The 55,846-nt window shown below is 41.0% G+C and overlaps 2 protein-coding genes across 5 annotated transcripts in view; one reads left to right on the top strand and one right to left on the bottom strand.

Annotated features, from left to right (window-relative positions):
* The first annotated feature begins 12,821 nt into the window (after window positions 1-12,821).
* Window positions 12,822-47,493, top strand: LOC142380401 (retinoic acid receptor beta-like). 2 transcript variants are annotated; one of them, XR_012769832.1, is made up of 9 exons: window positions 12,822-13,094; window positions 18,683-18,837; window positions 25,881-26,022; window positions 29,412-29,578; window positions 34,911-35,087; window positions 36,349-36,553; window positions 36,680-36,838; window positions 38,811-39,522; window positions 46,020-47,493. XR_012769832.1 is itself a non-coding variant. In XM_075466233.1 (8 exons), the coding sequence occupies exons 1-8, from the start codon at window positions 12,920-12,922 to the stop codon at window positions 38,942-38,944; spliced, it is 1,314 nt and encodes a 437-aa protein (XP_075322348.1). In that variant the 5' UTR covers window positions 12,822-12,919; the 3' UTR covers window positions 38,945-40,064. The 2 variants fall into 2 exon arrangements, 1 of the variants encoding a protein (XP_075322348.1); XM_075466233.1 differs by lacking the exon at window positions 46,020-47,493 and having other exon boundaries at window positions 38,811-40,064.
* Window positions 47,494-49,216: 1,723 nt separating this feature from the next.
* nek10 (NIMA-related kinase 10) overlaps window positions 49,217-55,846 on the bottom strand; it is a 23,778-nt gene continuing 17,148 nt past the window's right edge. The window contains exons 23-33 of one of the 3 annotated variants that reach the window (XM_075466228.1): window positions 55,241-55,370; window positions 55,080-55,150; window positions 54,798-54,999; window positions 54,597-54,684; window positions 54,194-54,233; window positions 54,018-54,055; window positions 53,738-53,838; window positions 53,428-53,538; window positions 52,079-52,184; window positions 51,820-51,863; window positions 49,217-51,420 (exon numbers count right to left, since the gene is read on the bottom strand). In XM_075466228.1, the coding sequence (XP_075322343.1) occupies window positions 51,361-51,420; window positions 51,820-51,863; window positions 52,079-52,184; window positions 53,428-53,538; window positions 53,738-53,838; window positions 54,018-54,055; window positions 54,194-54,233; window positions 54,597-54,684; window positions 54,798-54,999; window positions 55,080-55,150; window positions 55,241-55,370 (991 nt within the window). In that variant the 3' untranslated portion in view covers window positions 49,217-51,360. Of the gene's footprint in view, window positions 52,185-53,427; window positions 53,539-53,737; window positions 53,839-54,017; window positions 54,056-54,193; window positions 54,234-54,596; window positions 54,685-54,797; window positions 55,000-55,079; window positions 55,151-55,240; window positions 55,371-55,846 lie in introns of all 3 variants that reach the window. The other 2 variants (XM_075466227.1, XR_012769831.1) reach the window with 2 other exon arrangements.

Raw genomic sequence — 55,846 nt, 5'->3', positions numbered from 1 at the left:
AGGTCAGTCTCATTGAACATAAGAAGGAATTTAGAAACATACACACATCAGTAGTTTTTCCTCCATCTTTCAAGTTCAAGTAGTCATTAACATGGTGATATAATGTGCATTTACATTTGATCATTTAGCAGACGCCTGTTTGAAAATTAGGTAAGCAACATTTAAGCCCCATCTTGTCAGAAACCCTGCTAACATCTGCTTACATCTGGCTCTGAAATGCATGTGAAAATGTTTAATTGGTGATTTGTTCTGTGAGAAATGATTCTGCAGCAGAGGTGGCTTTTATTCAGCTCCAGCTCTACTTCAGTTGGAACACAAAACCCTGAAGTACATGATGATTTTACCTGTGCACAACTCACATTTTCTAAACAGTAACACGTCTGCAACCGTAATGTCTCACGTGGAGGCTCAGAAACCGACAGCAGCAACTCGTGGACAAAATGAGAGACGGGACTGATAGATTTTTAAGTTTCTTTTTCTTTCTTTTGCTCTAATTTAAGTGACAGATTGAACCAAAGTGGCACTTTTACCAACAACTAATCATATGATATGCATTTTTAACAGAGCTTCATTAGATAAGGGCCATGATTTCTGTGCTTGTTACTTGTTTTATTATTTTTAATAATTACTTTCGTTCAATTCCTATTTTTTAAATACTATTCAACTTTGATGTGTTGTAAGATAAATAAAGATAGACTGAATAATAATGAGCTTGTAATTTTCTTTTTTTTCTACCAAACTTGTTAAAAAAAAAAGAGAGTGACCAGGGTCATATGAAACAGATTGAGCTTTTTACATTGCACGAGTCTGGTCCTGAAAGTAGGGATGTCCCGATCAGGTTTTTTTGCCCCCGAGTCCGAGTCCGAGTCATTTGATTTTGAGTATCTGCCGATACCAAATCCTGATCTGATACTTCTACAGTACATTAAAAAAAGAGAACGGTGAAGAAAACAATCCAGGATGTCCATGATTTTTTTATTTTATTATTTAACACTTAGAAACAGAGCACTTCTGTGAGGTAGCTTAAACAGCAAAAGTAATCAAGTCATGAACAAATTCTTCACATTGGAGTTTAGTGCACGGTCTGACTCTGTACCACCACATAACAGTAAATACTAAGCTGTTATTTTTTCTCATTTGTTTGAAATATTATAGTTCTGATAAAAAAAAAAATATGAGAATAAATATACATATATAGATAGGCTATATATCCGATTCCTGATCGGGATGTAACGTCCGATTTCGATCAAGTCTAAAAACACGTGATCGGCATCGATTTCCGATCACGTGATCGGAACATCCCTAACAGAAAGGTCATTAAAAGATGTTTCTGCACAACTTCACAACACTCTGCAGTCTGTTTTTGCTCTGAACAGAAAGTGGCCCAAACCAGCAGATGAAAAAAAGTCTGAACAGATTCAATAAAACAACAGTTTCATAAAGACTGTTTTGACGTTCAAACGTATGCATCCTTTGTGTGCCGTAAAGCCTCAGCTCTACATGATGCTCAAAGGTCACCTTATTGTCAATCACTGACCTCCACTGCCGGGGCCATTTTCGGGGGCCTTAACTGCTGACCAGGGACACAATGACTGAATAATCTGACACCAAACATGTTGGCTCCAACACAAATGTATATATAGCACGTACCCCTGTGGGGATCCGGTGGAACAAATTAGGACATTGGACAAAACTCCACTGACCCTCACTCACCGAGACCTTCCAGTTAAAAATCCTGACAGCCAACATATCAGGTCATAATTAGGGCTTGGCATGATTAAAAATTTTAATCTAAAAAATACTCCTTCCTGGGTTCTACCTGTTCGCCAGCAAGCTGCATCCCACCACCTCCCCAGCTCCACCCGGTGTCTCCAGGCCCTCAGCATCTCCTTCCTTCCTTCGTACGACTCCGCCACCAGGTTCGGGTCCCGGGGGGGATGATATCCAGCATCTATCTCCCTATGCCGGACTTTCAAGCTCACAGCGGTTCAGCTTGCATGTCCGCAGCCGGTGCCCGAGCGCCAAAGAAATCTTGTTAATTAAACTTTACAATTGTCTCCCTATCTCTCCGTGTGAGTCTCTCCAGGTTGAATTATGTTGCATACTCAACTTTAGCCAAGTAGATCAGTAGTTTTAAATCAAAAGGAACTGAAAAGCACACAGACCAAATGCTCAAGAAAAATACATTTTTTTCCCCTTTTTTTTCCAGAACGACTGTTTTTTGCTAATCTAAATCATACTCTTTATGTATGTGCCACTGCATTAGTTGAATTGGGCGGATTGCTGAGCAACAACATTACATCGGCACCACACTACCGATGCATCCAAAGCCATAGCAGGGATTTACATCTGTTTACACCTGTTCATTGAAAACCCAGTGCCACTAACAATGTCACAAAGATCTCAAACAATGAAAAACGCCATTAAAGAGCAGCATTTAAGGAGAATTTACTGATTTTGCTTTGTTTTCCACTGCACTGCAGTAGGCTATGTGTCATGTTCTGCTTTGGTTTCAGCCACAGACCTATTCAGGATATATGATGCAACAACATTATGCAAAACACATCCGCAGGGCTGGCTTTTGTTAAGCTGATCATTTGGATACTTGAAAATTATCATGCAAAAACTGTGAAACCAAATAATGGTGAGCAGAGGGTTGAGAGGACATTTCCACGCAGATGTCAGCCATTCCTGCACTGATGTGCTGTTGCTCTGCTCAAAGGCTGGATTCATACCTGCAGGTATATCTTCCATCTTCTATTATCTTATCTTATTTTTTAACATTACTAATATAAGTCTGCTACCATTTGTTTGATTAATCTGCCTCAACCTGCTCGATTGAACAGAATATTTCAGTTTTAATTGTGGAATTTGAACTTTTGAGGAACTTTTCTCCAGCAGCAACACTAAATTTTCAGAAATGCTTTTTAATAACATCTGCAGAATAAGTTTACATTTATAATCTGAAATCCACAAATACACACAAAACCAAGGTTAACTCAACTTGAACAAAATAAAAACATTGTCGGCTGCTATTTATCAAAACACCGGCAATTCCACTGGTAGAGTTTTCTTTTGCATATAAAATGTACAGAACAACTTATTTCCAAAAAACAAAGCTATAAAAGTGTTGCAATTCCTACATGGAGGAACAAAATGTATGAAAATGACTCTAAACCAAAGTCTGGAATGTGAACTTTAATCATGTCTGAATTATTTGATTTAGAATTTCACAATGAGGAACAGAGAAAGAAAAATGTGATTGTGATGCCAAACATTACGGAGGGCACTATAAATATGAGCAAAAAGAATGTCATTAATTATGGTGCAGCCGTAAAAGCCCAGTCAAGGTTTTATTCAAGGTGGCTTTGTGTTTTAACGTCTGCTCTCCTGGTGTGGTTCTAATTTCTAATATTTCTGTCTAAGTTTCAGTGAAATCTGAAATGGACAACACACTGCATCTGATCCTCCTCTTCTGTGGTAAGAGCCTCTACTGTTTGATCTTCCATTCAGTCACCGAGCGGAGAAGTGTAGACCTGTAAGAGAAGGTTGACTTAAGAACAACGTGCTAATTCTAAAGTTCAGATCACTGCTGAGATAGGAGTGATCTGATAATTTAAAAATGTATTTATGAATATAAACCGACTAAAAATCTTCAGATAAAAATGTCCCAACTATCAATTACCATCCAAAGACAGCTGGTCCATATCAGACTTAAAAAGAAATTAATCTAACAACAGAAATGGTTGAATCTGCTTAAACGTCAATAGTTTTGATTGTGTTGACATAATGGTGAATCGTCTGGCCCAGTTATTTCTAGGTACTTTAACCCTTCTTTGCATTTAATCAAATTGCAGCACCATAAACTAAAAACACATTAACACACCAGGTTAGGGTGCAGGACTCAGTAGGAATATGATGGGAACAGAGTACATTTCTAGAGGGGAAAATGTACCTTAGTAGGTAGGTAATTATTTATTATTTATAATAGTTCCCTTCACAGGTTAATCCAGCAATGCTCCACGGGCCATTTGATAGTCTCTCAATCAATACTGTACTAAACAAATAAAAATATCTGATTTCTTTGGACATTCTGAATAGCAAATGTGCAGATCAGACGTATTATGAATACAGAGTAGAGATATTTTTGTTCTAAACCACAGAATTCAACAAAAAGGCTTTTAAAAATGACAACAACAACAAAAAAATTGTGTGGATTTTATCCTTCTTCAACTTTCCAGGATTTGGCCTCAACTCCTGCTTTGATGTCACTCGTAAATATTTCTACGTTAGTTTGAAAATGAACTGGACCGACGCGCAGCGTTACTGCAGAGATAGTCACACTGACCTGGCGACCATTGATAACAAGGATGACATAAGCAGGTTAACCAAACCTGCCACAGAAACCACACCGGTGTGGATTGGCCTGAATGATGACCCACAATCCTGGAAGGGAGTTATGGGCAACGAAGCAAACTCCTGGAGATGGTCAGCGTCTGGTCAAACAAGCCCGAACGGTTACCAAAACTGGTCACCAAATCAGCCGAATTTTTCTGGAAGAAATGTCACCTGTGTGAAAGTGGATCGATTTGGAAAGTGGAACAGTGTCGACTGTGACACGAAATTATCTTTCATTTGCTACCAGGGTAAGACAAAAAAATCCCCTCTATGCTCAAATATTTTAAACCCCCCCAACAGGTGTGCTTCTAACGTTGGCATCTCTCTTTATTTAAATTGCAGATACAAATCCTCCTGGTCAGAAAGCATATACTGAGATAAAACTTGCATTAACATGGGAGAAAGCCCAGACTTACTGCAGAACAAACTACACAGACCTGGCTTCCATTGAAAATGATCAGGAAAACACACAGATGAATTCAATCAAATCAAGCGAAGAGGTGTGGATTGGCTTGTACCGAATTCCGTGGATGTGGTCTGATAAGAGCAGCGGCTCATTCAAATACTGGAAGCTTGGGCAGCCAAATAACTTCTTTGGGAAGGAGTACTGTGTAATAGAAGATAAAGACCACCTTTGGCATGATCACCCTTGTGACGACAAGTTCCCCTTCTGGTGCCATGATGGTAAGAAGAAATGTAAATATTGGTAAATTTGTTTCATTTTCTACCTTGCAATGCAACTATTTAATGTATTTGGTGGACTGTCAAGATCTAAAAGTCAAGAGGGTGGTGAGGATGAGGATTCAGACCGATGCTGACCTTTCAGATCCAGCTATCAATATCAAGCTCCTCCAGCAGGTAAAACTCACTTCTCTATATTCTTTTATGATAAATTGAAGTAACTCTGTTCTGACCTTAGACCTCAAGCATCAGATCTATGCAATCACACTTCAGGATGAGATATTTAAATCATTTCACAGGCATCAGACTAATAACATGAAATCAGACACAAATGTGTCTTCACACATTACATCTTACGTATCAGATCTAAAACAGAGACCAGAGGCATAAACAGTGCTTCCACACAAAAACCAAGGATTCACCTTGTCCTCTGTGAGATATGTGCACCACCTATGGATTCCTGATCCCATGTGTTAAACACTGGCTGCACACCAGGACCGTGGCGTGTATTTTGTGTGTGCTTTGCTGAACTACTGTGTAGTGGATGTATGTTTGTATTGACACCAGCAACCTTTCAGCTGTGGCAGCAGCGCACAGCTGCCTGCACAGAGATCTTTTTCTCTGACAGATCTTTTCTATGCCCCCTTAATCCAATTCCGGGTCGCAGGGGGGGCTGGAGCCTATCCCAGCTGTGATTGGACGAGAGGCAGAGGACACCCTGGACAGTTCGCCAGACCATCACAGAGACAAACCAGACAAACAACCAAGCACACTCACTCTCACTCCAATTTAGAGTCACCAATCAACCTAACATACAAGTTTTTGGGGTAGTGGGAGGAAGCCGGAGTACCCAGAGAGAACCCACGCATACACTTGGAGAACATTCGAGCTCCACACAGAAAGGCCCCAGCCGGGATTAAAACATGGAACCCTCCTGCTGTGAGGCAACGCCACACCACGTGCAGCCCCATACTGTTTATCAAAGATTTTTAAAATATTATGCATGGTATTCCTCATGCTTTTAGAATGACAACCTGTAAAAGCACTCAGAAAAACTATAATTTAAGGGGTGACTTCAAATGCTTTAATTTCTGCTTTAATGTTTGGCTTTTTTTTTTGCCGTTAAAGGTGGCAGGAGTCACAATCTATTAACTATAGGATGCAATTATAGTCTTCCATTATTAAATATCTACAATTTACATGTGAGGAAGTAACTGTTTTTGTGCACATTAAGAAGCCCAACTTTCTTAAACCACGTTAGTCTAGATGAAGGCAGGTCTCCACTTACCGCATAAACACATTGCCTAAATGATACAACAGGTATAATAACTGCAACATCACATGAGTAAACAAACCACATAACCACCCTGGCAGAAGTCATAAAGAGAAATGTTATTAGATTTTTTTCACAATCTAGATTGTCCAAAGGCATGTCATGCAGTTTGTTACAATCTCGATATGCAATTTCATGCATCATACCTAGATCAGGGATGTCCAAAAGCGGTCCTCGAGTGCCGCTGTCCTGCAGGTTTTTGATGTTTCCCTGCTTCAACACATCTGATTCAGATGAAATGGATCTTGTTCAAGTCTGCACAAGCCTTGTAATGATTTATTGATCTGAATCAGGTGTGCTGGAGCAGGAAAACATCTAAAAGCTGCAGGACAGCGGCCCTCGGGGACCGATTTTGGACATCCCTCATCCAGATTGTAGCAGAGATAGAAGCTGTGGAAAACACAAAGGCTGGCTAATGAAAAAGCATATATATGTATCTATATCTATAGATACATATCTATATAGATATATATATATATCTATATATATATATAGTTTAATGATTTGTTATTTCTAGAGTGTTTTGCCATGCTTGTGCCACTTTCTGTGTAAAAAAACAAAGGTATCAGCAGATGAAAGCATTTTTACTTCAAGAGAGTCAACTTGACAAGACAGAGTGAAACAAACATACACATAAAGTCTTCTTTCTGCTTCTCTCATCAGATCGGTGAAAATCTAAGGATGCAGGGATGGACTGATTTCAAGCTGAGATGGAAGACTCCTCCCAAAAAACAAGAGGAGAAATAAGAAAAAAAATAGTAAAAGCCTAGAACGATAATTAAGTGCATTGTTTAAAAAGAAATAGTGTTGTAAAATTAAGGATTGATGTGTGCTTGAATTTAAGATATAAATAGCATTTTCAAATAGTCTCTGCTGTTGAGTGTTAAAGTTATTAGAGATTTACAAATCAGATCACGAGGAGGAAACAGCCCGCTCAGTTTTGCATTTTAAGTTGTGTTTGCATAGGTGAACATTTACATAACCAAGAAATATTTCCAACCTGGTGACATTTAAACAACAACATTTGCTGTTGTTTTTATTAACATCCAGAAATTATAAGCAACACTTTCCACGGGGTGCATTTATTTGCAAATCAAATGCTCATAATGACAACCTTTTATATTTTTCTTTTTAAACAAATGCCAATTTTGACTCATATAAACAGAAACACCTTAAAAATAATTTGGTCTGAGGCCTGTCCATCGGTGTGTCGCATCACCTCTTTTCTTTAAAACAAACAAAAAAAAAGATGTTTGGCTTGCATGCAGAGCCATAGTTCTTCCTCTTCTAGCTTGGGTTGTTAGACCACTGGTCTGATCTGAGAACAGCATTTGCTGTTAATAGCCCCACTGTAACTGGAACAATGGTTGAAAATACTCCAGTTTTCAAGGCTTTGAAACCGATTTCTTCCAGCAACATTCATAAAAACAAAGTTATGATGCAGGTTTTTAACTTTTAGTCCTTTTTTGGCACACTAAATATTTTAAAATCATAGTTATTTTGAGTAGATTCTTTGTTTCTTGTGTTACGATGAGTGGATTTATTGTTTAGGTCTATAGTAATTGTATAACAGTGAGCACCGTATACCAGGGGTTGGCTTAATCTATTCAGAGACCATCTGTGTAATTTGAAGCTGCAATTTGTGTTTATCCTAAAATATCAATTACTGTAAAAACTAATAAAGTTATATAAAGATTCATTAGTTATCTGGTGTCATTGTATTTTAGTTTGCGGTTGGCTGTTCATCCTGTTGACCTCAAATGTCCAATTATTTATTTATTTATTCATTCATTCATTCAAAATAGAAAAAAAAACATATACATATATATTTATATCTAGATATGTGTGTGTGTGTGGGTGGGTGCGTATATAATGCCAAATCCTGGAAAGAGTTCAGAAGTTTTGTTGTTCATATAAAGTCCTTCAGAAAGTAGGAAACAACTTCAAAGAGGAGTTTGACTCACAGAGGGCACTTTTAAGTCTGCTCAGTCACCAGCATCCTGTGAGACAGTAAAAATAAAGATATATTGCACTAATAAACAACACCTCCATGGCGCCAAGCTCCAAGTAAAGGTTTACAACTGGTTGTTAAGAAGCAAAAGGGAGGCTGGGGATCTGATAAGTGGGATCTAAATGGCCAATATTCCACCATTTGGTGCAATGCCATATTTGGACAAAACACTGGGAACACAAATGCACAAAATGGGTGTCATGCACCCTGTGGGACACGATTCACAACTCTGCAAAGCTGCAACCACACTGAATACAACACCTCCTAAATCTGCTGCTCATGCGGTCCTCACAAACTGAGGGACATTTGCTTTAATATTTGCATCACTTTACATTACGACTTATAAAAGAGAAATGTTGCTCACATTAAAGTCAGATGATATATGGGGCATTATGCAAAATCAACATGGATCAGTTTAAATTTGCATGCATTCACGTTTCTTTCCTTATAAAAACAAATATTCAAACCAGGTGCCCACAGTGCAAGCCATTTAAATCTCTTCCAGCGCCTTTTTTGCAGTACATTAACAAACAATAGGCATACAACAACAACCGAGGAATTTGGCTTTTAGGGAAACAACAGCAAATGCCTCTAAATATTTACCCATCCAACAGTTATGCTGATAATAAACTTTTGCTCCTGTTAATAAAGTCTGTTGCTGTTTCAAAATCATGCTCATGGTTTGTTGGCTCGCTGATTAAAGGAACAGTTACGCAGGTATTCATGGATCACATATAAATCCTACAAAATCTGGAAATATCCGTATATTTCCTGCAGTGCCGCCATGAAGTCAGCATTTGAAGGTCCCCTCTCTGAATGGATAACTGTGGTCAGCCATGACTAAATGTGTGCAGAAATAATAACATTCCCATCATTCAGGAGTGTACTGAAAGTACTAAAATGCTAAAATTGGAAGCTGATTAACACAAATAGTGAGCTTTCTTTGCATCCCTCTTTGTCTTTGCTTAATATAACCCCTTACAGGCTAACTTGTCTGCTAATTTAATGCAAACAGATGGACATATACCTTGACCTTTTGCCACAAAAATCCGTAATGGATGGCTGGATACGTGTGGTTCCGTCCCAAAATGAAAACAAATGACTGGATGAATATTGAATAGAGTGATCGAAACAGAGTGCAAGAGGAAAACAGTGAGCGATGGGACAGAGGAAAGATGCAGAAGAGGAGCTGGGGGAGGATGAGGAAAGTGAAAGGCAGACAGGGGAAGACTTAGCAGGGAGGGAGGTCCAGCAGCAGCAGGCTGCAGGAATGTTTCACATGTCTGTCCTCTGCATGACCTCGCCTCCCTGGAGTGTGGGAGATACTGGGAGTAATTAGCCTCTTTTAACATTGGAGCTGTGATTCCTTTCCGCCTCAATGGGGTTAGCAGTGGCATTGAAGGAGATCAAGTGTATCATTTCAAACATAGCAGCTTTAACGTCCTTCTTGGCCACTACAGATGATGCATATTCAGATTCTTTGGTGTGTCTGTTTTTGTTTAAGTTGTTTCCAGTCATTTCCAGTTGAAAAATGCTGGAAATTACTGTCATTAATTTGAGGCAGAACAGATTTCCTTCTCCCCACCCACACACCCATCTTGCGGCTGACCTATTTTATCTTCTACTAGATTTAATTATGAATTCTCCAACTGCAAATATGTCTCACTTAAAGTCAAGGATTAGGAATTCAAGCAGATGCGAATGAAGAGAGACGGAGCCTTAAAAGTATTGATTTTGTAAAAGGTCTCATGGTTCCAATCATGAAACATTAGTGTTATCCACTTTGCTTTGATGCCTATTTGAAACGGACGAGTGTTACTTTTCACCTGACTGTTCATCAGTGCATCGACTAATGCAAACTCTGAGGGGGTTGGAAAAATACCACGGTCGTATTAAAGTCATCGTCCAGCGAAACCCTTCATTTTATTGGTTTTAAAAATAAAGGGTTTATAGGTTATGTTTTGTAGTGGTGAAGGTAGAGAAAATTCTGCCTCTTGCACTTATTTATAGGTTGAAACTTTGTGCATAGTTTTGTTTGACTACAGTTTGTATTCATCAAATCATTCAAATGATGACTGTCTGAACCCTAAATCTGACAGAAGCTAAATAATCTGAAGCTTTATCCTCTAAACTAGAGTCTGGAGTGTTACAGAAACAAGGGTAGACTGATGGATGGGTTATAAAACCACACTGTACAGAAAGTAGTAGATAAACACGGATGGTAGACAGTTTGGATGCAACAGATTGTCTCAGATATATGGTGATTTTATATTTAACAGCTCATAAACTGTGCTGACCCAAATTCTAAAGCTTTATTTTTTACAAGCTCAGCAAAAAAAAACTATGAATGTGTTGACTGGATTAGTTTAAATATCCAAATTCTTATCTTTAACTGAAAAATGTATGACACATTATTATACAATATGTTAATCAAACAACTCGTATTTAAAACAAATTAAATGCCAAAAGACTTGTTGAAGCAACCTTTATTCTAAACTAATGCATATTTTAAAGCTCACCAACTAAAAGTAGAACAGTATGTGTTACCCTGTGGGTTTTAAAGGTAATGTTTTCAGTTTAGACAGTTTGTCCTCCCCCTGCTCTCAGTCTTTCTGGTGTGTTAGGCTGAGCTAAAGGCCTCTTGGTTGTAGCTCTGACCCATTACATCTACTTTAGGAGTCAGTCTATATGAAGTCTTTGGGAAGTACTAGCACACATTAGTAATGGAAAGCATTTTTTGTGGTGTGACTACACTGTAACAGAAATCCATGAGTGTAACTATGAAGCCTGCCCCTTACCTCTGAAAGAGGCTGCCAGTTTGAAGCATCCGGTCAGAAGTGCCACCGTGTCATAACGTCTGTAAAGAAAAAGCATTAAACAGTATGAGTTCATTTCCAAATAAAGCTATCAACCATTAAAGCGCAGCGTACAATGTGCCACTTTCAGCTGTCCCAGATAAAAGATGACCACGGTGAAAATAGTGTGGTTTCATCTGTGAGTGATCGTGGCGAATAAACTGTAGTCTCACAGATGCTGAAAGAGGTTAAAAAATAAACATTTGGTCTTGTGACCAAGGATAGTCAGGGACTAATTCATAACAGTGTCAGATATTTAGGATGATCATCCTGCGCGCGACCGCTGCTTTGACCTCTGTCTTCTCACAGCCGATAGGAACGTATAATGGGATGACGCGTTGATCAATGCAACACCGGAGCTATAGCCTATAACTGGTCCTTATCCTTCGCCCCTTTATCTTCTTTTGGATTTTTTTTCTCATTCACACAAACGAATGCTCAGCGCCTTTACTTCTTCACTGTTCATCACTGAGCGGTGCAGCTGGATGACGCACCCTGATGACATTTGACACTTGTCGTACCGTCTCCACACATCAAACATGATGTGGCAAAGTACATTACATGCCTGCCACACAGTGTGGCTTGCAGTGCACTCGTTAGATCTCACACAAAAGTGTATATAGGCAGATTAAAAGTGTAATGCTTTCAAGGGGAAAGGAAAAATAAGCTTAAAATGATGATTCAGGCTGGCATGATGTACTTTCTTTCCTAATTTCTAATTGGATGCGTGTGCGTTTATTTGCAAATCACTTTATTAAGACGGTCTAAGACCCACTTCTCAAAATATTTGTGCCTCCCTGAATTACTCTCGATGCCTTTCAACTTCTGCAGTACCGAAATGTGGCAGCAATCAGAACGAGCTCATTTCTGCTCTCACTTCTTTCTAATTATGGTCAAATGACAAAACCTTGGCGCCTGGTTCTCCAAACATTTGGGAGCGTTTCAGAGTGCATTGTGGGTGATGTAGGCATGGGCTATTTTTACTCTTATGCTGCGAATCAACACCTAAAATATATATATATATATATAAATCTCCTGGGAAGGTGCCATATCTAAAAACCAAACGTGTATGCAAAACTCTTCATTTGGACCAATATCTCTTGAACTCTTTCGTCTGACTCTGAGATGTTTTCCAGTCTGCAATGGTCATTGAGGAACTTCAGTGCTGGTTTCCAGCGCTGATGATGATGTCAGACAGAGGATGGGTCATGTGAAGGGCAGCGGAGGAGGAGGTTCATGGAGAGTTCAGCCGCATACATTAGGTAACACCATCGCTCGCTGTGACATAACTAGTATGCGGCATGTTAAGTTGAGACATTTATCAATAAGGAGCAGATGAGATTAAGAAGTCCTACAACAAACTTTGTTATGCAAAACAACCTGCAGACCTGGGTGTATTGAACCGCTGGCACTACAGTCCGCTGGTTGCGCGCCGGCATGCACAGTTTACGACCGACTGTGAGAAATGTAGGTCGGTTCCTGCGCGCACACGCCCATCTGAATGTAACGCAGACATGCTTCGCTGTTAAACCCCCGATTGTAAACCATTAACTACGGTGGTGCAAACACAGGAAAAAGTCGTCCTTTTTGAGGGATTTTCCATGCGGACGACATCTTCAGACGAACTCCGCTGATCAGATCATGTTTGACTTCATGGAATTTCCAGTTTTCGGTCCCGGAGAGATCATAGACTTCTACTCTGCTTCCAGCCCCGCATGCACGCTGCAGGAGCAGGAGCAAGAGCAGGAGCAGGATTTGGCAGCTTTCTTCCCGGAGCTGATCGAGTCTGACTGGCAGGAGCATCGCTGCTCACAGTGTAGGTGGAAACTGATGATGAGTGCAGTGATGAAACTAAAGGCTTGGCCATGGTGTGCAGAATGTGGAAATATCAGCTTCTTTTCTTAAAAGAAAAAAACAATTGTGTTGATGCAGTTCAAGTAGCCTTCATTTAATGATTTAGTTTGACCCAAAATCAAACACCACAGATATGCCTCACATGGCGTCCGGTCTGATGTGTGAACCTCTGGTTTAAACCTTTAAAATAAAAGAATCAAGTGTCTTTTCCAATATTAAGCATCCCCACCCTGCATCTATTAACTGTAGGTTTTGTATTTACATTAAAGGGCAGGACCTGTGCTGCACTTTAAGAACCATCTGTTCAGTGGATTAAAAATGTCATATTTAGGGCTGTCAAGGTTAACCTGCCTGTGGGTATAATGTGTTCATATATTAGTACAAATACAAGTTAGGGCTGTGGCTAGTGGATCACTCAAATCAAATGATTTGTAACGCATCTTTTACAGAAGTTAATGCTCACAGCTGAATCACAGTCTGATAGGAAGCAAGAAAAATGTAAACGTGAAACAGCCTGAGTCTAAATAAACAGGTGAGGTACAAAGTACAAGAGTGAGAAATAAAAGGGTTGAGAAGCATTCAAACATCTTAAATATTAATTGATTAAAAAGTAATGGATTATTTTTAAAGAATTTTGATAAAGATTCTAAGATTCCCCAAAAAATGGACAATACCAGAAAAGCTGGAAAAAAAAAACAAGTTACAAAAACATTACATCCAAGGCAAATCACTAATTCAACTACTGTAAAATATGTTTAATAAATCTTTATTGCATTGCAGAGTGCAGGGAAATAGCTCATCAGGTTAACATTCCCACGTCCCAGGTTTTAATATGGCTGTGATGTGAGTTTTCCTCAGACTCAAAGCAAAAGTTTCTCTTATTAGCATCCACTAGAATGACATGTTTTATTACACATCATAATGAAGCTGTGTAATTGCAAAATATCATATTATAATATAGAAAAGGTCTTCATTAATAAATAGCAAATGTGTGTTCACAAGCCATTTATTGATTGTCTACCTGCTGCTTTGAAACGCAGAATGTTTCTAATTCAGTGAGGTGGCATCTATTCCACATTCTGCACTCTTTACCTAAAGGTTGTGATTCTCTCTTGCCGGGAGTTTTCTTTTTAAGGGATAAAATATATTGAAAAGAGGCAGAAAACAGAGTGCTGTGTGTGAGCTCAGAGCAGCTCGTGTCCATGTGGTGGTCTGTGTTTGGGACGGCGTAGAGCCGGTCACTTTGGGGTCGCCGCGGGTTCACCGGACGGTCACCAGCTCAGGAGGTGAGAGGAGAGCCAGACATGCCAGAGGTGGAAGGAAAACTCCAGTTATGCAGTTCAAAAACTGGAGAGCATCGTTATTTTGAATTAATATATCATTATTATGCATGTTTTTTTGGGCGGGTTTGTTAGAAAAAAACCTTGAAAATGAATGCGAATGTGAGTTTGAGTACTCTAACTCAATTTTTATGTTTCTTACCCTAAAATAATCAGCGTTTGGGCAAAATTACTTCTCCAAATGAACTTGTCTGTGTAATCTAAGGAGAGATAAAAAAAAAAACTATTCTGTGGTTTTTATATTTGAATAGAGCTGAGATACGAAGACAAAAGATAAAATTAGTAGTTACTGCAAGTAGGTACTTGATGTTGAGAAAAAAATTTGCTACAACGTTAATCAGTTATTGACTATTTTTATTAAATTAAACACTTTCTGTTTCCAGCTTCTGAGACATGAAGATTTAGGGCTTTTCTGTGTGGATTATGACAGTAAATTGGATGCATTTGGGTTTTAAAGTGTTAGAAGTTGAATAGTTTGGACTTATTTTATATTGTTTATATTCAATCAACAGGTCTTCACATTAATCAACAACAGAAATAATTGTCAGTGGTGCCATGAATAACTTGTAATCTTTTGGCTAATTGAAATGTAGAATATTAAAAGATGTTGACAAATATCTTCCTTTGTCTGAACAACCAATAAAAAGTCAAAGATATTTATTCAACACTAATTTTAAATGTATTAACTGAAATTTTTTATTTTTTTTGCTTTAACACTCGGCTTAAGATGCTTTACCTGCCTAAGTAATCTACTTATTGCAGCTTTTACATTGACTAAAACACACGAAATAAGTTGCGTAATGTTAGAATTTATGGAAGAAGCATAGAGAGCATGTGAATTTAATCCCAAAAGTTGTGACCTGAATTCCTCGTCTTGGTTTTAGAAAATAACCAAACATCATTTTTGGCAGCATTTTGTTTTTATTAATTAGTTTTCACAAGTAAACCAATCAGAAGTGGAGATTTTGGTATTTTTTTTCTACCACATCGCATAGTTTTCTCCATCCTGTGAAATGAAATGTCAGAAGTTGTCTTTTAAATCTCTAAAATCCTTTCCAACTTAAACCCCCTCTTTGTTGATTTTCTCACATAATGCATTTTGGCATACATCAAACAACACCACCTAATGGGGGAAACTGTTTCCCCTATTCCCCCCTCGACCAAATCACTCAGGCCGCCCTGCTACACACACTTTCTGTCCCTCCACCCTCCCTCTCATCAGTCAGTTGGGCTTGTGGCATGCTCCTGCATTGTTTTGCGCTGGGGAAACCATCGGACTGATGGGGGTTTCCTCATTTGACCCCCCGGTTCCAGGTTCAACCAGAGGCCGGGGGTTCAAGGAGATGGAGATGAGCAATTTTTCTCGTTTTGTCCCCTTTTCAAAACAGCTTTCTTCGTTTTCTGTCAGGGTTGGAGCCTTGTAGGTGATCAGAGAGCCAGCAGGGAGGCTGAGCAAGCCTAACACACTGGAGCAAATCTCTTCCCAAAATCAATTTTCGAATGGGAGGGGAGTCTGTTGTGATTGATTCAGTGAAGTGACTCAACTGGAAGAAGCTAAAGTGGGTCAGTTTGAATCTCACCAGCTGTGGATTTTAGGTTGAATCAGGTTCAAAGGAAATTAAATGTCTCGCTTTGTCTTCACAGAGTGTGTAGTCTGCTATTTGTTTTATGGTTTGGGTCTCACTTTTTAGTTTGATCTTTGTTTCTGAAGCATTTGCTGCAGATACCTGTGCAAACTGAGGTGTGCGTAAGCTTCAATGGGGGTAGGACTTTCTCTCTGTGTCGCAGGATCACAGATAAAGGCTGATAAAAGTGGTGTAGAATTACATAAAAGTCTTCCCCTTTGAGCAAAGAAAAGGGATCTTTGGCTTTACCCTGGGAGGCATCTTTATTCATAAAGCACATTTAAAAACAATCGCCGGTTGACCACAGTGCATTAGATTAAAAAGCAAATAAGGCATCGCAAAAAATTGACTTAAAAGACTAAAACGTCAACATTAAAAGAATAAATCAAATAAATACAATTTAAAGCCAAGAAATAAAAGTGTGTTTTAAGAAGAAACTTGAAACTCGAAGTGTTGCAACATCCTGAACATGCGGGGGGAGCCCAGTCTGTCGATAAGTCATGATCTTGGGAACAGCTAAAAGCAACTGATCTGTAGATCTAAAGACACTTATGGTTTTGAGAGGAAAACTAAAAGGAGCAAGTCCATTAAGGGCTTTATATGTCAACAATAAAACCTTAAAATGAATCCTAACGGGGTACAAGGAGCCAGTGAAGGGAAGCAGAGACACGCTGCAGCCTGGTATGGGAAGTCCGGCTACATACAGAGCTTTGCAATAATCCAGCTGGTATATGATAAAAGCACGAATCAACCTATCAAAATCTTTAAATGTTAAAGAACGTCTGACTGTGGATAACATCCTCAGTTTTAAGAAACTATTTTCGAGCCCTGACTTTATCATTACCAGGTTTACATGTGGCACCCAGATCCAAATTAGAGGCCCTCCAGGCCTTTATTTCAGTTTCGTCCTCATAAATATCGCAGGAAGTTAAAGGCCGTCAAGCCTCTTTGACTAAGAAAATGTCGTGGCTGCAACAGGCTAAATGAACCCGTTACGAACTTTCTCTACAATCCAAATCACAAAATGTTGTTACCTTTCTCCTGAAAGAGGTCAGTCAGCTTCAGAGCTTTGACATTTCTAACTTGAAGCTGTAACATTTGGCTCTATTATAAAAGGTTGTAGAGTCATTAAATAAGATTTTATAAAATATCAAAACATAGTGAAGGATGCCTGTAACAACGTTTCATTAGTCAACAGTTTATAGTTGCATTTGTTAATCAGATAAAGACATGTAAATCATTATTTCAATAGGAGGAGGTGTTTTGGTACAAATGGGTTTTTTTGTGCAGCACAAACGTCTATGATTAAAAATCCTGATGAGCTTTTAAAGAAATCTGTGTTCTGAGTTTGTCACATCACACATAAAATAGCCAAACATGAATGATTAAAACAATCACAGAGTAGATAAACTGACAGAAGGTTAAAGAAGTCTGTTTGTGGACATGGATTATTTAGATTTTACTTAATAAAACAACCTTTTTGTGTCCCTTGCCAAGATGCACCTCCACTATATATGTTTGATCTTCCATCATTAAAGTTAGATTTAAAAATCTTAAAGTTTTCAGGGATATCTGCCCTGAGATGCTGGGGCATGTTTGCAGTTTGATAGATCAGAAATCACAAACAGACATAGCAGATATTGAACATTTCAGCCATGGACTTTGTTACCAAGGTTGTTAATTTATGCAACTTGCATGTAAATTCGTGGGAATGTTGTGCCAACAATGCATCTGAGGTATCACCTGATGTAATGTGCTTGTGGCTGATGAAGAGATTCAATCAGCCTAGGATGAACTGGCAGTGGTACATCAACTAATCTCGGCCGTCTCCAAAGAAAGTTTGTAAAACTGCCAAGTAAAAAAAAAGAAGGTGGGTGTTGGGGATGATCCTCAAGTCTTTCTCTGTGATTTGGCTCAAAATCAATCCACTAAGTGTTCACTGACTGCAGTTATTCTTTTTATTGTGACTCTGTCAGTGCAAATATATATACATATTTCTGAAGATGCATTTCTTTGAAAGGTAGAACAGACGGCTAGCTAGTTGTCAGAGTCACTCCTAGATGCATGGTCAGCTTGTCTGAGGAAATTATTGTCTCAGAATAAGATTTAGCAAGTTTTTACTTGGGGGTTGAACTTGATTTAAAACTTAATTTTGGTTGGTTGTTGCTTTTGTTTGTGGATTGATTGTCCAATTATTCCCAGTTTAAACTCTAATGCTACATTCATAGCCTCGAAAGTGGGAAGTCACAGCTCCAAATCATCACACGATGTCAAACCTCTGCTTGTTTAGTATAGAAAATGTGAGAAAAATACATGACTTTCTTAATTGTTTGTTTCTTTGCCTTTTTGCAGAATTATACGTTTTAAAACCAGGTGTTTGTAAATATAACTTCTTGTAGCATTTTTCTTTTCCTTGTTGGAGATCAGAAATTCTGGGTTTTCAAGTCTCATTGAATGCAGCATTTCTACCTTTCAGTCTGGCGAGTGAATGGGTTAAATCAAGTTCTTAATTAGACTTAAATTAAGGTGTTCATTCGCCTTGTAATACTTCTTTATCGTTGTTTTGTGATGTTGTGTGTTTGCAGCAGTGGAAAGTCAGAGCTCCAGCTCCAGCTCAGATGACCTATTCACCAGCCCCCCTTCCCCCCCTCCACCTCCGCGCACTTACAAGCCCTGCTTTGTGTGTCAAGACAAGTCTTCAGGCTACCACTATGGAGTCAGCGCCTGTGAGGGCTGCAAGGTAACGTGTAAATGGTCCAGCCTCATAGTATCACCTCCGTCAGCCTCCAGTATAACTGTGAATGTAGAGCACGGCCTCTCAGAGGTCCTTTTATGCAGCCAGTAACTGCTTTTTTTTAGAGCAGTAAATATGTTCATCCATAAAACATTTTAACACAATATTATTTTGTGTTTAATGAGATGATTAATTGCTGCTCTGAAAACACCGACATGACCCATGTCGTGATAAATCGTGTCCGTGAGCAATCTGGAGTTCAGTGGAAATCATGGTATCATTTTTCACTGAATAAAGGTTTTAGGCTGTGATATTCTTATTGAATCAAGCTGAGTTTCTATTCAAAATCAAACAATTTAAAGGTACAAACCCCCCCCACAGGACATAAAGCAATCACTTCATCCCCCAAAATGATCAATAAGCCTTTATGTTCTAACAGCAGGGACAGTCAAAGTACAAGTATATTTTTCTTTACACCATATGTGAGGGACCACGTCAAACCAAGAGAAGAGACAGGAAAATTATTAGAAAATAGGGTTTCTTTATTTAACCCAAAAATCCACTACAAAATACTGAGCTCATAAAAGAGGTCAAAGAAACAAAACTGAACTCAGGCAAAAATGTGAACAAAGTAGCTGTACAAACAAAACATAACTGACCTGAACAAAGAAATGACACACAAGGGTAAATGCTGGCTGATCAGACCAGTAACACACACATTAGGGGTAACTAAACAAAATACAATCACTAACTACAACAAATACCACATTACAGCCACATTAGTAAATAAACTAACCACCCAAAAATAAGAGCAAAAGTCTTACAATTTAAATACAAAAATCACTTAAATAGGAAACTTATTTAACTAAAGAACTCAAAATCTCCTCCCCCCTCCAGCAGGAACTGGTGGTTCAGTCCAATCAGTGTTTGCATGCTCAGCTCGTCAGGCAACTCCCACAGAACAGGTAAATACCAGTAAAAGAAACATAATTAAATAAACAGAAACCACAGGTTGAGAAAGAATACATAAGTAACTAAATGTGCACGCTTACAAATAGAACAAATGTATTTAACCCAAACAATAAACATTTTATTGGAACTAAAGTGATGAAAGTGATGTGTAAAAGAATACTACATAAGAGAGTTGCTGACTTCAGGGTGTGGCCATGGGTTTGGCCATCACACACCCCCCCACTTCTTTGTCTTCACTCTAGTATCGAGAAAGGTAATCAGCAGTGGCGTTGTCTTTACCAGGGATGTACTGAACCTTGAACCGATATGGCTGCAGTGCGAGATACCATCTAGTAATCCTACCGTTAGTGTCCCTCATTCTTTCTAGCCACTGCAGGGCTCTGTGATCAGTTTGAAGAAAAAACTCTCTCCCAAGCAAATAATACTTGAATGAGTCAAGGGCCCACTTAATGGCCAAGGCTTCCTTCTCTACAGTTGCATAACGCCTCTCCCTTGGTAACAGCTTTCGGCTGATATAGGCGACTGGATGTCGGTTCTCTGGTGGTCCCTGCAGAAGCACTGCACCCAGACCCCTATCTGAAGCATCAGTTTGCAACAGAAAATCCTTTGTAAAATCTGGTGAGTGCAACACTGGATTCTTACTCAGGGATTGTCTAATATCCTTGACAGCTGCAATGGCATTTGCTGTCCACTGGAGTTTGTTGGGACATCTTGAGCCTGTCATATCTGTTAGGGGTGCTGCTCTAGCTGAAAAGTTGGGGATAAATCTATGATAGAATGCAGCCATGCCGAGAAAGGATCGCAGCTGTTTCCTGGTTTGTGGAAGAGGACATGACACTATTGCATCAATTTGACCAACTTGTGGTTTAATTGTGCCCCCTCCAATGGTAAAACCAAGATACTGTATTTCTGTCCTGGCAAGAGCACATTTTGCTGGATTGATAGTAAGGCCCACGGAATGCAACCGATCCAGGACCTCCCTTAGATGATCTACATGCTCCTCCCAAGTTTCACTGAAAATAACAATATCATCAAGGTATGCACAGGTGAATGCCGAGAGCCCACGGAGAACCTGATCCATTAGTCTTTGAAATGTTGCTGGGGCCCCATGCAGACCAAATGGCAGGACCGTGAACTCAATAATCCCCAAGGAGTACGGAATGCCGTCAGCTCCTGGGCCTGTTTAGTGAGGGGCACCTGCCAGTAGCCCTTAGACAAATCAATAGTTGTCAAATATTTTGCTTTCCCCAGGTTCTCAATGAGATCCTCTATACGTGGCATCGGGTAAGAGTCAAACTTTGAAATAGCATTGAGGTACCTGAAATCAATGCAAAATCGTATTGTGCCATCCTTTTTTGGAACCAACACAACAGGATTGCACCACTCACTTGTTGAAGGTTGGACAATTCCTAAGGACAGCATGAGGTCAACCTCTTTCTTTAGCTTCTCCCGGAATCGTTCTGGTATCCTGTAACTCATACGCTTTGCAACAGCATCAGGCTTTAAAACAATGTTGTGCTCTACCAGAGTGGTACGACCTGGACACTCTTGAAATAAATTTGTATTAATCAGAGGCCTTATCTGAGACTGTTGTTCACTGGTAAGATGACTTAAATCCAGGACAGAGGCTGTTACTGAAGGAATATAATCATTAACTTCCTCCTCCTCATCCACCCTGTGAATAAGCAACACCTCCGAGTCATTTCCAGTACGTGGAACCCACTCCTTAAGGAGGTTAACATGGAGCACTCGGCTCCCACGCTGGAGACCTGGTGTGGAAACTTGGTACGTAGTAGGTCCAAGTTTCTTTAAAACTTCAAAAGGCCCCTGCCACTTTGCAAGCAACTTGCTGTCAGAAGTTGGCAACATAACCAAAACCTTCTGGCCAGGGACAAAACTTCTATGGCGAGCTTTTTTGTCAAACCAAGCCTTTTGATTTTGCTGTGCAGCTGCCATATGACTCTGAGCCAGTTCACTCATCTGCTGTAACTTATCCCTCATTTGCACAACATATGAGACAACATTAACATCTCCCTCCTCACGTTGCTTTCCTTCCCATGAGTTCCTCAACAAGGTCAGAGGACCCCTCACCTCATGGCCGTAAAGGAGTTTGAATGGCGAGAACCCAGTCGAAGCCTGAAGAACTTCTCTATAGGCAAAAAGAAGGTATGGCAGCCACTGATCCCAATCAGATCCTTTATCATTAACAAACTTACGGAGCATTTGTTTCAGAGTTTGATTAAAAGCTCCGTCAGTCCATCTGTCTGGGGATGATAGGGAGTTGTCCGCATACTCCTGATGCCCAACAGCTTGTAAACCTGTTTCAACAACTTTGACATAAAGTTAGTACCCTGGTCCGTCAAAATTTCCTGTGGAAATCCAATCCTTGAAAAAAATTGAATCAGTGAAGAAGCCACAGGTTTTGCTTTAACAATTTTTAAAGGAAAGACTTCAGGATACCTTGTGGCATAGTCTGTAATGACCAACATAAAGCGATTTCCAGCTTTACTCTTTTCCACAGGGCCAACTATGTCCATGCCAAGACGTTGGAATGGTGTGCCAATGATTGGGAGAGGGTGAAGTGGTGCTTTAATTGGCACTCTAATTGAAGTTTTCTGACACTGAGGGCAGCTTCTGCAAAACAGAGCAACATCTGAACATAGACCAGGCCAGAAAAAATATCGCTTAATGCGAGCAGTGGTCTTATACTTCCCAAGGTGGCCAGCCCAGGGAATAGAGTGTCCCAAAGTAAGCACTGCTTCACGAGCCACTTTAGGGACCATTAACTGCTTAACCTGGCCATGTTGGTGGTATAAAATGCCATCTTGCAGAATATACTGCTCTTTATTTGTGTCAGATTCTGCAAAAGGTTTCTCCTTAGCCCTCAAAAGTATGGCAGACAAAGTTGGATCATCCTGCTGCAGTTGTCTAATGTTCATGGGTATTTGAAAACCCAAAGGCAAATCTGGAGCACCCTCACTTGAGGGCTTGCTAGTTGCATGTTGAAATTTTTCACGCCTTCTTTGACTGCGTGGCTTCCGAGACTTTCCAGGTTCTGTCTCTAGCTCAGCCTCAAAGAAGGGTAAAGCACTAAGTGTTGCATAATGTTCATCCTGATTTTTAGCTTGAGCCCTTGTTACAGCCACATTGCAGCTCTGCACTTCTGTTAATAAATCATAGAGAACTGGCAGATCATCCCCAAGAACAACCGGATAGGGTAGGTTATCAGCTAACCCAACCTTTAACAAATAGGAAGACCCCTGCACCTCAATAAACAGATCAGCAGTGGGGTACAATCTTTCATCCCCATGTACACAGCAAACAGATATTGTTTCAGAAGGACATACATAGCCAGTTGGTACATATTCCCTGTGCACCAGAGTTTGTGTACTACCAGTGTCTATTAAAGCATCCAATTCTTGTTCATAAATCTTCACCTGGGTGACTTTATTTGAATGTTTCATCTCAGATTTAATATCCACATTCTGGTGAGGCACTGAACACATCTGAGATAACTTGCTTTGATTCCTGGGACACACAGGCTTAGTGTGGCCTTCCTGTCCACAGAGGTAACACACAGGTGGTCTTTTACCTGACTTGAAGGTGTTTGCAGACTGGTTTTCCCTTGAAAAGAGCTTGCCCACACTTGTTGCTGACCTCTGATGATGTGGAGAGGCCTGTGGTCGACGTGAGTCTCTAGCAGCCTTCCATGCACTGTTGCTCCATGGCTGACTCCTATTTCGGGCAGCGACAAATACATCTGCCAGTGTGGCAGCTTCTGCAGCAGTCTTTGGATTGTGCTCCTTGATCCAGACCTGAAGCTCAGGACACAGCATTCTCAAAAATTGTTCCAAAATGATCAGCTCACCAACTTCCCTCACAGTTTTATTTTTAGGTTGAATCCATTTCTCATAAAGTTCTTTCAGCCTTACATATAATTCCTTTGGACTCTCATCAGTAACATCAAGAGAGCGAAATCTTTGCCTATAAGTTTCTGGGTTTACATCATATTTTTGCAAAATGGCAGCTTTTACCTTCACATAATCCAGGGAATCATCCACATCCATGTTCACATAAGCACTTCGGGCCTTACCAGTCAGAAGAGGTATTAGATGAAAAATCCAGTCTGACTTGGACCAGTGACAAGCAGCTGCAATTCTCTCAAAGGTGGTCAGGAAATGTTCAATATCATCTTCAACAGTTAATTTTTCCAATCTAGGATGATGAATATGCCCAGACTGACCTGTTAGACTGGAAGCTGAGTCAACCCCAGGTTGAGAAGTTACTTGAGTCTGGTAATCAGTTGAATTTCCAACCAGCCCTGAATCATTTGATGTAGGCTCATGGACAGGAGCTGTCCTGGCATGTACTTCCGTCTGCAAAAGCCGAAACTGGTGTTGTAAACTCTTGAAGCGCTGTTCTTGTTGTGCAGATTCCTCTCTCTGCTTTTTATCCTGAACTTCCTGCTGTCCCATGAAGGTCTGAAGGATTCCTGCAATATCAAGCAAAGTTGGCTCCCTGATATCTTCACCCTCAGTTTCTTCTGGCATGACTGAAGCTCCTCCCTCCGTCTCTGGCTGCTGCAAGGCCTCTTTGGTCTCCACTCTATTTCCTTTCCTGGGTCGGACACCATTCTGCATGGCTCAAAAGATTTGTTGGGGGAGTAACAAAAAGAAAAAAAAAATCCTGTCTCCTCAACTCAAGAATCCCACTTCTGACACCATATGTGAGGGACCACGTCAAACCAAGAGAAGAGAAAATCCACTACAAAATACTGAGCTCATAAAAGAGGTCAAAGAAACAAAACTGAACTCCGGCAAAAATGTGAACAAAGTAGCTGTACAAACAAAACATAACTGACCTGAACAAAGAAATGACACACAAGGGTAAATGCTGGCTGATCAGACCAGTAACACACACATTAGGGGTAACTAAACAAAATACAATCACTAACTACAACAAATACCACATTACAGCCACATTAGTAAATAAACTAACCACCCAAAAATAAGAGCAAAAGTCTTACAATTTAAATACAAAAATCACTTAAATAGGAAACTTATTTAACTAAAGAACTCAAAATCTCCTCCCCCCTCCAGCAGGAACTGGTGGTTCAGTCCAATCAGTGTTTGCATGCTCAGCTCGTCAGGCAACTCCCACAGAACAGGTAAATACCAGTAAAAGAAACATAATTAAATAAACAGAAACCACCGGTTGAGCAAGAATACATCAGTAACTAAATGTGCGCGCTTACAAATAGAACAAATGTATTTAACCCAAACAATAAACATTTTATTGGAACTAAAGTGATGAAAGTGATGTGTAAAAGAATACTACATAAGAGAGTTGCTGACTTTAGAGTGTGGCCATGGGTTTGGCCATCACAACCATTAAGGCCTGCATACTATTAACATCTCAGCATATAGAAATGAAACATGAAAGTCCTCCGACTGAAACAATCATAAGTCAGTTGTTCACACCCCTCAATGCGGCTCACAACAGCATCCGGGAAAGTAGCGCCCCTACAGGGGGCAGGAGGGATCTACGACTCATCTGAGCAGATATCATTCTCATGACTTTTGTTTAAAATGCCACAAAGTCCTCATTAGGAGGAAGGGGTGGCTGGATGGATGGAGCAGTACAGAACATACGTTCTATCAACAACACCACCAAACTTTACTTCAGCAAAGTAATTTCCTGCTTGGGTTTAAGCAACAGCATTAGTTGGTTGGAGTTCAAAAATGATCATTAGGTCTAAAATATGTTATTTTTACCATTTTCTGGTTACTTTGGTTCCATGTTTACAAAAAAAAAATCCCCTGGTTGAGGTTGGACATCAAAACTACTTGGGTAGGGTTAGAGAACACTCATCAAAAGCAGCTGCTCTCATAAGATGTTGCTGATTCTTTTAAAATAATTATTGACCGTATCTGCCTGCATAAACACATGGTGCACATCATATGAACTGTTCAGCGAGAAACGACATATAAATCACTCCAGGTTTGGCCTTTAAGTTCATATTCTTCTAATTTAGGTCAGTGATTGCATTAATCTTTCTCCTCCTTGGTTCTCTGCAGGGCTTCTTCCGTCGCAGTGTGCAGAAAAACATGGTGTACACCTGCCACCGCGACAGAAACTGCATCATCAACAAGATCACCAGGAACCGCTGTCAGTACTGCCGCCTACAGAGGTGCTTCGCTGTGGGAATGTCCAAAGAGTGTAAGTAGGATGCAGCAGCAGATCTTATGAGACTGTTCATATAGACCGTGTCAGGTTGAAAATCACATGACATCTGTAACAGACAACATTAGATGTGTGCAATGCAGAAAATGACTAATCTGTCAGTGTGAATAAATACAGAGGAAATTTTGACAAGGTTCAAGGGCAGTAGAGCGTTGATCTGGATGGTGAATATCAGGTAACACAGAAAATGTCTTTGGCCTGGTAAAGTAAGATATAAGATCAATGCAAAAGTCATAAATATGAATTATGAACCGAACTTCTCATCTGTGTGTGTTCCCAAGCAGATGCCTGTTTTAAAAGTGTGTTGAAAGATTCATTAGTTTGTAATGTTATTCTCCTGCAGAGGTTAACATCGGTTATTTTCAGGTTTTCGGTTTTGAATCAAAGCATTTTTGTTCAGAGGACATGAGGTTTGTATTTCTGCAGAGAAATAAACACACATCCCCCTAAAAAGACCAAATCTGCTCTTGACTGAAAATGAGCCATTTGGCAGGAATCATGCAAATGTTTTTCATGATGATGTCATCAAGTAAAAGAGAAAATCGTCGAGTAGAAACAAGGATTTTTAGGCAGTTTTTAGTGGCAAATCAATATACATATAATATTAACTATGAACATAGAGAATTCTTGAGTTTTGATCTTGATTTCTAGTGTTCTCTTTTTTTACTCTAATTTGTTCAACATCATTGTATCTAATTTGTTCATTTGTACTGTTGGTGTAATTAACTATTCTAGTTAATGATCGTGGTATTGTTTTCGGTCTCTACTGCAAAACTATTCAACCTTCTTGTGTTTTTACTGACACTTTTGTAGAAAAGATGGCACCCACAAAGATCAACAAATGTTTCTTTCTTTTTCCAAACTTCTTACAGCACTACAAAGATTAATCTGTTCAGCCCTAAGGATCACTTCATCCACCCAGAAAATGTAATCCCTCCACCCCCCCATCCATTTTATATAATCTGAACAGTCCACTGAACTAAAAGCTGAACAGTCTCATCTGACTGAGAGAGCTAAGAAAAATGTTGAAACATTCTTCTCAGTGGCCTGATTACTACAGTGCGTCCAGAGCAGGGAGGTGTCTGTGGAGCTTTTGCCCTGGGCTTCACCTCAAAGGCAGCATAAAGGCTGTCCTATCTTCTTTTGGTGAAAATTATTGGGGCTGAATGCAGCCCGACAAAAAGAGCTGCAGGCACTATTCAGACCTGAAAAGTACCGCCATGTCCTGAGTAAATTTTCCAACGAGTAATGATACATGTATGTAAGATTTCTTAGGTGAATTAATTAAGGTTAGCTGACAAGCCAATTAGTTTGGAGTAGAAAAACATTCCACTTTTGATATTTATTTCAGACACTCTCTCTGAAGGATCTGGATTTCTCTGAAGTCCAGCAGCACTGTAGCGCCCCGCTGCACAATGGAAACAAAGTCAATCTGTGTTAACCAGGAATGCAGTGACCTAGATAACTGGGAACGTGTCTAATGTTGAATGGTCAGGGGGCGGCAACAGGACAGCACAGGAGAATCCACCCAGCCACATGTTCTCATTGTTGCTCATCCACATTCAGACACATACACATTACATAAACACATCACATGTATCAGACAGATGCGTGCTACGTAACAGCTCCATGGCTTCTTCGGTCAGTGTGTAATATGATCTCACTTGGAGTGTTTACACAATGACGACAAGATGTAGGACATCCAGAGGGGGTGGAGGAGGAGGAGGAGGAGGAGGAGAGTTGGAGTGAGGTAGGCAGAGATCGAGGTGTTGCGTAATCGTGAGCTCCGCTGACATGTGCCTAGCAGCCTGAGCCAAGTCAGTGGGACACTCCGAAACGTGTTGACACCGTTACCCAAGCAATTATAAAAGACTAACCTGGTTAGGCTGCTCCACATGCTCCCTGGACTAACAGATGACCTACACAGATCGCTGCCACCTGCTTTCATTTGAAACTATTTTTCAGCACAAAATTGTCTGAAAGCTCCAAAAACAAAATCCCTCATCTCTGTTGAATTGGGGCGTAAGTGTTTGTGTGAGTGGCTGGCGTCTTGATGACACTGCATGCTGGAAGGAAAACCCCTGTCCACATGTTTCTGATCTGTCAGAGCATGCACCTTAAGTCCAGTTAAAGGAATTATTCCATCACATTGATTGGCTGCAGAGCTTCTTGTTCTTCCTTGTTGCTGGAAATAGTTTGGTTTGATTCTGGCTGCATACCTTGACTTGTTGTTTTGCTGCAGGATAGATGCTGGACCAATGAGCTGCCTCCCTGATTGTGTTGCTTGGCAGATAGGAATTTACAAGTGCCTGCCAGGCATGGGCTTGGAAGCAGTCGTTTTCCCTTTGCAACAGAAAAGAACAGCAGTGTCATTCAAATTTAATGCCTACAACATTTTAAGAGAATTCAATAGTTTATGTTTGCTGTAATTTACATGTATCCTTCAGTCTGTTTTATACAGTAACTGTGATGTTTTTTTTTTCAATTGATTCTGATGATCTGCTGGAGTGTTTCTTTCCAGGAAACAGTGGCCTCCTGAGGTGCTGTCATTATCAGTTTGTCATGTGGTTGCCTGGCAAACTGATGCAAACCTGACAAAAGGCCAAATTTTTGCATTTTCCCAAACTTCTAAACTGTTCCTTCAAATAGAATTTCAACAAATCATTAAATCATGTTGGTGTAGGTTACAAATATGTTTGTTTAAAAGGGCTTTGCTATTGAGTCTTACTGTTTTGGTGCATTGAACACTCAACATAGCAGGGAATGGGGTAAGTTATTACCAAGTTGTAACCATTTTCATACATATTCCTAACTATTTGATGTCGCTATATAAGATCTGAGTGAGTAAATGTTGTTTTGAGACTTTAGGCGCAGTCCTATGATAAGCTAACTTTGATCTTTGGTTGTCTTTGGCACACGTTAGTTTGGGAAAAACTGTCTCAAAGTCTTTTGATCAAGTTGGAAAAGGTGTAATACCACAAACAGTCATTTGGCGGTGCTCTCCAGCATCTCTGCCTCTCAGAATCCCATTTTAAGAGTCACGTGTAGTGTGAAAATTTGAAATTTAATAAAGAAAACCTAGATTTATAATTAAGTTTTAGTTTTTATTCGTGGATAATGTACCAGCGGCAGGGGCAACTTGCCACATGCGTGCACAGTGCATATTATTGTATACACATCTGAGCTATCTGTGTCTACCCAAATCTCTTTTATAATTTGTAATGTATTGTGCCTAGTCAGTGCAAGAAACTGAGATATGCTTTACAAAAGCTATCTGAAGTCTGAGTTTAGAATTTCAATAGCATTTAAACTGTTTTAATCCCTATTTCCTAATATCCGGTGATCTGAATCTTACTTTTCCCCAGCGGTGAGAAACGACAGAAACAGGAGGAAGGGGAAAAAGGAAGCAGTGAAGATGACCATCATGGAGACATACGAGTTGACGGCAGAGCTCGGCCTGATCGTGGAGAAGATCTGCATGGCTCACAGGGAGACCTTTCCCTCCCTTTGCCAGCTGGGAAAATACACCACAGTGAGTCTCAACACAAGACCCGAGTGTTCAAATGATATTCCTGAAATTAAGAGGATGATCTGCGAGAAGAAAAGATGATTTTCACAAACTCCCACCGCTGAAATAAAACTAGCAGCAAGATGCAAAGCTTTCCACATTTGGGATCATGAGGTTTCAACGGGAAATGTTGGAATGACCCCTGTGATCCGTAGTATCGAGCGATTTTTGGAATTATTGTGAGGCAGTGGCATTTAAAGCACTTCATATCTGACAGTTATTCAGCGACCGCCTTGTTACTGAAAGGTCAGCGCTCAGCGGAACAGTGGCTGAATGCATGCCTGCTCTTGTAGATCATTGTTTGAAGAAGAAATATCTGGAAACATAACATTAAGCAGTGGAAGACAAACAACTGATAGATCACCAAAGCTTCAAATGCACTCAGCAGTTCGTGTTTTCTTACTGTAGTTATTATTTGGAAGGAGCAGAACAAATGAACAAATGAACCTCTGGGTTAATTTTCCTATTTTCCTTTGGTGGTCCAGTTGTAAGCGACTATGAACAAGATGTTAGACTTATTTAGGTTAGCATTTAATAAGTTTGTTATATGTGGCTGTTGCCTGAAAGTAGACAGCTTGGTTTCAATCTTTAATCCCCACCTTCCAATATCTGTGGGGGAGGGTATCCAATCCCATTTAAGCAGTCACTAAAGAACAGACAAGTCAGATAGACAATGATGTCAGTCACACTTGAGTCGATGATTGACGGTCATTAGTCGCAGCGCTCAACAGACAAACTGATGATTCATATGAATCAACTCACTGGAGTAAGACAGATTCACAAATCTGGACCCCAGGCAAATGTGGTTAAAGATTTCGAAAGTTTCCAAACCCAAGATAATGCTTGTAAATGAACTGATTGTTAGAAATGTTATTTCTTTAAATTAGACAGAAAGATCAGAATGGACAAGGAGCAGTGCAAGAGGCCATTCCTGCCTGCACCCATAGCCTTACAGACTTACCTCTATATACGACCATTTGCTCTCATTATCAGCCATTTTTTATACTGAAAAAATATCATTTCAGTTTGGGGTATTATTAAAAACACATTGTTGAATTGGATGAGAAAAGATATAGTTTAAGGGATTTCAATACTGTATTTTTTTTTCCATGAGTCTGGTGCACTGACGTTAAAAGCTATTTTTCCAAGTTAAGATTTAAATGATCAAATCAAATCAAATCAAATTTATTTATATAGCACATTTCATGTACAAACTGTTCAAAGTGCTTCACATAAAATAAAAGCATTGCAGCAGGGATTGTAAGAAGCATTTAAATACAAAAAAGAATATAAAGAGAAACAAATAAAATCATTTAAATGAATTTAGAACAAGCAACAGTCAAGATAAGGTCAAAGATATCGTGCAGATTTCATGCATAGACACATGAGAAAAGAAATGTTTTTAACCTGGATTTAAAAATGTCTCCATTTGGTGAAAGTTTAATCTCCACTGGCAGTTTGTTCCACTTGTTTGCAGCATAACAGCTAAATGCTGCTTCTCCATGTTTAGTCTGGACTCTGGACTGGACCAGCTGACCTGAGTCCTTGGATCTAAGAGCTCTGCTGGCTTTATATTCTCTGAACAGATCACAGATTGTAAACCATCAGCAGGCTTTTAAAATCTATTCTGTGACTGACTGGAAGCCAGAGTAAAGATTTTAAAGCTGCTGGGATGTGTTCAGATCTCTTAGTCCGGGTTAAAACTCCAGCAGCAGCGTTCTGGATGAGCTGCAGATGTTTAATGCTCTTTTTGGGAAGTCCAGTTAAAAGAGCGTTACAGTGATCGAGTCTACTGGAGATGACTGCATGGATGAGTTTCTCCTGGTCTGGGAGAGGAAACCTTTAATTCTGTTGATGTTTCTGAGATGGTAAAAAGCTGCCTTGGTGACAGCTTTGATGTGGCTGCTGAAAGTCAGATCTGAGTCTATCAACTGATGGAAAATTAAGTGAAAATTGGTCAAAACAGGCTTTAAGTTGAGATTTAACTCATGGAAAATGTAATAAAAGCTGGTCGAAACACGGGGTTTAAGTAATAGGAAGAAGTTTTGTGTACAAATGAGTAGTGTAAAATGGTGTGTTCAAATGTCAGAGTTTTACAGAGTAAAGGATCTGCATTTATTTATCCTTTTCTAGTCTTTCGACCACTCAAAGGAGTCATATGCACATTCTTGCACAAAGCAGTAACCAGGGATCAATCCACAGTCGCTTATCATGTGTGTGTGTGTTGAAGCATTCCCTTTTTCAGTCAAAATTATGCAAAAATAGAATGTAAATCTACACAAATTGTTGCTGCATTTCAGTCAACAGACAGATTGCCCCTAAAAAAACAGTTCCGAACACACGACTGCAGATGATGATGATGATGCAAATGTTCCCAGTCCTCTGACAGATAAGCGGTAAACACATAATCACAAGCTGCGGTTCATGCAAACGCTGTTTCACTAACGGTAAAACAAGCTTATCCCGTCACGATTGAAACCTCCCTGTAATAACAAGTCACCGTGCAGCAAATGCTGTGACCTCATGCGTTCCAATGTGCCCAGAAAAACATTTCAGCTGTTTCACGCCACGTTAGCTGTGGTTTGACAAGTTGTTTGACATGATTGATGCTTGGAAGTGTGAGTTAAAACATGAAACTGAACAGGAATAAAATATCTACCGACGCATGATGATCTATTGGTAAAAGAACAGCTCTGCTCTGCTCCTGCTCTGACTTTATTCTTGGTTTATGTCACACTGTTCCAAATTAACTGACCCAAAATGCACTGTTTGTGTGCTTGTAGAGACTTGAAATCTCCACATTCACTGTTTCAAACGCCAGCTATAAAAAGTCTGCTTAACATCATCTCACAGTGTTAACTGGTATTTTTTTGAGCCATACTTGAGCCAATATATTTAATGAGGTTCTGTCTTTTTAAAGCTGTTATCGTCAATATTCACACAAAAACTCCAAAGGAAAGAGTAGTTCACATGCTTCCTTGAGTTTGAAGAACCGTATCCTTGTGTTTTGAATACATATCTAAAATGTTAAATCTGTGAAATCCACCTGCAGATGTTGATTTTTCATATTAACACCCCCCTTTTCTTTTCACTGCATTACAAGATCGTCAGAGAATAACTTGATGTTACTGACATCAATGCTCTGAATGAAAAGAACACATAAAAAATGATTAAACTAATGAAGAGTTTAACTTGACGTATTAACTTCTTATAAATTGCAGTTTGAACAACATAAACTTTATGCACACTCTTAGAATTAAAAGATACATTTTGTAAAGTAGAAAGGAATAACTTAATTAGAAAATTACCTTTATGTCTATAGTTTTCCTCAACCCTGGAGCACAACTTGTTATCATATTAATTTAGTTTTGAGGCAGGATACTCATAAACCTGTCTCCGGACATTTTTAGCAAGAATTGGGCAGAAATTCATATGTGTATAAAGCGAACACCTTAGTTGGTAAAATAACTCCAGATGCAGATGTGGCATACAGAGCCATAGTTAATTTGATTTCCCATTTTGGACAGCTCATGTTCAGGGTGGTGAAAATAGTCTGGGTGTTTTGTGATAAGATAGGAGATTAGTTTATTGTTGTTATTATTTAGTGTAAAATATGGTCATCAAGCAATCGGGATGCAGTGTCTAACCCTTACCAGCAGAGGGCTCGTTCGCTACACTGTGTGTTCAGGGACAAAGGGAAGTCTCGCGGGAATACGTTCCGCGAACGAGAACACACCTGTGAATGTGAAAGAAGCTGTGTGTGGCGAACGGGAATAAATAAGTTTACCTACTTTTGCTCTTTGCAGGTAAGAAGGGAGGGTTAGAAGGGTGTAATTGATGTATGAATATGTTATGTGGTATTTTATAATCCCGGTTGGACTTAATGTGATTTTGTTTATAAACGTTACTTGTTCAGCGAACGTAATGTACTGAGGAAGGCTGGCCAGTGGTTAGTGTTGGTTGCCTAGCAACCTCGAGCGCCCGTTAAGCTGGAGAATAGTAGTCGATCTGCGCTGCTCATGTGTAGTTTATGATTTAAGAAATAAATAACTTAAAATAGATATATAATTAATTTGGTTAATATGACAATGTTTATGTGGTACTTTATAATCCCAGTTTGACTTTGTGATTTTGGTTATGAACGTTACTTGTTCAGCGAACGTAACGTGTTGAGAATGGCTAGCCAGTGGTTAGTGTTGGTTGCCTAGCAACCTCGAGCGCCCGTTAAGCTGGAGAGGAATAGAAGTTGATCTTAAAAGCTCGCGCTGCTCATGTTTAGTTCATGGTTTAAGAAATAGATACATGATTAATTTGGTTAATATGACAATGTTTGGGAGACGTGATTGACTGACTGTGTATTTCAGAAGTAAGTTGATATTGAATGTACTTGATGAAACTGGTTTTTGAATAGTGATGTAAAATACATAATTATTTGTTTTGATGTTGGTGCTGATGTTATTAGAGAACGAGAACACACCTGTGAATGTGAAAGAAGCTGTGTGTGGCGAACGGGAATAAATAAGTTTACCTACTTTTGCTCTTTGCAGAACAAAAATCATTACAACAAATTAAATGTGTAGTGGAGGCAGTCTTCACTCTGCACCACGCTACACAGACAAATCAAAGATTACAGATAAAAGAAGATTTAAAATTAGCTTGAAGTCATCTCTGCTGCATGTGTAAATATGCTAACATGCTTAAAGGGGATATATTATGGAAAAATCCCTTTTTTTTCTGTTCTTGAGCGCATATATTTGGGTGTCATCAGCAAGTTGACGTCATCAGCAACTCCCTAAAAGCAAAGCAAAACCCCCCGCAGTTTTTTTTAGTGCCCCTTTGTTTCAAAGTTTTTCAGTCAAGAAGCAGAGCTGATTTTCATTTCAAATTTACGTCACTTGTCAAGTTCACTCCACCTCTTCTGCTTAGCCTCGACCTCTGAGTCCTGCCCGCTCGCTGAGTAGCTCCTGACCTTTGTAGATACTTTGTTTTTCTCAGATGAACGGCTCAGAGCAGGCTTAAACGAACAGCTTTTTTGATCAAATACATCACAAAAAGACCCCAGAAAATTGTGTAAAATGTTTAGAAAAAGTGCAGTAAAAATCATCTTTATGACATCAGTGTGTCTGTTTGCAGCTCATTATCCTCACATTCACTGTAGGTTATTTGAGAGCTGAACTGAGTCAGCGTTCCTATCACACAATGCATTTCGACTTCTTTTGATATTATTTGCGTTCTTTGCAAAGCATGAGGCCGCAACATTTAGGGAGACCTTCTTCGTGTTTTCTCCTCCAATCAGAACTCCAGTTCAGACCACCGGATCCAACTGGACCTCGGCCTGTGGGACAAGTTCAGCGAGCTCGCCACTAAGTGCATCGTCAAGGTGGTGGAGTTTGCCAAGCGAGTGCCGGGCTTCACAGGCCTGACCATCGCTGACCAGATCACCCTGCTCAAAGCTGCCTGCCTCGACATCCTGGTAGGTCCATTCAGGGTATAAATAACCGCACAGCTCAAGCTGCCATTCGCACCTTTCACTTGACGTAACTCAAACTGACGGACAGACAGCTGCACTCAGGCAGAGCATCGCGTGCTTTATCTTCCTGTCGCTCACTGCCGGGTCTCTCTGTCACATCTGTGTCTGACAGTCAACCGAAACGACTGCATATCAGTGGAGAGTCTGTGCCTGTGTATTTCCCCTCTGATCCATCCCAGATCTCTGCAGTCTTTATATTTATCACTTGCTGCTTAGAATATATCACATCGCACACTTTATTTTGTATTTAAAATTCATATTGATGTAATTCTCAAGGGACAGTGCATAGTATTTAACCTTCATGGCTTCAGATTTCCAAATCTGAAGCTTGAGTTTCAAAACTTGATCACATTTTAACAACTGATTTTATCTGATTTTATCTATTGTTCTTATTTCTTTCTTTTTTGTTTAAAATTTAAATAATGCCTTTTATTTCTACTGTTTTTATGTATCTGTAAAGCACTTTGAATCGCCCTATAGTTGAATTGTGCTATACAAATAAACTTGCCTTGCCTTAAATGAACCTGCCTGAAAATGGAATGAAGTGCCTCCGTCTGCAGTAAGTCTTGAAAATGATTGATTATTTATTTATATATATTTTTATAAATCCATCCATCCATTATCTATACCGCTGAATCCGTCGATTGGGTCGCGGGCGGGCTGGAGCCTATCCCAGCAGTCAATGGGCGAGAGGCGGGGTACACCCTGGACAGGCCGCCAGTCCATCGCAGGGCCACATAGAGACATATGAGACAAACAACCATGCACGCTCACGCTCACTCCTAAGGACAATTTAGAGATGCCAATCAACCTAACATGCATGATTTTTTGGACAGTGGGAGGAAGCCGGAGTACCCGGAGAGAACCCACGGGGGGAACATGCAAACTCCACACAGAAAGGCCCCAGCTGGGTGTTGAACCTGGAACCTTCTTGCTGTGAGGCGATGGTGCTAACCACCACACCACCGTGCAGCCCATTTTTATAAATATTTTTTACTATTTATTTATTTATTTATATTTTTGTTTACTCTGCAAAACATTTGAAATCCCAAGCAGCAGAAGAAACTTTTGGGTGAAACCCGTAAATTCTACTTTTACTTGGAAAAAACCCCCGTAAAAATAGAATTAAGAATATGAAACAGAAGTAATTGAACGGCACATTTTTAGCGTCTTTCTTTCTTTTCTGTGTCTGTTCTTCCTGCAGATCCTGAGGATTTGCACTCGCTACACTCCTGATCAGGACACTATGACCTTCTCTGACGGGCTGACTCTGACCCGCACTCAGATCCACAACGCAGGATTCGGACCTCTAACGGATCAGGTTTTCACGTTTGCGGGGCAGCTGCTGCCGCTCGAGATGGACGAGACGGAAAGCGGGCTCCTCAGTGCCATCTGTCTCGTTTCTGGAGGTCCTGAGTTTGTCTTTGAAATGCAGTGACGCGATTTGATAAGGAGCACCATCAACAGATCCACATGTGCAGGGTAAAAAATGTGCCTGAAATGTTCACTTTCTGCCTTCTGTCTGTCTGAATCAGACCGCCAGGACCTGGAGGAGCCATCCAAGGTGGAGGTGCTGCAGGAGCCACTGCTGGAGGCGCTGAAGATCTACTCCCGGAAACGGCGGCCCAGCATGCCCCTCATGTTTCCCAAGGCCCTCATGAAGATCACTGATCTGCGCAGCATCAGTGCTAAAGGTCAGAATTCACCACCCAGATGTTAGGCTATATCGTATAGCATCACCAAACCTCCTTTTCATTGATAAAATGAGAAAAGTGTGCAAGTCCATACAAACAAAAGAAATCAAGACACACAGTACAAAGGATTATATAACACACATACAACAACACTATGAATACAGATGACAGATAACATGTCAGATAACATAACATCTCCTTTGGTGTGCAAGCAATGCAATTAGTCATATTCCGGGAGTTACCGGAAGTGACGTGGACGCAGCGTTAGCATTAGCCTGCGTTAGCAATAGGAGCATTAGCGGCGGTAAATAAACTCCCGGTAAACTTACAAACTTTCTAATGCCTCGTTTTGTGAGCTAAGAGCCTATGTGTACTACGGCAGAAGTTTGGTAACAATCAATGCATTATTAGTGGGATCATTTACGAGATAAAATCTATTTGGCATTTTTTTTTTTTTTTAACTTTATTAGTAAATCAACAAAATAACAGTTTACAAATGTGAGCATAACGCCAAAAAGAAGATATCAGAGAGTCTCTATTATGAGGAGAGGGAAAACTGGCGTCTATTTCCGGGTGGTACTGCACTCTAGGGGCGCCAACGAAGCAGTGCAGAGCACGCCGAACTCTATGGTGGTACTATGAAATCCACATTAGATCCAGCCATTGCTTTGGATAGAATTTTTTATATTTTTTTATTTTCATTTTCCTAAAGGAAAGATAAATTATCCTTTCAAACGGCACTTGGTTTGATTTTTTAGACTCGCTAGATCTTTTTAAAATACACATTTATTGTCAGTATTGCCTCACGAGTGACGTCAGGCATGTGGCATCACTTTACGGCATGGTCAGTCCTAGCGCTGAGCTAGCAGAGAGGTGTGAGTTCAAATAGTTACAGATTTCAGCACAGCCCTTTTACATACTCTCTGACTAGCCTCTGGTTTAGCTTTGGTTGTTGTTAGCAGCACCAGGTTAGCACTCTGGCACAGTGGACGAGTGCCGCAAAGCAGCCGGTCGTAATCTGCCGTGCGTTCTTCAGATTCCGTTAGCTAGATGCTAGCGGATACTGACTCGCAAATGCCAGACCTGTAAGAAAACAGAAAGCTATAACTCCCAGGTTATTGTACTTTTGATATAAATCTACATCCCGCTGTCAGAAATCACAGTAATATTTTCAGGTTTCAGTCGCTAGCGGGGACATTTTTTGAGTTATTAGCGCCAGCCCTATGGAAAATGGTCATTCTGCACTCGCTCGCCAGCGCCCCCAGAGAAAATCAACTGAACTGCAGCCAAATTTTTTATAATGGGGCGAATAGGAAGTGGAACGGCTGTCTGTAAAAGGGCTGTGAAGATATCCAGGGGGAGCATAGGAATAATAATAAAAAGAAGAAGATGATGCACTTACAAAAAGAAAGCTAATGAACACAAAGACATATGTGCGAAGGAATAAAATCTATTTAGCATTAGCGGCTGTAATAAGCCATTTGGCAGAAATAACGTCATTGTGACGTCATTTCTGCTTGTAGGCCTGGTGGGGAAATCGCGATTCGAAGTGCTTTATGTCCCTCTCGGCACTTCATCATTTTTCATAGAGCGGAAGGACATGGCAGCCTCCATAGAGCTTACCTGCTCTATGTAGATACAGACAAGTTATTGTTCACTCAGGAGGATAAGTGAGATTTTTGACAGAGATCATTTTACACCAATGAGAACTAACTTATGAATGAATATGTCGATTTGAGCTAATAAATGACTTAATTTATTACATAGTGTCCCTTTAAAGCCATAATTACAACAATTAAAATGTAAACTAAAGTAAGAAGCTGCTTTTATATCCTCCACCGCCCAGATGTTAGTCTAATAATGTGTGTTTTACTCTAACATACTGCATTCTTGGATCAAACCCAGCATCAAAGATCTGTCCATTAAGGTGTTAATCTTTCTGTTATTTGTTAATTCTTCTCCATTTCGACAGGAGCTGAGCGAGTGGTGACACTGAAGCTGGAGATCGCGGGCTCCATGCCTCCGTTGATTGAGGAGATGCTGGAGGATCTGCAGAGCCTGCAGACCAGTCAGCACACGCTCACAGTGTCTCCTCTCCGAACATGAACTCCTCTAGTTTCTCTCTCTGAAGCTGCGCAAGGGACTTTTCTTCTTTTCCAAGAGAGATCGCTAACAGTATAAAGTGCAGATGCAGTTCAGAGGGTCACTTGTGTCTTACCTCAGTTATTGTCCAGAAATCTGTGAGAACTTTGAGCTATTTTAAAAAAGGAGATTCAGCTGTCACATTACCAACTTCGCAGATGAAAAAACAGGGAGGCTAGTTTCTGTGAACTCAAAAAAAAAATAGAATGATGCAGTATTATTTTAATCTTTGTTTCTTGACCTGCAACATGGTCACAAGCACCTCAGAACTACTGAGAATCCCTCAGCCTTTCATTACTATTTCTGATTTTTACTATATTTATATTTGCATGAGTTATCATGGATTAATTTTACCTCATTAAAAGACAACTTTAGCATTAGTTCTAGAAAAAGGAGAAACATGGGAAGGATTTTTTTAAATAGCATTTTATGATCATTTGTCAACACCTACTGCCACTTGTGTAAGAAGAAAAGGGAAATGCAAAAACTTGGTTAAGTTTTTCACAAGGATGAATGTACTGTTCTCCCCAACGCCTTGCCAAGTATAACAGTCAGTTAACTCCACAGACCACACAGACAAGTTCTTCCTTTTGACGATAAAATGGCTTGTGAAGAAGGTAAAATAACGGTGCCTTCAAGGCAACTTGAAACTTTGAGATCAGAGTTAGCATTCGCTAGATCATAACAGTTGAGCAGGAACATGTCCCATGGTTATGACGTCAGTCATCTTTTCGTCGCACAGGGAATTACCTGAACTTGCCAGAAGATGGCGGTAGAGGACCAAAAATAACAGTTATCCTGAGTTACTACGATAGAAAATAACACCAATAGTGCATAAACAATGCATGAAACAGAACACTCCCCGCCTGAATACCTGAATACCTAAGGGGGATTCACACATTCCATTCCTTCTCTTTCTTTCTTTTTTTTTTTTTTTTGTTTTCACACTCCTTAAACATTAAAACATTTTACGCTAACCACACAAGATATCGTTCACTTATCTGGAGGAATGAGTAAGATCAGTTCATTCACAGGCCTGAGAAGCAGTGTGGTACCGTCTTTTCTGGCGACTCTCAGCTGGACCTTGCGTACCCGGCCATCTTTGCTTGGGTACACAGCTGTGATGATGCTAAGAGGCCAGTCGTTCCTCTTGCATTGAATGTCCTTGAGCAGCACTACGCTTCCCTCCCTGAGATTTGGCTGGTCGGATGGCCACTTCCTGCGGGGTTGTAGCGTAGCCAGGTACTGCTTGCGCCACCTGTCCCAGAATGTGTTGGACAGGCTTTGGACTCTACGCCACTGTTGCTTGTATAAGTCCTTGTGGTCGAAGTCGCCAGGCGGAGGTGGGCAAGGGCCTACCTTCTGAGTCAGCAATGATGCAGGTGTGAGGATGAAGGGGTCTGTAGGGTCTGTGGACACAGGCACGAGTGGGCGATTGTTCACAATGGCAGTGACCTCTGCCAAAAAGGTCGTGAGAACCTCATGTGTGAGTCTGGCAGACCCCATCTACATGAGCATAGAATCTAGGATGCGGCGTGTGACGCCTATCATTCTTTCCCAAACCCCTCCCATATGAGAGGAGTGCGGGGGGTTAAAGGTCCATGTGGTGCCCTGGTCAGAGAGGAATCTCTCTACTGTTTTCCCATCAGCGTTAGAGGGGATTCCTAGTTCCTTAGAGGCTCCAATGAAATTCGTGCCCCTATCCGAGCGTAAGTGTTTCACTGGGCCTCGGATAGCCTGGAACCTTCTGAATGCATTAATGAGGCTGGAGGAGTCCATAGACTCGATAACCTCGATATGAATGGCTCTGACAGATAAGCAAGTGAAAAGGACAGCCCACCTCTTGTTTTCGGCGCATCCTCCTCTCGTCCGACGTGCCGTGACAGCCCACGGCCCGAACACATCCATCCCAACATTGGTGAAGGGAGGTTCAGCGCTGAGTCTGTCTGGCGGCAAGTCAGCCATCTTTTGCATTTGACACTTTCCTCTGAGTTTGCGGCAGACAATGCATTCGAAGATCGTTTTGGTGATACATCTCTTGCCACCGAGTATCCAGTAGCCGGCAGATCGGATTGCACCCTCTGTAAAGTGACGCCCTTGGTGCTGTGTCTGTTCGTGAAAGTGGCGCACGATGAGGGTTGCTACATGGTGGCGCCCAAGCAAGATCAGGGGTCTCTTTTCATTGGATCCTAAGTCATTAGCTGCAAGGCGTCCTCCCACTCTCAGCAGACCTTCTTCGTCGAGGAACGGGTCCAGGGACCAGAGTGGGCTGCTCTTTGGAATGTTTGCAGTGGATGAGAGACACTGTAGTTCTCTCTCAAAGGCTTCCTGTTGGACAGTTCTAACGATGACTGCTGCACTCTGATTGAGAATGTCCACTGACATGGGCGTGCGACATTGATGCCATTTCTGACATTGTCCATCATTGCTGCCTTTTTTGAAACACTGAATGATATGGATCAGAGTGCCAACGGCTCTTGTAAGCGAATTCCAGCATGAGAAGCGGCTGCAACGCTGCGAGCCAAGGTTGTCAAGCACTGTCGTGGAGAGTGTTGTTGCTTGTGGCCGGATTTCAGGATCTTGTTCAGGGTGTGAGAGTTCGAATGTCTGCTCGGCAGGCAGCATGTCGCTAGACTGACACAGAAATGCTGGGCCTGTGAACCACATTGTGTCTTTCAGTCGGTCTGTTGGGATTGACCGTGTTGCGATGTCTGCAGGATTGTGTTGTGTGTGTACATACCTCCACTGTTGTGGCAGGCTGCTTCGTCTGATACGTTGGACTCGGTTGCTGACGTACACGTAGAATCTTCTTTTCTCATTTGCGATGTACCCAAGCACAATCCTGCTGTCTGTGTAGAATGTCACTGCGTCGAATGCGATGTCGATTTCAGGTTCGGCCAGATTCACTGCCATGACGGCCCCGCATAGCTCCAAACGGGGTATGGTGTGGTCTGGTCGGGGTGCGAGTCTGAACTTGCTTGAAATCAGTCCTGCTTGACATTGGCCATCTGCCTGTAGGTTCTTAAATAGGCAACTGCAGCAACTGCCTTTTCTGATGCGTCTGAAAAGACGCAAAGCTCCACTCGTTCAGCTGTGGACAAGGACATGCGAGTGTAGGCTCTGGGGATTCTTAATTTTTCCAGTTCTCTGAGTGAAACTCTCCAGCTATCCCATAGTTTTTCCTTTTCTGCAGGTAGCGGGGCGTCCCACTCAGGTGAGTCAATGGTAAGTTCACGAAGGAGTGCTTTCCCTTGAATGGTCACTGGAGAGACGAATCCGAGGGGATCGTACAGGCTATTCACTGTGGAGAGGACTCCTCGTCAAGTGAATGGCTTTCTCTCATCCTCCACACGGTAAGTGAAACAGTCTGACTCCAGGTCCCAGTGCAGTCCGAGGCTTCTTTGCACTGGTAGATCATCGGCAGCCAGGTCAAGGTCCTTTAGATCTGTGGCACGATCTTCACATGGGAAAGCCTCCATGACCTCTTTGCTGTTCGAAGCCAACTTGTGCAGCCTGAGGTTGGAACAAGCCAGCATTCTTTGCGTTCTTTTGAGCAGACTGATGACTTGGTCAGCTGTAGGAAGGCATTTCAACCCGTCATCCACATAAAAGTCCCTGATTACGAACTGTTGTGCATCTTCACCGTACACACTCTGGCCTTCCAGGGCGGCGCGTCTCAGACAGTAAATAGCCACGGCTGGGGATGGGCTATTTCCAAACACGTGGACATTCATGCGGTACTCTGCGATCTCTTTGTCTGGGTCGTTATCTGCAAACCAGAGGAACCTGAGAAAGTTGCGGTCTTCAGGCTTGACCTTGAAGCAGTGGAACATCTGTTGTATGTCCACAGAGAAGGCAATTTGTTCTTTCCTAAAGCGAAGGAGGACGCCGATGAGGCTGTTGTTTAGGTCTGGTCCGGTTAAGAGCACTTGGTTCAGAGACAGTCCTTTGTGCTGTGCACTGGAGTCGAACACAACTCTTATCTGAGAGGGCTTTTTTGGATGATAAACCCCAAAGCATGGCAGGTACCAGTGCTCCTCGCCTGGTTTCAATGGGGGGGCCAATTCGGCATGTCCATTCTGAATTATTTTTTCCACGAATGAGACAAACAGTTCTTTCATTTCAGGCTTTCTTTTGAAGGAGCTCTGGAGGGAGTTGAGTCGCTTCTGTGCTTGATCACGGTTGTCTGGCAGCTGTGGTCGTTGGACTCTGAAGGGTAGGGGGGCCACCCAGCTGTTTCCTTCATCCTTGGAGGCGCCCTGGTCCATGGTGCTCAGGAACCGCAGATCCTCTATGGAAGGGGCCTCGGCCTCATCGTCTTTGGTTAACTGAAACTCATCAGTGTCCTGCATTGCCTTAGTGAGGCTGCTCCTGTGTGGGGTGGAGTGTGAGGGGGGTTCGGTGTTGCAGTATCTTTCCTTCACCGTATAGCTGTTCGGGCATGGGTGAAAGAGAGAGGGGCGTCCGTCCCTCAGCACATTGGTGTAGTAGGTGTGGACAAGGGGTGGTTTGTGCAGGTCTCCTATACACACATCACCTACGATCACCCAACCCAGGTCCAGCTTTTGGGCGTAGGGTGCGTTGTGTGGGCCGTTCACCTGTTGTCGTACTTTATGAGCTCTGATGATGTCGCGGCCTAAGAGCAGCAAGATGGGGGCCTGTGGATCGAGATCCGGGATGTGTTTCGACAGATGTTTCAAGTGGTCGTGGCTGGAGGCAACCTCAGGTGTGGGGATCTCTGTGCGATTGTTTGGTATCTCATTGCATTCGATCAGGGGGGGCAGTGGGAATGCCACGCTGCCATCTACTGGTTCCACCACAAAATTTCGTGCTTGTCTGCCTTCGGTCTCAATTGTTCCGGCACATGTTTTCAGGGAGTATGGTGAGGGTCGCCCTGGGACATTGAAAACAGTGAAGAACTCAGAACGTACAAGGGAGCGGTTGCTTTGCTCGTCCAATATAGCATACATGCGCACTGCAGCATCTGGATGCATGGCTGGGTACACCTTTACAAGGCATATTTTTGAGCAGGAGCGTCTTGAGGCGTCTTTCTCACGCACCTCGGTGCATGAAGACGAGACAGCAGTCTCCCCGCCATTCTCTGGTGCGGGGTCTGCAGGGTTGCAGGGTTGCTGGCTTGCGGTGCTGGGCCGGGGTGTAGAGCTGCAACGTGCATGTTGCTTCCACACTCTGTGCAGTTCACATCGTTGTTACAGTTCTTTGCCAAATGTATGGCTTGGCAGCACTTGTAGCACACTCCATGATTTTTCAAGAGTGCTTTTCTCTCCTCTATAGGCTTGTCTCTGAATGTAGGGGATGGGGCTTATTGTGCAGGAGACAATGGTTGGCTGGGTCCTCTCTGCTGGTGTAACTGTATGTAAGTGGGGACTCAGAAAGAGTGAGTGGGGCAGTGGCGGTCACTCCAGTCTTGAGAACGGCTACCGCTCTCTGATCGTCTGACCTGATTGGCTTGTTATGACTAGAGTATTCATTGTGTAGGGGTGCCAGCATGAATCCAGGGTCGTTGCGCATTCTCGCTTGCTGACCCACAAAGTCAGCAAAGAGGCTGAATGGGGGATAGGGAGCTCTGCTTTGTTCCTTGTAATTGAAACCTATCGTGAGCCACCTTTCTTGCAAGTGAAACGGCAGTTTCTGCACAATAGGGTTGACTCCTCGGGGTGTGTCTAGAAAGCTAAGGCCGAACAGTTCCCCATCATCTTTGGCCACCTGTATTTCCATCAGTAGGTCGCCCAGTTCCCGTAGTTTTCGCCCATCTTTGTTCTGTACCTTGGGGAATTCTTCCAATCTCTTAAGCAGAGAGCTCTCAATCACCTCTGGTGCGCCGTAGTATTCATATAGCCGATCCCACACTGCCCCGAGCCCACGCTCTGGATAATTCACGTACACAGTCCTTATGCGCCTAGCGTGGTCGGCTGAGTCTTTGCCTAACCACTTCACAAGAAGGTCGAGCTGTTCGCTAGCAGATAGGTTGAGGTCTCTAATAGCATTCAGGAAGGAGGCTCTCCAAGCTCTGAAGCATTCGGGATGGTCGTTGAACTGCACAAGCCCAGTGGAGATGAGCTCACGCCTGGCCATGAATCTAACAAAGTCTGACATTCCTCTATCTTCATTAGACTGTCCGTTCGCAGGGTTGTGCTGTTGATGAGCATTGGCGCTGAGTGGTAAGTATGGTTTGCCTACTGGTTCATGTTTGATGTCATTTCCTAAAGGCTGATGTGCCATCTCTGAATCGGGTACCATTGTAGGTGTGTGAACAGGAGGCTGCCACTGCACACGTTGCTCTGTAGAGCCTCGCTGTGTGGTTTGGCTGTAGGACTTTATCCTTTGAGTAGGCTGTGTGTTAAGTGGCGCATGGTTCTGCTGAGGGGGCAATTTGCTTGGGCTTACAGTGTGGTAAGAAGCGACAGTACGACGGGCGTATTCAGAAGCCTGCACGTCAAGAATACTAACAGGAGCGCTGTCTATATGCACCGTTGTCCTAATCACTCCCTCAACATAGTCCTTGGTGCGTTCGTTCGGGTCATCGGTAGGTACATCAATGTCGAAAACTTGGTCTAATTCCTGTTGCGCGGCTGCTTCTAATACATCTGCTTTGGCCGCTGAAGCCGCAGCTCGTTTGTCAAGCTTAGTTTATTCAGTGTTATTTCCAAACGCTTATTCTCCAGTTCCAATTCCGCTTGTTTTAATTTCAGTTCGTTCTCTTTTTCGGCAAATGATGCTTCAGTCCGTGCCGCCTCTGCCTCTGCTCGGGCGTTAGCTGCAGCCAGTTTACTAGCAGAGGAACTTGTCTTTTTGGATGAACAAGAGGCATTAGATCTGGTTTTTCTAGATCCCGAATTTGAAACGTTTTCCGACACGTTTACTTGGCTTTGTTGTGCTTCCTTGAGACGACAATCCGGTCGTGATGATTCGATTCTACATGGCGCGTAGCTCTCCCGTTGTCATTGATCTCCTGAGTATGAAGATAGCCCGCCGAAGTCGTTATTTTACTGTACTGTTCTCCCCAACGCCTTGCCAGGTATAACAGTCAGTTAACTCCACTCCACAGACCACGCAGACAAGTTCTTCCTTTTGACGATTTAATGGCTTGTGAAGAAGGTAAAATAAAGGTGCCTTCAAGGCAACTTGAAACTTTGAGATCAGAGTTAACATTCGCTAGATCATAACAGTTGAGCAGGAACGTGTCCCATGGTTATGACGTCAGTCATCTTTTCGTCGCACAGGGAATTACCTGAACTTGCCAGAAGATGGCGGTAGAGGACCAAAAATAACAGTTATCCTGAGTTATCACGATAGAAAATAACACCAATAGTGCATAAACAATGCATGAAACAGAACAATGAATGTTCAGAATTGGCTTTTAACAAAGTTCCCAATCTAATGTAGCTGAAATGATAGAGGAAACAGGACATTTAAATAACAAATAAGAACATAAAAGATAGTATTATATATACATATATATATATATATATATATATATATATATATATATAAAAGCTTGTTGCTCAGTAAATGTCAGATTCTTTGATAGGGAGTTTTACTGGAAATCAGTTTTACTGTAATTCAGCGAGTCATTGCGCTTTGTAAGCTAATTATAAATACACAACTTTATATCTTCTTCAACTTTCTAAATGGAAACATGTAATCCCAGATTATCGTATCGTCATTGTTTAAGATGGAAATTGTTTAAAATGTTTCAAAAGGTGCATCTGTGTTGTTTAGTGAAGATTTTTACAAGAAGATTTATCTCTAGCCAAGATTATACTGTAGCAGTGTATCAGTCGACTGTTCTACCACTCTGGTCCAGACCGTTTTCCTTTTCCTTTTAGCGCCATCATCAGTTTCTTTAATGATCAAATACCGGCAGAACAAATAGCATTCCCATCCGTCTGAGCTGCACTTTATGTTTAATGCTAATCAACTAGTTAATATTATATAACAAAGCTGACGATATAGCCTCAGAGAGCTGCAAGAATAGCTAAAATTAGCCAAAATCTAAAATAAAACACTGAACTCTGAGGATTTAAGGGACATTTATACAAGATTACATCAAATTGTGTAAATGTTGCGTGAATATAGTGGAAGAGTTGTTAATCTCAACCTTCTGACAGAGCCTGACAGCTGCAGGAAAAACATATCAGAAACTTATATCAGAGTTGTATTTATGCTTGATAAATCTTAAGCGGCTGAGCAAGCATCCTGCGGGAACTCACTCGTGCCTACCGTGAATGTGCCGACATTTTCCAAAACTGTCAGTTTTTACATACTTTTCAAATGTTTCAACAAGAAACGAGTGGATTTTTCTCCATTTTTGTGTCCGTCTCATCCACTGCAGTGTGACTTCTGTATGTACATAAGCTCATCTTTCATCTGTGATATCACTAAACGTTTCATATGTTTGTGTTTGTCAATTAAAGTTCTGTTTATTCAATTTCACTGAAGCTGCTGGCATATTTTTTCAGAGTTTTATGGTCAAAACCCGCGTGTGTGTGTGTGTGTGTGTGTGTGTGTGTGTGTGTGTGTGTGTGCGTGTGTGTGTGTGTGTGTGTGTGCGCGTGTGTGTGTATGTGTGTTTTAAAGGTCACATTATTTCCTCTCGATAACAAGGTTTGGGCTGCCCCCTGTTGACGTTTAAAGGAACTGCATGTATCAGCACATTAAATTTAAACTTGCCTCAACTGATCCGTTAAAGGAAAAAAAACAGTAAATAAACCCAGAACTTATAGAATAAGAAGCTTTCCGATAAGCTTCTGAATAAGGGAGGCACTAGAATTATTGCATATTTCGGTGTTACGCCTCTCTGCAGCCACACTAACTGGCAATGGCACCATCTTTGAGTGGTGCACAGGTTTCACTGTCTTGTAACATTGACTGAACCTGTGAACATTGGAATAAAAGGTTTGGCCTCAGCACTATTGCTGTTTCAGATAAACATGCTCACATTTGTTCTACAGTTCCAAAATTGTAACTTAAGTTCTCTTTTTTTTAAGTCTGTGCTCCATTAAAACAGATTAATAAACATCCAGAGAAAGTGGACATTTTGTTTTTTTTCCAGTTGTTTTAGTCTAACTACACATAGACTCATTCATATTCGTGACTTTTTGCATCCAAATTAGCGCACATTGTTGTTAAAACTTGCCATGTGGGCATCACATGTCAACAGATGAGGTTTCTGACATTGTAAAACAGGCCGACATTTTTTTTACTTGTTGTTATTGTTCGGTTTCTTTTTCTTATAAAGTAGAGGGAAATATTTGAGGAATCTTTTTCCCCTGAGAAAAGTTTGAATGCCCTTTGATATGTGCGTCATCATCCTGAAAAATGACCTCAGCATCACCAAATCACGGAACAACCAACAATCTGAGTTGAATTTCATTCTTGAAGGTTGTTCCCATAGTTTCCGCTGACAGCTCTCTTGTTGGGGTCATGTTTCTGTCAATCCGCCAGGCGTCACATCTCATGAAGCTCTGCGGGCGCTCTCTTTGAACTACAAACTTGTTTTCATATTTAGACTTGTGCAGGTGTTTGTTGTAGTAATGCAAATTAAAAGGTGATTCAATATATATATGTTAAAGCCATAATTACAACAATTAAAATGTAAACTAAAGTATGAAGCTGAATTTATATCCTCCAAGACTGTGGATTCCATTTTTCTTTTCTTTTTTGCCAGAAGAATTGAATAATTGTAAAGAAACTAAAGGGTTGATGTTAAAACATCTGCTGCCTCTTGCATTGTTGGTGAACTTATTAAACATGTTCAACACTTTGTTTAGGATGAAACCACTTGACCTTTTCGTTGAGACATTGTGACGCAAGTGTTTGCAAAGACAAAACATTACATGAAAATATAAAGGGGAGACACTTTGTGTGCACAGTCATTGATTTATCGGGTTATGTCACAACACTAAAATGCTACCTATGCATTGGTTAATAATCTATAATAAGTACTTCCTCTATTGTTGCTGACAATCTGCACTTTTTGATATTGTGAATTTTACTTGCGATTGAGTTTTTAGTGACAGTTCTTCCAGAAATAAACTTTTGTTTATGCAGATTAATCACAATGCGCCAAAATGAGAGCGAACACTGAATTAGACTGAATCAGAAACTTTGAGAATAATTTATCACTTATACAGATCATACATATATTGACAAAGATCAAAGTGCAGAAGAGTTTTTTTTAGCTCAAAATAACAATGAAAATGTGAATTGCTGTCGTCTGCATAGAAACTATATTTCAGAGTCCCAATGTGCATAAAAAGTGTGGAAAAAAAACATCTGATCTGGTTTCATATCTGCCACACCTGCAGTTACACTCTGTGATAAGTTGAATTGAGGTTCTTATAAGCTCTTGCACAGTGAAGTCAGCGAGGAAATGGTGGCTGACGCACGGTGTAACATGCGGCTCGGCAGCTAGGAGGTAAAACTGTCAAACCTCAGAGTCTCATCCTGAGTATTTAAAGTGCAAAGAAACAGGAAGCTTGATATGAGCACAGCGGTCAGACCACGACACAAATAAACCAGTTTCACCTTAATTATAGGCACACATCAAATCATATTTGTTTCACACAGTCACACAACATTGTTTAGAAAAACAGTACCTGAGAGAAGGAGGGGGGTGGTGACATGAATGTGTCTGAGGTGGTGACACAATACAGCCGCCAAGTTTAAGAGCAAGCACACATATGATTTACTCGGTGCTTTTATAGTCTTATACGTTGAGTAAATATATCTTATCTATGAAGATGGTTTCACTCATGTTTGATCACATTTCATGCATCCATATGTAGCGTGGTGCAGAGTGAAGACTGCCTCCACTACACATTTAATTTGTTGTAATGATTTTTGTTCTGCAAAGAGCAAAAGTAGGTAAACTTATTTATTCCCGTTCGCCACACACAGCTTCTTTCGCATTCACAGGTGTGTTCTCGTTCGCTAATAACATCAGCACCAACATCAAAACAAATAATTATGTATTTTACATCACTATTCAAAAACCAGTTTCATCAAGTACATTCAATATCAACTTACTTCTGAAATACACAGTCAGTCAATCACGTCTCCCAAACATTGTCATATTAACCAAATTAATCATGTATCTATTTCTTAAACCATGAACTAAACATGAGCAGCGCGAGCTTTTAAGATCAACTTCTATTCCTCTCCAGCTTAACGGGCGCTCGAGGTTGCTAGGCAACCAACACTAACCACTGGCTAGCCATTCTCAATACGTTACGTTCGCTGAACAAGTAACGTTCATAACCAAAATCACAAAGTCCAACTGGGATTATAAAGTACCACATAAACATTGTCATATTAACCAAATTAATTATATATCTATTTTAAGTTATTTATTTCTTAAATCATAAACTACACATGAGCAGCGCAGATCGACTACTATTCTCCAGCTTAACGGGCGCTCGAGGTTGCTAGGCAACCAACACTAACCACTGGCCAGCCTTCCTCAGTACATTACGTTCGCTGAACAAGTAACGTTTATAAACAAAATCACATTAAGTCCAACCGGGATTATAAAATACCACATAACATATTCATACATCAATTACACCCTTCTAACCCTCCCTTCTTACCTGCAAAGAGCAAAAGTAGGTAAACTTATTTATTCCCGTTCGCCACACACAGCTTCTTTCGCATTCACAGGTGTGTTCTCGTTCGCGGAACGTATTCCCGCGAGACTTCCCTTTGTCCCTGAACACACAGTGTAGCGAACGAGCCCTCTGCTGGTAAGGGTTAGACACTGCATCCCGATTGCTTGATGACCATATTTTACACTAAATAATAACAACAATAAACTAATCTCCTATCTTATCACAAAACACCCAGACTATTTTCACCACCTTGAACATGAGCTGTCCAAAATGGGAAATCAAATTAACTATGGCTCTGTATGCCACACATACAGTATAAGTATGAAGCTATGTGATTTTGAAGTTAAGGTTCTTGAGTCTTGCAACTTTCCAGATGAAGACCGCTTTTTCTCACTTCTTTTCTTGGTCATTTCTTTTCTCTTTGGCCCTAAAATTTACAAAAAGCCACAATTTCAACCTTCACCCATGTTGAATAATGTTTAGTTGACTTGAACTATTTGAGAATATAGCCCCACACTGGTTTATACGTTTTAACAGTCTGGCCTAACAGGTGTCCTCCGTTCAGATTTTTACAAAAAATAAAAAATAATCAAGAGCCTAAACTAATCAATGCAATTAAAACAGAACACTCTAAGGATTTTTATCTTAGTCTTGACTCATTGTCTGACAAGCTTATAATAATCTATAATGACTACATTTTGCATGTGTTTCTAGCAGTCATCCAAATGGTAAAATGTTCACATTTCCAGGTCACCGGCTGTGCGTAGCTTCATAGTAGCCGTTCTCTTCCAGGAGCTCCTCGATGATCCCCTGAAAAGGAATATTTGAGCAGGAAGTCACTTCCCTGGCAGCACACATGCCATTTACACAACCAGGAAGTGTAGATTAAACCATTTTCTTCCAAAATTAGACTCCTGATTTAGTTAGCACCTGTAACAAAACAGTACAAATCTGTAGAATCGAACACTTTGGAGGATTCCTTCAGGTATTCCTGATTGGTTTTAATAGCACAAAGATTGCAAAGCTTTCGGTGGGGATTGACTTTCAATCAATTTGATGATCAGATGTCACCTGATATTTCACAGACTGAGAAACGAGAGCCATCATCCACGTGCTCAGGCCATTAATCGATCAATGAAAAAGTCAAATGAGTAAAGTGTTCGGATTTAATTTGAAAGAATTCTCATTATCTGCTGTGAGAAAGCTGACCTGCATCTGCTGATATGTAACTCCGTCTTTGAGATTCCCATCAGCTGTCAGAGAAAATAAGAATTAGAATTCAACTATAACTTTTGAGAACATTTCAATAGACTCAACAACCAGAACCAATCTGATGATAAACTATCCAAGAATAAATCAGATTACATCAGTGTTATCATGTAAATGCATGCATGGACAGCTTCACCTTGCAGCCTGCAGCCTTTTCTTACCAGAAATGTCAGCTCAAGGTGTGCCAGTGGAACTCTACCTGTGCTATCGGCAGTACGGGGCTCTCCCGGGAGGTGGTGCACCAGGGGCCACCAGTCTGAGCTGGCTGAGCTCAACTCCATCAGCTCTGGAGAAGCCTGGAGGAGCTGAGAGGAAAGAAGACTCCCGGTTTAATCGTTTGCTCCAAATCAAACTGGTGAGATGTTGAGTGACCAGACAAATCCATGTCTGAAGAAAGCCTTTTCTTAAGTTATCTGAGAAAAGCGGAGGGCTGAAACACCCGTTCTATTCTGCTGCTGTTCATCGTAAAAGGTGTTACAGACAGAGTTGTGAGTGCTGATCATTTTGTGATTGCTGGGTCAGAACTAAACCTTTTGAGTTGAGCGTGTGTGTTCTTATATGCTGTTTCAATAAACGTGTATTTTTCAAGCAATTAGATGTTAAATACTGAGATTATCTGTAGATTTATTTTGTGATTTAAAATATATTGACCAAAGTCAGTGGGACAAAGAGGATAAAGTAACACATCTTTTGTATCTTAGACAGTTAATTGACAATAAATTACAGGGAAACTATTAATTTAACAACACACTTAAAGCAGAAACAGTCTGTTAAGCAATAAATCAGTTTATCTTTCCTTTCTTTCCCAAGCAAAGTCCACCAAACATTTCACAGATTTGGCAATCTATAGTTTTTCTGTGTCTTCGCAGAACTGAACCATCTGAGATTCTCACAAATGTTTGTGCACATCAAGCACTTTTCTTTTAGTTTTGGGAAATTATTGTCAGCATTTCAAATCATTTCAAACACCTATTGCACTGCATACACTTTCAGTATTTTGAAGTTATTCAGCTGTGCACGACAGGTACAAGATCTTGTTTGCTACTTAAGGATTACCCTTGGTATATAAGTCCTCGGGTCCTCTTTCGAGGAAGAAGCAAAGTGTTAGTCACAGCTGGGCAAGCTTACAAAAAATGCTTTCCAGTCAACATTTATTTTCTTTGGAATCGAACAGAGAATTTGACTATTTAATGTTATCCTTCCAGTTTTCTTGAGGGCATTAAGAAGAGTTGTTACCGCATACATGCATCGTTAATGCATAAACATTTATTGGTAATGTAGCTGCAGCTTCTTAAACTTCTTTATGTTTGTTACTGATGTCTGCAGAATTCGGAGCAGGATTTCAGTGATAGAGGCAGAGGTTACGAGCAGAAGCGCTGACGCATGATCTGACAATGGGGCTCACACAGAGAGAGGAAAGCAACACTTCATATACAGTTTAAATGATATCGTGTTGAACTGCTTTTAAATCTGGTCAGGTTTATCTTATCACACTGTCCACCACATATCTAATTCTGCCATTCACACTTGTAATTTGACTCTTCGAACCTTGCTGAGCTCCACTTTCAGGTTGTATGGATCGCTGCCAAGGTGAAAGAGGGACTTTTTAAATCTCTCAATTAGGCATCGTTTGATGTTGTAGTGCGGAGCTGGTGGAAGCTGGAAGTTTAAAAAAGGCGTGTTAGTACTGAAACAATGATCGAAGAAGGTTGCAAGACAAATAAAAACAAAACAGCATCTAGATCGACGTAATGTGATGATAAAAACCTCGTGCAGCAACCAAATCCCCAACATGACTATTTGCTGTGACGGCAGTACATTTCTTGACTCTAATAAGATTAAAGAAAGACTGCAGTACTTGAGTGATGCTGATGATTTTGTGCAGCTGCAGAAGGAGTCTCTGGATGGGATCATCTATTTGTCGAAGCTTCTTCTGAGACACGCAGATCCCCGAGGACACTGAGGTAAGAGCAAAGACACACACACTTACTGACTGACATCTAAATAAACAAGACAAACACCGTTTGTTTGAGACTTTTACAGTATGACATGTAAAATGTCTGCGCTTTGAGTTGTTTTGTTGGTTCCACCTGCAAATATCTCATCAGGAGATTAAAAATCAGATGTTGAAGCAGTACCTGGTCTTGGTTTAATCTTTGAAGCAGCAAAATCCCCACTGAGAAAAAGGGGAAACGAGAAAGGCAGGTTTTTATCTGTATAACTGTCCACCAACAGGCATCTGAAACTGTGTTCTCCAAACTAAATTGCTTGTAATCCAAATATATCAAAAGCGGTAAGATCTTTTGTCACTTACTTGGCTGCAATATGATCAGGTGTGACACTGGGCTTCAAGACTTGAAATAAAGCAAACAGGTAACAAAATAAAGCTCAGGTTAGGGTGAGTGAGCAATATTCACAACAACCGACTCGTAAAAAACTGAAACTATAAGCAAATACAAGGAAATGAGCCTCAAAGGCAACCAAAATGGAGGCATCCACAAGCAAAATAAACATTCCTGTGAAAGTTTGCAATATCGTGACCTGCAATCAGAGAAAAACACAAAGTAAAACTCTAATCATGAACATTTTTGTAGCTTTAATAGAACTAACGGACGGTTCGACACCTTCAAAGACGTCATCTAATAACACATTTACAACAAGTTGTCATGTTGGTTTCACAGTCTTGTGTTAAACCCTGAGCACTGTGAAACTGTCACCTTGATTGATTCCCTGCTCGCTCTCATTTGAAGTGCAGGCTGCTGAGAGCTGTTGAGCCAGAGATTCAGTCTCCACGAGAGGTTTTTCCTGCAAAATTTGCAACTCCTTTTAAAAGTGTCCCAGCATTTTAATACAGAAACCTTTTCATACAACAATTATAATCTGAATAGTGTGTTCTGAGTTTCGGAACCTGAGTTTACCTGGTTACAGTGACAGCAGTTCATCCTGCTTTTGTGTCTTTCCAGGAAGTACTTCTGCGCCCGCTTCCTGTCTCTCTCAGCTTTTCGTTCCAGTGCATTCTGGGAAGTGTAAAGTCCGTCCATGAGGCTCATCATGAGGTCAGAGATCCTGGAGCTGACAGCTACAATGTCCGGCCGCTGATCTGCATCTGGACTCAAACACCTGATAGAGTAAATTGATAAAAGAGTTAGTGATTTACAACCACACATAAGATTGATTTTCAGCGGGAACTTTAGTCTCACCATCTGATCATGTCTGTGACTCTCTCTGAGAAGGCTCCTTCTTCAACTGGCTCGTAGACGGCTTCGACAATCTGTCAGCACACGATAAGGGAAGAAGATCAATTACTAATGGCAAAAATAACAACACTGGAAGGCAGGAGTCTTTTGTGTGTTCATATGACCTTGCTGGCCAGTGACAGCATGTTGCTGCTGTAGAACGGAGGCTGTAAAGTGGCCATCTGATAGAGGATGCAGCCCAAAGCCCAGATGTCAGCTTTCTCTCCGTACGGCTCATTTTTCACCATCTCCGGACTAACAACATGCACACGAGACACTTAAACACGTACACGTAGTCTCTTTAAATCTTTATTCCGACAGCCATCACTCATGAACCAAGATCTAATATCTATCACCTGAAATGTCCCAGATTCGAACAAACAAACAAAGTCAACAAAGTCAATATGAGACTGTTGTAGTACCCAACTTTCACCTGTACAGTTCTGGGCAGAATCATCGGCACCCCAAGAGCCATATTTTGGTTTCCACTGACAATAAAGTATCATCCAAGAAAGAGTCTAGCATATGAAGGTCTATCCCTTTTCTTTATGGCTCTACTCAGTGCAGCGTGTGGAAAGAACTGAAACCACCACTACAAATTGCTCCAGATTGGAATGAAGCTCATTAGATGGATGTGTATGTGGTGCTTTTTTCCACAATCTGCACCAACCTCCAAGTGTATTAAAAGAATGTCAAATAACTGCCATAGTTAAAAATCATCCTTTCGTATT

The sequence above is a fragment of the Odontesthes bonariensis genome, chromosome 5, assembly GCF_027942865.1.
Source record: "Odontesthes bonariensis isolate fOdoBon6 chromosome 5, fOdoBon6.hap1, whole genome shotgun sequence".
Taxonomy (NCBI): Eukaryota; Metazoa; Chordata; class Actinopteri; order Atheriniformes; family Atherinopsidae; genus Odontesthes; species Odontesthes bonariensis.
This window is presented reverse-complemented; position numbering and strand designations above follow the sequence as displayed.

Excerpts from the sequence above, each read along its gene's own strand:
- LOC142380401 (XM_075466233.1), top strand. The coding sequence starts at position 12,920 with ATGTTTGACTTCATGGAATTTCCAGTTTTCGGTCCCGGAGAGATCATA. Across the intron at positions 29,579-34,910 it reads AGCTGGGAAAATACACCACA|AACTCCAGTTCAGACCACCG; the intron begins GTGAGTCTCAAC and ends TCCTCCAATCAG. Across the intron at positions 36,839-38,810 it reads GCGCAGCATCAGTGCTAAAG|GAGCTGAGCGAGTGGTGACA; the intron begins GTCAGAATTCAC and ends CCATTTCGACAG.